General features: G+C 51.3%; 1 long non-coding RNA gene across 1 annotated transcript; it reads left to right on the plus strand.

The window, feature by feature from the left end:
- Window positions 1–19,620: 19,620 nt before the first annotated feature.
- Window positions 19,621–36,152, plus strand: LOC139838770 (uncharacterized). The gene is made up of 2 exons (XR_011756615.1): window positions 19,621–20,037; window positions 35,872–36,152. It is a non-coding gene; the product is annotated as an uncharacterized lncRNA (long non-coding RNA).
- The last annotated feature ends 35,937 nt before the right edge of the window (window positions 36,153–72,089 follow it).

The raw sequence follows: 72,089 nt of genomic DNA on the forward strand, positions 1-72,089 counted from the left end.
AAGAGCAAACCATGATGGCTACACAAATTCCTATAGCTTCAAGGTCGGCGACAAGACATTCATCCTACGCCCAATGACTCCTAGCCAAGTAATTGCGGACAATGCAAAGGCTTTAGCGAGGGCTAAGGAAGCTACCATCACTAGTGAGATGAGTGATGAGAGAGTGAACCACCAAAAAGAAAGTGAGCGCCACAAGCCATATATGAGTGAGATGAAGAGTGTCCTCATAGCTACAAAGAGTGAGATGAGAGAAGTGCACCACAACTCATCCACCAAATTGCACTATGTGCTCATTTGCAAGGGGCCATCTTCGGAGACTAACAACTTAACAACACTTCCTTCGTCTTTGTTGTCTCTTTTGAAGGAGTTCCAAGATGTCTTCCCCGACGAGCTTCCTCATGGACTCCCACCGCTTAGAGGAATTGAGCACCGCATCGACCTCATACCGGGCGCCCCTCTACCAAACCGCGCCGCCTACCGCACCAACCCCGAAGACACAAAGGAGATCCAACGGCAAATACAAGACCTCCTAGAAAAAGGGTATGTTCGTGAAAGCTTAAGCCCTTGTGCGGTTCCCGTGATTCTTGTTCCTAAACCGGATGAGACGCAACGAATGTGTATGGATTGTCGCCCCATCAATGCCATTACCGTTCGATACCGCCATCCCATTCCGCGTTTAGATGACATGCTTGATGAATTGAGTTGATGTAGCCCCGCTCACCGACGTCGCTACACCAAGACCAACAAGTCCCCCAAGTGGACCGATGATGATGAGGTCTAAGACCCCGTGTGTGGCCCGATCTCGCGGATTGACTTCGAAACCAAGGGGGAAGATGGAAGAACGCGAGGAACACGAAGAACACGACGAACACGAGGAACTCCGAGACTCACGCACGCACACCTACCCGATACACCCGATGCTTACCTCCGTGGCTCGATGGACCACGCCAATAGAATCTCCGAGGAAGAGGCACGTGGCAGAATTCCCGAAGAGAGATTGGGGTTGGAGAGGAAGAGCTTGGTGAGGGAGAGAGAGTAACTTGTACTAGAATCTCACTCAACAAGATCAAAGTCAACAACCAAGGTGCCTTGATTACAGAGGGATGATACCCAAGGGAGACTAAGCTCAAAGGTAGGTTTGAGTTCAAAACAAGTCTAAAGAGGTCAAGGGGCGTCCTGGGGGCTTATATAGTCTTACAAGGCGTCATGGGCCGAAAAGGTACAAGTGAAACAGATTCGGGCCGATTTGGGTGACTTAAGTCGTGCGGGCCAGTCAGGAGGCCGGTCAGACCGGGCCTGGGACCGGGCAGGCTGGTCAGGAGGCCGGTCAGACCGGGCCTGGGACCGAGCAGGCCGGTCCAGACCGGGCCCTGGACCGGGCGGCAACCGGACGGGGTTCCGGGGCCCCGGGATAGCGCCCGGATGGCACAAGCGGGAAATCCGGTTTGGACCGGGTGACCCGGTCAGGAGGCCGGTCAGACCGGGTTCTGGACCGGCCGGCCAACTTCTCTTCGTTGTGCTCTTCGGGCGACTTCCGGTCCAGCTCCATGTCCATCTTCATGTCCAGCTGCTCCTCTCCTCCCTTTGACCATGGTGTGTCCTCCTCTCCGTGATCTTGATGCTCCTTGTACCTAATGACACATAGCACGTCGGCATGAGGTAGTAATCCATCCAAAGGGGTACCGAGATCAAGGGTGGTAAGGAGCGAGTTCACCTCATCATGAAGAGCTTTAACTCGGGCTCGTGTCATCGGTCCACTTGGGGGACTTGTTGGTCTTGGTGTAGCGACGTCGGTGACCGGGGCTACATCATCTCCCCCCCCCCCTTGGGAAAGAGTCGTCCTCGACTCTTGGACCTCCTCATCTCCATGATAGGGTGACAAGTCCGAGACGTTGAACGTGTTGCTCACCAAGTACTTGGATGTCGGTATGTCGATGACGTAAGCATTGTTGTTGATGCGTTTGAGGACCTTGAAGGGGCCATCTCCTCTTGGCTTGAGCTTGGAGTTGCGCTCACGAGGGAACCGTTCCTTCCGGAGGTGGATCCAAACGAGGTCTCCTTCTTCGAATATTCTTGCCTTCTTCTTGGCGTTGATGCGGTTGGCTTGACGAAGAACATGTTCTTGTATGGTTGCCCTTGTCTCTTCATGTAGTTTCTTGACGGCGGCGGTGCGCTTGTCGAAGTCCATGTTGATGCGCTCGTGGAGGGGAAGCGGAAGTATGTCGAGTGCCGTGTAAGGTTCGAAGCCATAGACGACCATGAAGGGGCTCCTTGACGTAGTCTTGTGCTTGGCGCGGTTGTAGGCGAACTCGGCATGAGGAAGGCACTCCTCCCATGACTTCAAGTTCTTCTTCACGAGGATGCGTAGGAGGGTGGAGAGGCTTCGATTGACCACTTCCGTTTGGCCATCCGTTTGCGGGTGCGATGATGATGAGAACAAGAGCTTGACTCCAAACTTCGCCATGAGCGACATCCAAAGATAACTCATGAACTTGACGTCTCGATCCGACACAATGTTTTGTGGTACTCCATGTAGGCGGACAATTTCCCTGAAAAACAATGAAGCAATGTGTGAAGCATCGTCGCTCTTATGGCAAGGTATGAAATGAGCCATCTTAGAGAATCTATCTACTACAACAAAGATGGAATCATGACCATGCTTAGTGTGAGGCAAGCCTAGAACGAAATCCATGCTATTATCGGTCCATGGTGCATAAGGAATAGGCAATGGGATGTAAAGACCATAAGGGTTGGAGGTAGACTTAGCTTGTAAGCAAGTGGTGCACCGGCGGCAAAGGCGTTCCACATCTCGCTTCATCTTTGGCCAATAGTAATGAGTGGAGAGCATCGCAAGTGTCTTATCACGGCTAAAGTGACCCATAAGACCTCCTCCATGAGACTCTTGCAAAAGCAATTTTCGAAGCGAAGACTCGGGAATGCAAATCTTGTTAGCTTTAAACAAATAGCCATCATGCAAATAGAAATCATCCACTCCTCGCTCAACGGAGCACTTCTCAAAAATTGGAGCAAAGAAAGAATCGGAAGGATATAGTTCTTTGATCTCTTCAAGTCCCAAAACATGAAAATCCAAACGAGTTAGCAAAAGGGTGTTTTTGCGGGAAAGAGCATCCGCCACAACATTGTCCTTGCCCTTCTTGTATTTGATCACATATGGGAAGGACTCAATGAACTCGACCCATTTTGCATGTCGTTTGTTCAAGTTGTGTTGGCTTTTCAAATATTTCAAGGACTCATGGTCGGAATGAATGATAAACTCTTTTGGCCAAAGATAGTGTTGCCAAACTTCAAGAACACGAACCAAAGCGTAGAGCTCCTTGTCATATATAGGATAGTTGAGGCGTGCGCCATCTAACTTCTCACTATAGTATGCCACGGGTTTGCCCTCTTGCATAAGAACACCACCAATACCAAGCCCACTTGCATCACACTCAATCTCAAAAGTTTTTGCAAAATTTGGAAGAACAAGAAGGGGAGCTTCGGTAAGGCGTTTCTTCAACTCATCAAAAGCATTTTGTTGGGCCTTGCCCCAAACAAACGGAACATTCTTTTTGGTAAGCTCATTCAAAGGGCAAGCAATGGTGCTAAAATCTTTCACAAAGCGGAGGTAAAACCCGGCAAGTCCATGGAAGCTTCGGACTTGACCAACATTTGTAGAGGTAGGCCAATTGTGGATGGCCTCCACCTTGGAAGAATCAACTTCAATCCCATTAGCGGAAACCACGAAACCAAGAAACACCAATTTGTTTTGGGCAAAAGTGCATTTGGGAAGATTTGCATAAAGCTTCTCATGACGCAAGATGCATAAGACTTCTCTCACATGTTGCACATGGTCCTCGAGATTTTGGCTATAAATAAGAATATCATCGAAATAGACAACCACGCTCTTGCCAATGAGAGGACGCAAGATGTGATTCATGAGGCGCATGAAAGTTGATGGAGCATTGGAAAGACCGAAAGGCATAACGAGCCATTCATAGAGACCGAGTTTGGTCTTGAATGCCGTTTTCCATTCATCACCAATAGCCATGCGGATTTGATGGTAACCACTACGCAAATCGATTTTAGAGAAAATCGTGGCACCACTAAGTTCATCAAGCATGTCATCTAAACGCGGAATGGGATGGCGGTAACGGACGGTAATGCATTGATGGGGCGACAATCCATACACATCCGTTGCGTCTCATCCGGTTTAGGCACAAGAATCACGGGAACCGCACAAGGGCTAAGGCTTTCGCGGACGTACCCTTTGGCGAGGAGATCTTGAATTTGGCATTGGATCTCCTTGGTCTCTTCGGGGTTGGTGCGGTAGGCGGCACGGTTTGGGAGCGGAGCGCCGGGTATGAGGTCGATGCGGTGTTCTATGCCTCGGAGTGGTGGTAGTCCATGAGGGAGCTCGTCGGGGAAGACGTCTTGAAATTCCTGTAAAAGAGACAACAAAGACGGAGGAATGTTGGTTAAGTCGTTAGCCGCCGACGAGGGTCCCTTGCATATGAGCACATAGTGCAATATGGTGGATGGGTTCTCTTGGAGCTCTCTCCACTCACTCTTGGTGGCTAGAAGGACACTCTTGGACTCACTCATATATGGCTTGTGGCGCTCACTATCTTTGTGGTGGGTCGCTCCCTCTCCTCTCATCTCACTATGGTGGGTGCGGAGTTGTGCCCTCGCTAAAGCCTTCGCATTATCCGCGATGATTTGGCTAGGAGTCATCGGGCGCAACTCGAACTTCTTGTCGTTGACCTTGAAGGTGTATGTGTTGGAGAGTCCATCATGTATAGCCTTCTTGTCATATTGCCAAGGGCGGCCAAGCAACATGTGGCACACCGTCATGGGTACCACGTCACACTCGATAGTGTCCTCATAAGGTCCAATCTTGAAAGTGACGGTGACGGTATGTTGTATCTTGACGTTGCCCTTGTCACTCAACCATTGGATATGGTAAGGGTGAGGATGCTTGCGGAGAGTGAGGTTGAGCTTCTCACACAACTCGGTGCTTGCAAGGTTATGGCAACTTCCACCATCTATGATGACCTTGATTGACTTGCCACCAATTCCGGCACGGGTTTGGAAGATGTTACACCGTTGTTCTTCCATAGCATGAGGTTGTGTTGTTAGCACCCTAGTGACCACAAGTGAGGGACTTGGGTCATGCTCACATAAGAGAGGATCTTCTCCACTTTCTTGCTCATAAGCTTCTTCACTTTCCACGGCGGCTTGCACAAGGGCCTCGTATTCTTCTTCATCTAGTGTCTCGATGTCACCATTCTCCATAGTGATCATAACCTTGGTGTTCTTGCACTCAAACGATTTGTGACCTTGGGTGCCACACTTGAAGCAAGTGACACTAGAGGGTCCCGTGGATGCCTTAGAGGAGGCGGTGGAGGAGACCGTTTGCTTCATGCGACTTTGGATAGTCGGTTTCTTGGATGGTGTAGAGGATGCGTCGGCCTTGGCACTTGTAGCATGAGGAGTTGATGTAGTAGGAGGAGTCGATGTAGCGAGCTTGGAGGAGAAATAGGTCTTGGCCTTGGAGTACTTGATGTCCTCAATCACTTGGCGCTCGGCCTTCGATGCTTGGTGGACCAACTCAACCATGTTGGAGTAGGGTTGGAACTCGACGATCCTCTTGATGGGGTAAGTAAGGCCATTGAAGAAGCGAGCAATGGTTTGTTCCTCGGACTCTTGGATGTTGGCTCGCATCATAGTGAGCTCCATCTCTTTGTAGAACTCCTCAACGGTCTTGGTGCCTTGCTTCAACTTTTGGAGCTTGTTGAAGAGGTCGGTCATGTAGTGCGTTGGGACAAAGCGAGCGTGCATCTCCTTCTTCATCTCTTCCCACGTGTCAATTGGAGGTTCACCCTTCTCTTCTCGAAGAGTGAGGACTTGCTCCCACCAAGTGTTGGCGTAGTCCTCGAACTCAAGAGACGCCATAGCCACTTTCTTGGCACCGGAGTAGTTGTGGATGCGGAATATCTTGTCAACCTTGAGTGCCCATGAGAGGTAGGCCTCGGCATCTTCTTCTCCCTTGAACTTTGGCATGGTGAACTTGAGTCTTCCAAACATGTTCTCTTCATCCTCCAAGGTTCTTCTACGAGGAGGGGCGACTTCATCTCTTGCGGCGTGAGGAGGAAGAGGAGGTCTTCTACGGCCAACCATAGCATTGGGTTGGCGTTGAAGATGAACGCTTGCTTCACTTGGTTCACGGTGAGGATGTTGTTGAAGATCTTGTCGCGGTTGAGGGCGATGCTCAATGTTGGGTCTCTCATCTTGATCATAGTGCGGCTCTCCTCGTCCACGTTGGTCATGGCGAGGGTGGCGACGGAGATCTCGCCGAGGTTGATCTTGAGGACCTTGGTCTTGGGGATGGCCATCACGCCCATGGTGGGCATGGCGATCCGCTTGGTGATGATCTTGTTGTAGGACTTGGTCTCGTTGAGGTCGCTCATGTGGACGAGCATGGCGATGAATTTCTCCACGCCTAGAGTTGGAGCGGGAGTCTTCATGACGAGCTTGTGGGCGATGAGGTCGATGATGGTCTTCATGCCTTGAAGAGGAGCTTGAGGACGAAAGGCCACCATGAGAATAGTAATCTTGTGGCGAGCTTGAGGACGATGAAGTAGAGCGGTGTCGACGATGACGACCCAAGTTGGTGATGGCGCGCTCGAGGCTATCCATGCGCCGCTCCATGTTGGCATCATTGGCCGCCATTTGGCCATTCAAGTTGTCCGTAGCTTCACGAAGAAGAGCCAAGTCTTGGTTCACGGTGGAGAAGTTGTGAGCCACCTCATCGTATTGCTCATCGATGCGCGTCTCGAGGAGGGTGAGTTGCTCCTTGAACTCTTGTCGTTGCGTCCATAGGTTGTGTTGAGTAGCCAACCTCTCGGTGTTGCGGAGGATCTCTTCATCCCTATTGGTATCTCCGTTCCTATCCATGATGGAAAGACAAGAACTATGTTGTGTATGTTAGTGGAAGGAGACTACCTCGCACTCTTACCAAGGTAAGATAGTATTGAGGCAATCCACCAAGCCGAAAGCAAGATCAAGTGTATCGGGAACACACGCAAAACCACACGCAAAAGCTAGCAAATATGGTGTTAGGCGAGTGTTGTGGAAAGCCAAAAGACAAATCCAAGATCGAGTATGTTGTTAAAAGTGGGTGAGGTCCAAAAATCCAAATGTCAATGTGAAGATCACTATAAACACGGAAAAAGTTGTGGAACACACACACGAGATAAGCGGGGTTAGTGCAACCAAAAGTGAGCGGAAAAGTGTATGTATAAGTGCTCGGTGTCACACTAACACAAGGAGAGCCAAAGCTTCGGTTGCAAAGGAAGAGACAACAAGATTCACACGCGGCCTCTCTTCTCCTATCTCTCTTTGCTTAAAAGCTTTTTCTCTTTTGTATATGGTGGCACTTGCACTCGTTTGTATCTTTGGTGGCACGTGGACACTTTTGTATGTATGGGCGTATGGATGTATGGATGTATGGTGCTACTCGCACTCTTTTTGTGTTTTTGGGGCTTTTTCACGCACTATGTTAGCGTTAGCCTCGCTTTTGCTATCTTGCCACACGAGTATTTGCTTGGGTGCCTTACTCAACGCGACACACACACCTCACAATGCGGGGCCACGTGCAATGTCTCGCAACACTAGACAAGCAATGCTCGATGGGATAGATCGCAAAAGGAAGAGGGGTTACAAGGTGAAAGCTGCAAGTTATACCTGCGATGGTGGTGGTGGTGGTGGTGGTGGTGGAGATCGCCGGAAGTCGAGGTCGAAGGAGGGCGCGAAGAGGCGCCCGGTCTGGGGCCCGGTTGGACCAGACCTGGGGCCGGCCTGGCCGGTCACACGGCCGGTCGACCGGGTTCTGGGCTGGCCCGGCCGGTCTGTAGCCCGGTTGACCGGATGCTCAACCGGACGGCGCGATTTCTCTCTCCTGTTCTTCCCCAAACCAATTCCAAATCGACCAAAACGAAGGGAAACGATGGAATCGGAGGCTCAAAGTTGGGGAAATAGTAGATCAAGCACAACAACACCAGATCCACGGACCAAAACCACTCAAAACGCAACCAAATCACAGATCGGTCAAGAGGCAATTTGGGGCTATTTTTGGGGATTTTTTTGGAAAATTTTCTAGGAACGAAATCGGGTGGGTGGGAGGTCAAATCCGCGGTAACCAAGAGCTGCTGATACCATATGATGAGGTCTAAGACCCCGTGTGTGGCCCGATCTCGCGGATTGACTTCGAAACCAAGGGGGAAGATGGAAGAACGCGGGGAACACGAAGAACACGACGAACACGAGGAACTCCGAGACTCACGCACGCACACCTACCCGATACACCCGATGCTTACCTCCGTGGCTCGATGGACCACGCCAATAGAATCTCCGAGGAAGAGGCACGTGGCAGAATTCCCGGAGAGAGATTGGGGTTGGAGAGGAAGAGCTTGGTGAGGGAGAGAGAGTAACTTGTACTAGAATCTCACTCAACAAGATCAAAGTCAACAACCAAGGTGCCTTGATTACAGAGGGATGATACCCAAGGGAGACTAAGCTCAAAGGTAGGTTTGAGTTCAAAACAAGTCTAAAGAGGTCAAGGGGCGTCCTGGGGGCTTATATAGTCTTACAAGGCGTCATGGGCCGAAAAGGTACAAGTGAAACAGATTCGGGCCGATTTAGGTGACTTAAGTCGTGCGGGCCGGTCAGGAGGCCGGTCAGACCGGGCCTGGGACCGGGCAGGCCGGTCCAGACCGGGCCCTGGACCGGGCGGCAACCGGACGGGGTTCCGGGGCCCCGGGATAGCGCCCGGATGGCACAAGCGGGAAATCCGGTTTGGACCGGGTGACCCGGTCAGGAGGCCGGTCAGACCGGGTTCTGGACCGGCCGGCCAACTTCTCTTCGGGCGACTTCCGGGTCACTCGGGTTCTGGACGAGCCCGAGTGAAAGCTCTACATGATGAGGTGAACTCGCTCCTCACCACCCTTGATCTCGGTACCCCTTTGGACGGAATGCTACCTCATGCCGATGTGTTATGTGTCATTAGGTACAAGGCGCATCAAGACCCCGGAGAGGAGGACACGCCATGGTCAAGGGAAGGAGAGGAGCAGCTGGACATGGAGATGATCACGAAGCCGAACCCGACGTCGCTCGAAGCGCTCCAAGGAAGAGAAGAGAGCTGGCCGGTCCAGGACCCGGTCAGACCGGCCCCACAACCGGACGACCAGGTCCTGTGCCCGGTTAACCGGGCGCCCAACCGGGCGCAGCTCCCTCGTACCGGAAGAAGACCGGAACCCTCGCAGATTCTCGGTTGGCGCCCGGTCGACCGGACCCAGGACCGGACCACCCGGTCATAGGCCCAGTCAGACCGGATCCAAACCGTGTCTGACGGGAATGACCCACCAAACTGCCTAAGTTATCCATTCGCGTACCTGTTCGCCCTTGCTGGCCATGTGTGCCTATATAAGTAGCCTGGACCCCTCCTTTACCCCTTAGACTTGTTTTAAACTCAAACCTACCTTTGAGCTTAGTCTCCCTAGGGTTATCATCCCTCTGTAATCAAGGCACCTTGGTTGTTGATTTGGATCTTGTTGAGTGAGATTCTAGTACAAGCTACTCTCTCTCCCTCATCAAGCTCTTCTTCTCCAACCCCAATCTCTCTCCGGGAATTCTGCCGCGTGCCTCTTCCAGGAGATTCTATTGGCGTGGTCCATCGAGCCACGGGGGTAAGTATCGGGTGTATCGGGTTGGTGTGCGTGCGTGAGTCTCGGCGTTCTTCGTGTTCTTCGTGTTCCTCGCGTTCTCCCACCTCTTCCCTTGGTTTTCGGGGTCAAACCGCGAGATCGGGCCACTCCCGGGATCTTAGATCTCATCATATGGTATCAGCAGCTCTTGGTTACCGCGGATTTGACCCTCCACCCACCCGATTTCGTTTCTAGAAAATTTTCCCAAAAAAATCCCCAAAAATAACCCCAAATTGCCTCTTGACCGATCTGTGATTTGGTTACGTTTTGAGTGATTTTGGTCCGTGGATCTGGTGTTGTTGTGCTTGATCTACTATTTCCCCAACTTTGAGCCTCCAATTCCATCGTTTCCCCGTCGATTTGCTCTTTGGATTTGGTTTGGGGAAGAACAGGAGAGAGAAATCGACGAACCCGGTTGAGACCCGGTCAACCGGACCCCAGACCGGACGAGCCGGCCCAGAACCCGGTCGACCGGGCGGCAACCGGATCCATCCGGTCCTCAGTCCGGTCCAACCGGCCCCAGACCGGGCGCAGCTCCGCGCCCTCCTTCGAGCTCGATTTCCGGCGATCACCACCACCACCACTGTAACATCCCAAGAGTAACACCTTAGATCTTTTTTACCTTTCTTGCATTGTTGTCATACCATCATGTTGCATTCATGCATATCACCACCTTTGGCTTTTATAAATTGCATTTGTTCTTGGTTTGCTTTGTTGCTTGTTGTTCCCTCCTTCTTCTTCTTGGTTCATCCCCTCCTCTTGTGATGTTCCAAGAAAGGCACACCATCTTCCCATCTCTTTAACCCTGACACAAAGGTCATGCCAAATTTTATAAAATTTGGTGGCATCTTTCTTTTTCTCTTCAACCTTGCTTAGCCAAACATACTTGTGTTGGAGATACTCCATCCCAAGTGTTTGGTTTGGTTTATAACACCACCCAATTATTTTGGTACATGAAATCATGGAGCTTATTCTAGCTCTATGCATATTTCTCCTTCTTCTTTTTCTTTTCTTTTCTCATCATCACATGTAAGGTGATGTGCTCTCATATTCTTTTCTCTTCTCATTCAAACCATCCTTCCTACATTTAACAAAACAGTTTTTATTTTAGAAAAGAAAATAAAAACAGTTTTGAAAAGAGAAGAGAGAAACAAAATAAAGAAAAACCTAAAATCTGTCTAACCCTATCTAAACTAAGCCCAGCCAGGGCCTTTCATCCTCTCTCTGTACTCTTCCACCGTGGCCCAACGCTGGCCCAAGTCCAGCACTCCCGAAGAGGTACGCGGAAGCCTCGTCAACCTCCTTTACACGTTGGAGCTCAGCACCATATCTGGTAATGGCTACTCCCCTAGACGCCACGTCCCCTGACTGCCTACAACTGGCGCGTGGTTGACGAGGGAGGAAATCCCTGTATTGTAGCTTTTTGTTCCCCGGCAACGGCGCCAGAAAATAGCTTGATGTCTACGCCCCCTCCTTTTCTCAGAGATGTTGTTGGGCCTCCAAGAGCAGAGGTTTGTAGAACAGCAGCAAGTTTCCCTTAAGTGGATCACCCAAGGTTTATCAAACTCAGGGAGGAAGAGGTCAAAGATATCCCTCTCATGCAACCCTGCAACCACAAAGCAAGAAGTCTCTTGTGTCCCCAACACACCTAATAGGTGCACTAGTTCGGCGAAGAGATAGTGAAATACAGGTGGTATAAATAAGTAGTAGCAACGGCACCAGAAAAGTGCTTTGCCCAGGATAGTAAACAAGCAGTAGTAACGCAGCAGTAGTAACGCAAAGAAACAAAGAAACAGTAAACAAGTAGCGATAGCAGTATTTAGGAACAAGGCCTAGGGATTAGACTTTCACTAGTGGACACTCTCAACTTTGATCACATAACAGAATAGATAAATGCATACTCTACACTCTCTTGTTGGATGATGAACACCACTAACTGTGTAGGATTACACGAACCCTCAATGCCGGAGTTAACAAGCTCCACAATTCAATGTTCATATTTAGATAACCTTAGAGTGCATGAAAGATCAACACGACTAAACCACGTACTAACATAGCATGCACACTGTCACCTTCACACTATGTAGGAGGAATAGATCACATCAATACCATCATAGCAATAGTTAACTTCATAATCTACAAGAGATCATAATCATAGCCTACGCCAAGTACTAACACGGATGCACACACTGTCACCATTACACCGTGCAGGAGGAATAAACTACTTTAATAACATCACTAGAGTAGCATGCAGATATATTGTGATACAAAACACATTGCAATCATAAAGAGATATAAATAAGCACTTCACTATGCCACTCATAACAGTGAATAAGTATTCTGTGAAATATAGCCTAAGAGACCCACACGGTGCACACACTGTCACCTTTACACACGTGGGACAAGGAGTCTCCGGAGATCACATAAGTAAAATTCACTTGACTAGCATAACGACATCTAGATTACAAGCATCATCATATGAATCTCAATCATGTAAGGCAGCTCATGAGATTATTGTATTGAAGTACATAGGAGAGAGATGAACCACATAGCTACCGGTACAGCCCCGAGCCTCGATGGAGAACTACTCCCTCCTCATGGGAGACAGCAGCGGTGATGAAGATGGCGGTGGTGTCGATGGAGGAGCCTTCCGGGGGCACTTCCCCATCCCGGCGGCGTGCCAGAACAGAGACTCCTGTCCCCCAGATCTTGGCTTCGCGATGGCGGCGGCTCTGGAAGGTTTCTCGTACCGTGGCTTTTTCGTGTCGAGGTTTTAGGTCGAGGACCCTTAAATAGGCGAAGAGGCGGCGTCAGAAGGTCAACGGGGCGACGACACTATAGGGGGGCGCGGGCCCCCCTAGGCCGCGCCAGCCTATGGTTTGGTGGGCCTGTGGCCCCCCTCTGACCTCTCTCGTGTGTTCTGGATGCTTCCGGGGATTCTAAGATCTTCGGCGTTGATTTCGTCCGATTCCGAGAATATTTCTTTACTAGGATTTCTGAAACCAAAAACAGCAGAAAACAGCAACTGGCACTTCGGCATCTTGTTAATAGGTTAGTTCCAGAAAATGCACGAATATGACATAAAGTGTGCATAAAACATGTAGATATCATCAATAATGTGGCTTGGAACATAAGAAATTATCGATACGTCGGAGACGTATCAGCATCCCCAAGCTTAGTTTCTGCTCGTCCCGAGCAGGTAAACGATAACAAAGATAATTTCTGGAGTGACATGCCATCATAACCTTGATCATACTATTTGTAAAGCATATGTAGTGAATGCAGCGATCAAAACAATGTATATGACATGAGTAAACAAGTGAATCATATAGCAAAGACTTTTCATGAATAGTACTTCAAGACAAGCATCAATAAGTCTTGCATAAGAGTTAACTCATAAAGCAATAATTCATAGTAGAGGCATTGAAGCAACACATAGGAAGATTAAGTTTCAGCGGTTGCTTTCAACTTGTAACATGTATATCTCATGGATATTGTCAACATAGAGTAATATAATAAGTGCAATATGCAAGTATGTAGGAATCAATGCACAATTCACACAAGTGTTTGCTTCTTGAGATGGAGAGAAATAGGTGAACTGACTCAACAATAAAAGTAAAAGAATGGTCCTCCAAAGAGGAAAGCATCGATTGCTATATTTGTGCTAGAGCTTTGATTTTGAAAACAAGAAACAATTTTGTCAACGGTAGTAATAAAGCATATGTATCATGTAAATTATATCTTACAAGTTGCAAGCCTCATGCATAGTATACTAATAGTGCCCGCACCTTGTCCTAATTAGCTTGGACTACCGGGATTATCGCAATGCACATGTTTTAACCAAGTGTCACAAAGGGGTACCTCTATGCCGCCTGTACAAAGGTCTAAGGAGAAAGCTCGCATCGGATTTCTCGCTATTGATTATTCTCAACTTAGACATCCATACCGGGACAACATAGACAACAGATAATGGACTCCTCTTTTATGCATAAGCATGTAGGAAAAATTAATTTTCTCATTTGAGATTGAGGATATATGTCCAAAACTGAAACTTCCACCATGGATCATGGCTTTAGTTAGCGGCCCAATGTTCTTCTCTAACAATATGCACGCTCTAACCATAAGGTGGTAGATCGCCCTTACTTCAGACAAGACGAACATGCATAGCAACTCACATGATATTCAACAAAGAATAGTTGATGGCGTCCCCAGGAACATGGTTATCGCACAACAAGCAACTTAATAATAGATAAAGTGCATAAGTACATATTCAATACCACAATAGTTTTTAAGCTATTTGTCCCATGAGCTATATATTGTAAAGGTAGAGGATAGAAATTTTAAAGGTAGCACTCAAGCAATTTACTTTGGAATGGCGGAGAAATACCATGTAGTAGGTAGGTATGGTGGACACAAATGGCATAGTGGTTGGCTCAAGTATTTGGATGCATGAGAAGTATTCCCTCTCGATACAAGGTTTAGGCTAGCAAGGTTATTTGAAACAAACACAAGGATGAACCGGTGCAGCAAAACTCACATAAAAGACATATTGTAAACATTATAAGACTCTACACCGTCTTCCTTGTTGTTCAAACTCAATACTAGAAATTATCTAGACCTTAGAGAGACCAAATATGCAAACCAAATTTTAGCATGCTCTATGTATTTCTTCATTAATAGGTGCAAAGTATATGATGCAAGAGCTTAATCATAAGCACAACAATTGCCAAGTATCCCATTATCCAAGACATTTTAGCAATTACTACATGTAGCATTTCCCGTTTCCAACCATATAACAATTTAACGAAGAAGATTCAACCTTCGCCATGAAAAACTAAAAGCTAAGAACACATGTGTTCATATGAACCAGCGGAGCGTGTCTCTCTCCCACACAAGCATGCATTTATTCAAACAAAAACAAAAACAAAAGCACACAGACGCTCCAAGTAAAATACATAAGATGTGGCCGAATAAAAATATAGTTTCAAGAGAAGGAACCTGATAATTTGTCGATGAAGAAGGGGATGCCTTGGGCATCCCCAAGCTTAGATGCTTGAGTCTTCTTGAAATATGCAGAGATGAACCACCGGGGCATCCCCAAGCTTAGACTTTTCACTCTTCTTGATCGTAGTATATCATCCTCCTCTCTTGACCCTTGAAAACTTCCTCCACACCAAACTCGAAACAAACTCATTAGAGGGTTAGTGCATAATCAAAAATTCACATGTTCAGAGGTGACACAATCATTCTTAACACTTCTGGACATTGCTCAAAGCTACTGGAAGTTAATGGAACAAAGAAATCCATCCCACATAGCAAAAGAGGCAATGCGAAATAAAAGGCAGAATCTGTCAAAACAGAACAGTCCGTAAAGACGAATTTTATTGAGGCACCAGACTTGCTCAAACGAAAATGCTCAAATTGAATGAAAGTTGAATACATATCTGAGGATCACTCACGTAAATTGGCATAATTTTCTGAGTTACCTACAGAGAATTTTGCCCAGATTCGTGACAGCAAAGAAATCTGTTTCTGCGCAGTAATCCACATCTAGTATGAACCTTACTATCAACGACTTTACTTGGCACAACAAAACACAAAACTAAGATAAGGAGAGGTTGCTACAGTAGTAAACAACTTCCAAGACACAAATATAAAACAAAGTACTGTAGCAAAATAACACATGGGTTATCTCCCAAGAAGTTCTTTCTTTATAGCCATTAAGATGGGCTCAGCAGTTTTAATGGTGCACTTGCAAGAGATAGTATTTGAAGCAAAAGAGAGCTTCAAGAGGCAAATTCAAAACACATTTAATTCTAACATGCTTCCTATGCATAGGAATCTTGTAAATAAACAAGTTCATGAAGCATAATGCAACAAGCATAAAAAGATAAAATAAGTGTAGCTTCAAAAATTTCAGCGCATAGAGAGGTGTTTTAGTAACATGAAAATTTCTACAACCATATTTTCCTCTCTCATAATAACTTTCAGTAGCAACATGAGCAAACTCAACAATATAACTATCACATAAAGCATTCTTATCATGAGTCTCATGCATAAAATTATTACTCTCCACATAAGCATAATCAATTTTATTAGTTGTAGTGGGAGCAAATTCAACAAAGTAGCTATCATAATTATTCTCATCATCAAATATAGGAGGCATATTGTAATCATAATCAAATTTATCCTCCATAACAGGCGGCACCAAAAGACTACTATCATTATAATCATCATAAATAGGAGGCAAAGTATCATCAAAGTAAATTTTCTCCTCAATGCTTGGGGGACTAAAAATATCATGCTCATCAAAACCCGCTTCCCCAAGCTTAGAATTTTCCATATCATTAGCAACAATAGTGTTCAAAGCGTTCATACTAATATGTTCCATGGGTTTTTTAATTTTCGGATCAAACCATCCATGTCTTAAATCAGGAAATAGAATAAGAAGCTCATTGTTGTCCATTATGCCTTACTAGTGTAAACAAGAAACAAAAAGATGCAATTGCAGGATCTAAAGGAAATAGCTTCGAGCACACACACAATGGCGCCAGAAAAGTACTGTTACCTGGAACCAGAGTATGAGTGCCTTTTACCTTTCCTCCCCGGCAACGGCGCCAGAAAATAGCTTGACTGCCTACAACTGGCGCGTGGTTGACGAGGGAGGAAATCCCTGTATTGTAGCTTTTTGTTCCCCGGCAACGGCGCCAGAAAATAGCTTGATGTCTACGCCCCCTCCTTTTCCTGTAGACAGTGTTGGGCCTCCAAGAGCAGAGGTTTGTAGAACAGCAGCAAGTTTCCCTTAAGTGGATCACCCAAGGTTTATCGAACTCAGGGAGGAAGAGGTCAAAGATATCCCTCTCATGCAACCCTGCAACCACAAAGCAAGAAGTCTCTTGTGTCCCCAACACACCTAATAGGTGCACTAGTCGAAGAGATAGTGAAATACAGGTGGTATAAATAAGTAGTAGCAACGGCACCAGAAAAGTGCTTTGCCCAGGATAGTAAACAAGCAGTAGTAACGCAGCAGTAGTAACGCAGTAAAACAGTAAACAAGCAACGATAACATTATTTAGGAACAAGGCCTAGGGATTAGACTTTCACTAGTGGACACTCTCAACTTTGATCACATAACAGAATAGATAAATGCATACTCTACACTCTCTTGTTGGATGATGAACACCACTAACTGTGTAGGATTACACGAACCCTCAATGCCGGAGTTAACAAGCTCCACAATTCAATGTTCATATTTAAATAACCTTAGAGTGCATGAAAGATCAACACGACTAAACCAAGTACTAACATAGCATGCACACTGTCACCTTCACACTATGTAGGAGGAATAGATCACATCAATACCATCATAGCAATAGTTAACTTCATAATCTACAAGAGATCATAATCATAGCCTACGCCAAGTACTAACACGGATGCACACACTGTCACCATTACACCGTGCAGGAGGAATAAACTACTTTAATAACATCACTAGAGTAGCATGCAGATATATTGTGATACAAAACACATTGCAATCATAAAGAGATATAAATAAGCACTTCACTATGCCACTCATAACAGTGAATAAGTATTCTGTGAAATATAGCCTAAGAGACCCACACGGTGCACACACTGTCACCTTTACACACGTGGGACAAGGAGTCTCCGGAGATCACATAAGTAAAATTCACTTGACTAGCATAACGACATCTAGATTACAAGCATCATCATATGAATCTCAATCATGTAAGGCAGCTCATGAGATTATTGTATTGAAGTACATAGGAGAGAGATGAACCACATAGCTACCGGTACAACCCCGAGCCTCGATGGAGAACTACTCCCTCCTCATGGGAGACAGCAGGGGTGATGAAGATGGCGGTGGTGTCGATGGAGGAGCCTTCCGGGGGCACTTCCCCGTCCCGGCGGCGTGCCGGAACAGAGACTCCTGTCCCCCAGATCTTGGCTTCGCGATGGCGGCGGCTCTGGAAGGTTTCTCGTACCGTGGCTTTTCCGTGTCGAGGTTTTAGGTCGAGGACCCTTAAATAGGCGAAGAGGCGGCGTCAGAAGGTCAACGGGGCGACGACACTATAGGGGGGCGCGGGCCCCCCCTAGGCCACGCCAGCCTATGGTTTGGTGGGCCTGTGGCCCCCCTCTGACCTCTCTCGTGTGTTCTGGATGCTTCCGGGGATTCTAAGATCTTCGGCGTTGATTTCGTCCGATTCCGAGAATATTTCTTTACTAGGATTTCTGAAACCAAAAATAGCAGAAAACAGCAACTGGCACTTCGGCATCTTGTTAATAGGTTAGTTCCAGAAAATGCACGAATATGACATAAAGTGTGCATAAAACATGTAGATATCATCAATAATGTGGCATGGAACATAAGAAATTATCGATACGTCGGAGACGTATCATCCCCCTCAACCTCCATCCTCCGGCCTCCCCTCTCCACTTATAAACAGCAGCAACTCTCCAAACCCTAGCCTTCTTCCTACACCTCCACCGCGCCGCCGCTACCTCTCTGTCTCCTCTCTACCAAAGCTACTGTGAGCAAAAAACCGAACCACCACCACCGTCTAGCCGGCGCCGCCGTCGCCATGGCCTGACTCGACGCCATCTGAGCAGGGGAACGGAACCGCGTCGACCTCATCTTCGTCCTCGACGCCTTCCCGGAGCCGAGCCGCCAAGTTCTGCACGCGCGCGTCCGCGAACACCGTCGTCTGCCTCGGCCCTTCTTCTTCTTCAACGTCGACGACCCTCTCCGCCACTCCTTCCACGATGAAGAGCACCCCAGGGTGATCTCCGTTCCGTCTCCTCTCCCCCGGCATACCACAACCCTTCTGCAGAGACGATCTGAGAAGAGATCGAGCGAAATCGTTTTTCGAAAAACCCTTTTGTTTCTGTTTCACGGCGGTCACTTCCGACGGATCTCCTCGCCGGCACGGGCCACGCTGGCACGAGTTCTTCACACCGCTGGATAGCTAGATGTGAGGGCTACGTTTCTTGTTTTGCAACCAACCTCTTTCGAGCAACAGATCCGTCGCCATCTTCAATCGAAGTTTGGACCAGAAAACAGAGTTTCAGTTTCGCTGTTCGTTATCTATTCGCGAGCTCATTTTCCGTTGACCATCGTTGTCGCCTCGATGCACCAAATTCAACCCAGATTGTACCATTCGATGAACGGCACTAAGGGCTACGTTTTTCGTTTTGGAAGTACGCAGTTTCGTTGCCCGTAGACGACACCATCTTCGATCAAACATCAGCTCATAAAACGTTGCCCAGTTTCAGATCTGTTCTCTGTAACGCGGGCGTCTTTTCCGACGATCACCGCCGACGTCTCCGTGCCTCACTTTGGTCCATTCCACCTCCAGCCTAATCACAGCACTTTACTCATGCTCAAATCGTCGAGAGTTTCACCGATGGCCACCCAGATCCCTCGTTTTGGCCGCTTTAATAATCGTGCAGGAAACACATCTGCAGCACAGCAGCTGACACTTCTTCAGTTCCAACTTTCGGAATTTCAGTTATCCCGCGCAACACCCTATATCTTCGCTGCATCCTGTAGTTGTTCAAAAACGAAGCAGCAGCGCAGTGGCACTGCTCCCCGTCTCACAATCGGCCCGAGTTCGATTTCCCTTGGGCGCGTTAAACCCAAACCCCCCTTCTTGTTTTTTTTTGTTTGTTTCTGAAAATTTTGAAATCTGGATACTTTTCAAAGTATTTAAAACTGCACTTTTACAAATCCGTTTTGGACAAACCATATGTCCATTTTGATCAGCTCTTCATGATCTATCCATATATGAACGCTGATTTGGTTTTTGGATAAATAAAATTTGGACATAATTAAAATCTGAACTTAATATGAGTATTATGGCATAATTCATATCTTCAATTCTACTTTTCGAAATTGTGCAAATTATATATCCATTTTCATCAGAAAAATGTGAGGATTTCAAATCTGAATTTGTCATGCATCATTGGCATCATCTCTGAATTGTCCAAATTAAATATGCAACATGAAGAAAAACTATATGTGAGGGTGTTTATCAATTCATGTGAAATATGAGCACCCCACTTAATTTTGCTTTGCACCAACCATCTTGCCATGTCATCATGCATCATATTGCGCATTGCACTTGTATTGAATTATGCTATATCTTCCTTGTATGTGCTTTTGGTTCTTCTCGAGTAGACGCCGACGCAGAGCAGTACGAGCAGGAGTACGAGCACCCCCAGGAGGATCGTGTCGGTGCTTCTACCTCTGATCTGACAGGCGAGCCCACCCCTTCACCTATTTTACTTTTACATGCTCTTTTGATCTATTGCTATCCTTATGTTGCGATTCTGTTGTGTCACGTGTCCTATCCACCTGTTACCTATATGTCCGAGATACACCTCCTCGCCCTACCTTTTGTTTGTTGTTTGCCAGCTTTGCGAGTTGTAGGCGAGTTTAGGGATTTTGTTTGATGTAGCACCGGTCACCGACGTCGCTACACCATGGCCAAAGAGTCCCCCAAGTGGACCTTCAACCCTAACCCACGCTACACGCGACAAGGTGAACTCCTTCCTCTCGATACTCGACCTCGTCAATACCTTGGATGGAATGCTACCTCATGTCGGTATGTTATATGTCATTAGGTACGATAGTCATCGAGGACCGGAGAGGAGGAACATCCATGGTGCAAGGAAGCAAGGGGAGGGAAGAGGAGCCATTCATCATGGTGCAAGGAAGAAGGAAGAAGAAGAAGAAGGAAGGAAGAAGGAAGGAAGAGGAAGAAGAGGCGAGAGGAGGAAGGCCGGCCGGTCCCAGGGCCGGTCAACCGGGCCACAGGCCGGCCCACCCGGCCCCAGGGCCGGTCTGACCGGGCCCCTGACCGGCCTGGCCGGTTTCGACCGGAATCTCCGCTTGTGCCATCCGGACGCAGTCCCGGGGCTTCGGAAGCCTCGCCCGGTCACCGGCCGGCCCAGAATCCGGTTTGGACCGGATGGCCCGGTCCCAGACCCGGTCGGACCGGCCCCTGGACCGGATTTCACGGGTTTGACCCACCAACTTGTACCCGTTCGACCCGAGCTGCCTTGTATGCCTATATAAGCACCCCGGTCGCCCCCTTACCTCTTTAGACAAGATTTAGGCTTAGACATGAAGTTGAGCTTTGTCTCCCTAGGGTTTCATCCCCTTTGTATCAAGGCTACCCATGTTGGATGTATGGATTTGTGAGTGTGAGATTCTAGTGCTACCCACTCTCTCTCCCACTCCTAGATTCATCTCCCTCACCAATCTCTCCGCTCGGAATTCTACCGCGTGTCTCTTCCGGGTTGATTCTATTGGCGTGGTCCATCGAGCCACGGGGTAAGTATCGATTGTATCGGTTGGTGTGCGTGCGTGAGTTCATCGTGTTCTTCGTGTTCATCGTGTTCTTCGCGCTCTCCCTCTCTCCCTCCTTTGGATTTCGGGTCAACCGCAAGATCGGGCCACACACGGGGTCTTAGACCTCATCATATGGTATCAGCAGCCTTTGGTTTCCGCGGAGTTGACCCTCCACCCACCGGATTTGCCCTCTAAATTTTTTCCAAAAAATCCCCCAAAAAAAAATAGCCCTAATTTGCCTTTGGACCGATCTGTGATTTGGTTGCGTTTTGAGTGGTTTTGGTCCATGGATTTGGTGTTGGAGTGCTTGATCTACTATCTCCCCAACTTTTAGCCCCCAATTCCATCGTTTCCCCTCCGATTTGGTCAATTTGGTCGATTTTCGTGAAGAACAGGAGAGAGAAACTGCGTCCCGGTTGAGAAATCCGGTCAACCGGGCTGCAGACCGGCCGGGCCAGCCCAGAACCCGGTCGACCGGCCGTGTGACCGGCCAGGCCGGCCCCAGGTCCGGCCCAACTAGCCCCTGGACCGGGCGTCACCCTTCCTGATGAGGACATCCCTACCTCACTACTACCTCCGTCATTGCAAAATGAAGATGAAGCTGTGAAGCTCAAGTCCAATGAAGTTAGGATTGGACCAATGACACGAGCTCGTGCGAAGCTACTTAAACAACAGGTGAACTTGTTCCTAAACGATACTTTGATTGACGAGAACTTTATACTACCTAAGTCGTATTACTTGTGTATGATCAGGTATGAGGAGGAACCAAGCATCGCACGAGGAGGAGAGGAGCAGCTGGACAAGAAGCTGGACGTGAAGCTGGACATGGAGCCGGACGAGAAGACATCCCATGGACGCGCGAGGGAGGAGCGGGAGGCATGCGCGAGAGGAGGAGTTCTTCAGGCCGGTCCCAGGCCCGGTCAGACCGGCCGTGGCGCCGGGCCACCCGGTCACAAACCGGATTTTGAACCGGTGCCATCCGGGCCACATCCAGGGAACACGGACCCTTCGTCCGGTTTCCGCCCGGTCACAGACCCGGTCTAGGACCGGACCACCCGGTCCCAGGCCCGGTCGACCGGCCCCCAGACCGGCCGAGTCCGAGTCTGTCTCGACCAGATCTATTCTGGGTCGGTTATTCCCGTACTTTTTCGACCTGAGGTCGTCCCGAACGCCTATATAAGTCCCTGGGACGCCCCCAAAGTTGCTTTAGACCACGTTTAAGATAAACCCTAGTTCTTAGTTGTTTGCTATGCAAAACTATTGAATCCCAACTCTCCAATTCGTTGCGATCTGGAGTTTTATTGCTACTGAAAGTTTGTGTGATCTGCTGTTCCATTGGGGATTAGAAGATTGCAATCTACCGCTTCGTGGTCGGCGGCTACGTGCGCAAGTGTGTGGAGTTGCGAATATCTTGCAGGGTTGAGAGCTGTTGCATTGGCGACAGGAATCAATCGAGAGACTTCGTCGGCGTCATACAAGTTATCCTCCTCATATCATCGATTCCATCCGCTGCTACCATCGCGTGTTCATCACCACCCGTCGCTTACTGAGAAGATCGGGCAACCCCCTATCATCTTGGTATCAGATTTCCAGTTTTCCTCGGTAAGCCATCCACAATCCACCCCATAGTTGAGTTGTGAGTGTTTTCCTATCCAGAAAAAGCCATAAAAAGTTAGGGTTAGGGTTTGCCATAGCCTTAGATTGCACTAATTTCGAGTTTTAGTTGCTTTTCGTAGTTGTTTTTGCGTATCTTTATCTTTCATCTAGTAGAATTGTTAGGGTTTGTGTTTTCTCTATCATCTAGTTATCATATCGTGTCAGTTTTGTTACTCCGAGTCCACATAGCGTACAGTGTGTTTGTTCCCAACCATAGACACAGCCTATCGATATAAAGTGACTAGGAACTTCCCCAGAAGAGACTAGTTTTACCGCTCGACAGGCTGCTCGTTAGGGTTTTGGTGTTTTGCTTGTTCTGTTGGCCGTGTTATCAAGGAGTTGTGTCAGAAAATCAAACAAAAAAAAAAAAACAAAAACAAAAAGAGAAAATTGAAAAGAAGCAAAAAGAGCTACATAGCTGCGTGTGTTCTACAAATAGAAAATCCAAAAAGAAAAGTGTTGTGCTAGTTGAATCAAGTGACGGCCTAAGTTTACTTTCCTGCACCCGTAGTTGAGCAATCTTGTGCCTGTCTCGTTGAGCTTTGCTAGCGTCTCTCTAGTGCATTGCAACTTTTCCCACATATAGTTGCATTGCCCCATTATATCGCCTTGTGTGAGTATCATTGGTTGTCTACGGTCAGCGCTAGAGCTTTTATTGGTGCAACTAGGTAGCCCACCTACAGCCCCACATATATCCTGCTTTGTCGTGTGATTTGTTCTTATACCCTTGATATTCGCTTCGCTACATCCGTGCACTAGTCCGTCAATCCAAGTTGGTAAGCACTACTAATTCACTTTGGAGCGGTAAGATTTACCTTTCTTATCAGTTTTGAGTGAGTTGTGAGAGTACCACCAAAGATCTTTGTTTAGTGCACTAACCTACTAATCATGTCTTCTACCGAGAATGTTGATGTGATGCAGAAAAAGGACGCCGCTACACCAGTTACTTGGCGTGAATTTGAGGCACTTCGTGATCACATGCAACGTGAAATACGAGTTGCTAGTGATGTGTTGGACAAGGATATTCAGAGTGTTCACTTGAAGGTCGATGAGACTACTACAGCGGTTAACACCGTTCAAACGTCGGTGACGACTCTTCAAGCATCTATACAAGCTTTGACAACCGCCGTTGGTGAGATACGTACAATGGTGCAACAACAACCACCACTTGATGACGATGGCAGTGTGCAAGGTGACAATGCTGAAGCTGCTAATGCTCAAGGGCGTGGTGTTGGTCGTGGTCTTGGACGTGGCGTTGGTGATGCGTTCCGTGGTCGTGGTTTTGTCCCCGTCGGAGCCCAACGTGTTCCTCAACAACAAGACGATGGTTTGGGTAAGCCCAAGTTCTCAATTCCCAGATTTGAAGGCGGTACTGATGTTGAAGAATATCTTACATGGGAGCTGAAGATTGAGAGATTATGGCGTTTACATCCTGACTATACTGAAGATAGGAAGATTAAACTTGCTTCCTCTGAATTTGATGGCTATGCATTGCGTTGGTGGGATGGACTTGTTCGTGCTCGTGAAGAAGATGGTGAGCTGCCTATTATCACTTGGCGTGCTATGAAGGCGGCAATGAGAGCTCGTTTTGTGCCTACCAATTACTTGCGTTCCGTCTTTGACAAGTTGACCCAATTGAAGCAAGGTGTGTTGACGGTTGATGCTTACTACATGGAGATGGAGATGCTTATGCAGCGTGCCCATGTCCGTGAGTCTCTTGAGATGACACTACAGCGTTTTCTGAATGGTCTGCGGTTTAATATCAAGGGAATTGTGCGTCATCACAGCTATGCTACTATGAATGAGCTACTACATCATGCAAGAGAAGCTGAGTCACAGTTGGCTGAAGAAGCGCAACAGTGGGGCCGTGCTACAGGCGCAGGGCGCTACACGCCTAGGCCGCCGCCTTCTACGGCGCCCTCTACGCGTCCTATGGATGTTCCTTCTTCGTCTAGCAAGCCGGTCTCCAATGTGTCTAACACAAAGAAGCCCGTCCCTGCAGCAAGTGGAACTGGTTCTAGTATGTCTACAGCGCGCAACCGTGATATGGTTTGTCATACATGTGGTGGCAAGGGTCACTTCAAGAAGGATTGTCCTAATCGCAAAGTTATGATAATTAATGAGGACAATGAGAATGAAACTGGAGATGATGTTGATCCAAATGCTCCAGATGAGGATGATTATGATAGTGATGGTTATGATGCTTTTCCTTCTGAAGCTCAAACTATTGTTGTTTCGCAGCGTGTTCTTAATGTGCAGTCAAGTGCATCTACACAGCGCTGTAATTTGTTCCAAACAAAGGCACTAGTTGGTCCTGACAAGGCTTGCAAAGTTATTATTGATGGCGGAAGTTGTCGCAATTTAGCAAGCAAAGAGTTATGGGCCAAGCTGAAACTGAAGTATCTACCGCACCCGCATCCATATTATATTCAGTGGTTGAGCAATAATGGTGAGATGAAGGTGAGCCACATGGTGCGTGTTGATTTTGAGATTGGACCGTATAAGGATTCCATTGACTTTGATGTGGTTCCTATGACGGTGTGTCACCTATTGTTGGGTCGGCCATGGCTCTATGACCGTTCTGTGCAACACAATGGCCGCGCCAATACATATCACTTGGAGTTCAAGGGCAAGAAAATTAACTTACAGCCTATGTCACCACAGCAAATTGTCAATGAGTCTCGTCAGAAGATTGAAGTAAACTTGGAGGATGCATCCATAGATAGACGAGAGAATTGTAATGCCGTGAGTGATATAACGAAAAGTGAGAGAGTGAATTCCTTAGTCTCATTAGCCACCAAACAAGACATGAGAGAATTTTGTGAGGATCCTACAGCCATGCCTATTGTGCTCATGTACAAGGGTACGGTTTTGGTTTCTAACGACATGACCCCTCTTCCTCTTGGTGTTTCTAATGTTTTGCAGGAATTCAGCGACGTGTTTCCGGAAGAGGTACCCGCAGGACTTCCACCATTGCGAGGTATTGAGCATCAAATTGACTTGATCCCCGGAGCATCGCTGCCCAATAGGGCGCCATATAGAACGAATCCCGAAGAAACGAAGGAGATACAGAAGCAAGTACAAGCGCTACTCGACAAAGGTTATATCCGTATAAGTCTTAGTCCTTGTGCTGTTTCTGTTATTCTTGTTCCTAAGAAAGATGGTACATGGCGTATGTGCGTAGATTGTAGAGCGATAAACAACATTACTATTCGATATCGTCATCCTATTCCCCGTTTAGAGGATATGCTAGATGAATTGAGTGGTGCTGCTGTTTTTACTAAAATTGATTTGCGTAGTGGTTATCATCAAATTAGGATGAAAGAAGGCGATGAGTGGAAAACCGCCTTTAAAACAAAATTTGGTTTATATGAGTGGTTAGTAATGCCTTTTGGTTTAACTAATGCACCTAGCACTTTCATGAGACTGATGAACCATGTTTTGCGTGATTTTATTGGCAAGTTTGTGGTTGTGTATTTTGATGACATATTAATCTACAGCCGCAATGAATCTGATCATATTATACATATTCGACATGTTTTGCAAGTGTTGCGTGATAGTAAACTCTATGGTAATCTTGAGAAGTGCACATTTTGCAAAGATAAGGTCATATTTCTGGGTTATGTTGTCTCTAAGCATGGAGTAGAAGTAGATGTGTCTAAAATTGAAGCTATTCAAAATTGGCCTACTCCCATGAATGTGAGTCAAGTTAGGAGTTTTCATGGTCTAGCTGGGTTTTATCGCCGTTTTGTGCCCAATTTTTCTACTATTGCTGCACCTTTGAATGAATTGACTAAAAAGGGTGTTGTCTTTGAGTGGGGCGTTGCCCAAGATCATGCTTTTGATGAACTGAAATGATTGTTAACTTCTGCACCGTTGCTTGCACTTCCTGATTTCAATAAGCAATTTGAGATTGAATGTGATGCTAGTGGTATTGGAATTGGTGGTGTGTTGATGCAAGAGGGTCGCCCAATTGCATATTTTTCTGAGAAACTTTCTGGTGCTAAGTTGAACTATCCAATATATGATAAAGAATTGTATGCTTTAATTAGAGTTCTTGAGGTTTGGCAACATTATTTGTGGCCAAAAGAATTTATCATACATTCTGATCATGAAGCTTTGAAATATCTGAAAGCCCAATCTACTTTACATAGGCGTCTTGCTAAGTGGGTTGAGTTTATTGAGTCTTTTCCGTACATTATTAAGCATAAGAAGGGAAAAGATAATATTGTTGCTGATGCTCTATCTAGGAAAACTATGCTATTAACCCATCTTGATGTTAAAATTCCTGGATTAGAGGTGTTATGTGATTTATATGCAACTGATCATGATTTTGCTGAACCATACCGCTTATGTGTTATTGGTAAAGCATGGGAAAAATATCACATACACGATGGGTTCTTGTTTAGAGCTAACAAACTATGTGTTCCAGAATCGTCTGTGCGTTTGCTCTTATTACAGGAATCTCATGCTGGAGGTTTGATGGGTCACTTTGGGTGTGAGAAGACGCTACTCATGCTCGCTGATCACTTTTATTGGCCAAAGATGAGGCGGGACGTGGACAGGTATGTCAAGAGGTGCATTACTTGCAACAAGTCCAAGTCCAAGCTGAAGCCTCACGGTTTGTATACTCCTTTACCGGCACCTACTACACCTTGGGAAGATATTATTATGGATTTTGTGTTGGGTTTGCCGCGTACTAAGAGAGGCCATGATTCTATATTTGTGGTAGTGGACAGATTTTCTAAAATGTCACATTTTATTGCCTGCCACAAAAGCGACGATGCGTCGCATATTGCTAACCTATTTTTCAGGGAGATTGTTCGACTACATGGAGTTCCGAAGACTATTGTTTCTGATCGTGATGTCAAGTTTATGAGCTACTTCTGGAAGACACTTTGGGGGAAGCTGGGGACAAAGCTACTGTTCAGTACTACTTGTCATCCCCAAACTGATGGTCAAACTGAGGTGGTGAATCGAACCTTGTCACAACTGTTGAGATCTATGATCAAGAAGAACCTGAAGGAGTGGGAAGAGTGTTTGCCGCATGTGGAGTTTGCTTACAACAGGGCGGTACACTCTACCACAGAGCTGTGTCCTTTTGAGGTGGTGTATGGTTTCAAACCCATTACTCCACTTGACTTGTTGCCTTTGCCCATACATGAGAGAGTTAATATGGAGGCATCCAAGAGGGCAGATTTTGTGAAGAAAATACATGTGAAGACTAAAGAGTTGATAGAAAAGAAAGGCAAGAGCAATGCTGCAAGGATGAACAAGAAGCGCAAAGAGATGTTGTTCAAGCCAGGTGATATGGTTTGGATACATTTTCGCAAGGATAGGTTCCCGAAGCTGCGGAAGTCTAAGTTGAAGCCTCGTGGTGCTGGTCCTTACAAAGTGCTTGCCAAGATCAATGATAATGCATACTCGATAGATCTTCCAGTTGATGAGTTTGGTGTCAGTAATTCTTTCAATGTTGCTGATTTGACACCATATGACGGAGAAGACCTTGGAGCGTCGAGGTCGACGCCTTTTGAAGGGGGGGGAGATGATGAGGACATCCCTACCTCACTACTACCTCCGTCATTGCAAAATGAAGATGAAGCTGTGAAGCTCAAGTCCAATGAAGTTAGGATTGGACCAATGACACGAGCTCGTGCGAAGCTACTTAAACAACAGGTGAACTTGTTCCTAAACGATACTTTGATTGACGAGAACTTTATACTACCTAAGTCGTATTACTTGTGTATGATCAGGTATGAGGAGGAACCAAGCATCGCACGAGGAGGAGAGGAGCAGCTGGACAAGAAGCTGGACGTGAAGCTGGACATGGAGCCGGACGAGAAGACATCCCATGGACGCGCGAGGGAGGAGCGGGAGGCATGCGCAAGAGGAGGAGTTCTTCAGGCCGGTCCCAGGCCCGGTCAGACCGGCCGTGGCGCCGGGCCACCCGGTCACAAACCGGATTTTGAACCGGTGCCATCCGGGCCACATCCAGGGAACACGGACCCTTCGTCCGGTTTCCGCCCGGTCACAGACCCGGTCTAGGACCGGACCACCCGGTCCCAGGCCCGGTCGACCGGCCCCCAGACCGGCCGAGTCCGAGTCTGTCTCGACCAGATCTATTCTGGGTCGGTTATTCCCGTACTTTTTCGACCTGAGGTCGTCCCGAACGCCTATATAAGTCCCTGGGACGCCCCCAAAGTTGCTTTAGACCACGTTTAAGATAAACCCTAGTTCTTAGTTGTTTGCTATGCAAAACTATTGAATCCCAACTCTCCAATTCGTTGCGATCTGGAGTTTTATTGCTACTGAAAGTTTGTGTGATCTGCTGTTCCATTGGGGATTAGAAGATTGCAATCTACCGCTTCGTGGTCGGCGGCTACGTGCGCAAGTGTGTGGAGTTGCGAATATCTTGCAGGGTTGAGAGCTGTTGCATTGGCGACAGGAATCAATCGAGAGACTTCGTCGGCGTCATACAAGTTATCCTCCTCATATCATTGATTCCATCCGCTGCTACCATCGCGTGTTCATCACCACCCGTCGCTTACTGAGAAGATCGGGCAACCCCCTATCACCTCCACCGCCACCGCCGACCACCGCCACTCCTCTCCTCCGCCGGCAAGCACCGCCATCATCCCCAACCACCGGCAAACACCACCACGGCCCCAACAAACACCGCCGCATCCGCAAGAGCATCGACACCACCACCACCGGCTTTCCACCGCCACCACCGCCAAGCTACTTTGACCGTTTACTTCCGCTAACTTGTGTTTGCTTGTTCCGGTTTGAGTGCCTTGTTTGTGAAACTAACCCGCAGCTCCGAAGCAAGCGACGACATCCGAGGCACCCCGAACTTGCAACCGTACTCTTGACATCACCGCCTTCATCGCAAGTTGTGTGTTCCGACACTTTTGCGATCTATCCTATCGAGCATTGCTTATCTAGTGTTGCGAGACATTGCACGTGGCCCCGATTGTGAGGTGTGTGTGTGTAGTGTGGAGTCAAGCTTCTAAGCAAAACTCGTGTGGCAAGATAGCAAGAGCGAGCTAACGCTAACATAGAGCGTGAAAAAGATAGAAAAGCACAAAAAGAGTGCAAGTGCCATCGTACATACAAAAGTGTACAAAGTGCCACCATAGATACAAAAAAGTGCAAGTGCCACCAAATACAAAAGAGAAAAAGCTTTTAAGCAAAAGAGAGAGAAGAGAAGAGAGGCCGCGTGTGAATCTTGTTGTCTCTTCGTTTGCAACCAAAGCTTTGATCTCTTCTTGTGTTAGTGTGACACCGAGCACCCTTGCTTAAGGGCTTCTTACACTTTTCCGCTCATTCCTTGGTCGCACTAACCCCGTTCATCTCGTGTGTGCGTTCCACATCTTTTCCGTGTTTATAGTGATCATCACTTTGACATTTGAATTTTTGGATTTCACCCACTCTGGACAACATACTTGATTTCAGATTTCGTCTTTTGGCTTTCCACCACACTCACCTAACACCATATTTGCTAGCTTTTGCGTGTGTTTTTGTGTGAGTGCCCGATACAATTGACTTTGACCTCGGCTTGTTGGATCGCCCCGATCTTATCATACCACGGTAAGATTGCGAGGTAGTGTTCTTCCACTAACATACACCATATACATACCATCGTGCTAACATGGATAGCGAAGATGAGGATACGGAGGAGTACACGGAGCACTTCGAGGAGGATACCTCTTCAAGCACCGCGGATGTGGAGTAACATGTGGAGCTCGACACCGACTATGGCTCCGCGAGCATCACCGACATGACCGACATCGAGGAGCTCTACATCGACAATGGCTCCTCAAGCATGGACGACATGGTGGAGCACCACCTTGAGGACGACATCGACGAGCTCTACATCGACAATGGCTCGTCAAGCATCGACGACATGGTGGAGCACCACCTTGAGGACGACATCGACGAGCTCTACATCGACAATGGCTCGTCAAACATCGACGACATGGTGGAGCAATGCCACGCCTACGACATCGACACCATGGCGGAACCTCACCTCGACTCCACCTTGAGCAACGCCTATTTGGCCAATGGAGCTACATATGAGGATAGAGGACCTCCACGATGGCACCATCATATGGATCATCAAGAGCGTCCTCATCATGATCGTCATCGACACTCGTCTACGAGCTCCACAAGGCGCCACCATGAGAGTGCTTATGCACAAGATCGTCGACTTCAAGTACACCATATGGAGCATCAAGAGCGTCCCCATCATGAGCGTCATCGACACTCTTCTCCAAGCTCCACAAGGCGCCACAAACAACATGCCAAGTCGCATGAGCCATCATCTAGGCATGGCAAGGACCGTTATCGACTCACACCATCTCATGATAGTCGTCGACCACTACCACCTCATGGTCTACATCGACATACGTCACCACATGAGCTTCGCCGCCACAAGCCACTTCATGATCGCCATCGACCAACATCCCCCAAGGATCTTCGACGACCCTCATCAAAACATGGTGATGAAACACGACGACGAGAGCCTCGACATGAAGGCGACAAACACCATGATAGGATGCCTACCACTCCAAGGATGGCAAGTGCACATCGAGCATACCTTCCTCATAAGGCGACTTCCACCTCTTGTGCCACCACCACAATGGCCTCTACCTCGTCACGTGCCTATGGACTCCGATGCTACAAGTGCAAGCAACAAGGCCACCCTCCACGGGAATGTCCCAATCTCCTATGTGAGGTGTGCAAGGCCAAGGGTCACGTGGCATGGCAATGCACAACGCCAAGCGCCAAGACGCTCTACTTCGACAAGCTACAAGCACAAGTCCCCAAGATGCCTACTGCGCCAACACTTCAAGATGAAGATCGCCAAGGTGAACTCAAGGGCGAAGTTGAGCCGAGCCTAGCTCTCATCAACACCATGGCGCCACCGCTTGAGGATGACTTGGGAGGCCATGGAGTTGAGATGGTTGAGCATGGGAATCTCCCTTCAACCAAGGAGGCGCATGGAGATGAGAAAGTCGAGCCTACTCCTATATGCTTGATTGATGAGTTGGTACCAATCCCATGTGAGCATGAGAGCCACTTAGCCCACTTGAGTGAGAGTGATAGTGAGTTGAGTGACTTCCACCCCATATGTGAGTTTGAGTGCTTCCGTTTGGAGGACATGAGTGATACACAAAGTGAGTTGAGAGAGGTAGATGATAGGTCCATGGAGGACATCGCATTTGCTAACACATTAACCTCTCCCTCGTTTGTGTCTTCTTATGTTGCACTAGGTTCCACGGAGGACGAGTTCCCGCTCATGGAGACGATGTACATGGTGCATGACGATGATGATATCTCACCATGCTTGCTCCAAGATGGATATGTCGACCACATGGATCCTCCTACTTCCACAACACCTACTTCAAATGAGTCGGCCTACAAAGGTAACAACATAGGTGTTGATGATGCCATGATCCCACTAGTGGACATGATGAATTATGAGTGCATGCATGATCTCGATGATCCATTGGCTACTTCGCATGCTACTTTCATTTTCCCATGCGATACCTTGCTTGTTAACATTGTTGATCATGTGGAAGTGAATGCTTGTGATACCATGAACATGCCATGCTATGAGAGTTTCACGTTTTCCCTGCTTGCTTGCAATGATAATGATAATACTTGTGTTGTGCCACCCTTGATGAACACTTGCTCTTTACATAGGGTCGTCGACAACAATGATAACATGTTCCACATGCTTTGCCCCAAATGTTTACACCATTCCATGATCCTTGCATCCAAGATTGTGAACAATTGCTCTTTCTTATGCTTGGTATGCAAGAATGCTTATTTCATTGTCCATGAGATGGCCCCCATAGCCTTCTCCATTTTTGATGATCATGAGTTCCCACATGCCACGCATGCACCTTCATGCCATTTGCACTATCGCCATGCATTTCATACTATCTTGCTTGACACTAATGGTGATGTGCACAAGTCTTGGAACATCATGATGGATGATGTATTCCTCTACCATGCACATACGCTCTTTGTTTTGCTCATTCCATGTGTAGGTACCCGACCATCAACTTCCACCGCTACGGAGCATGAGCTCACAAAACGCGCAATTGAGAGCTACCCCAACAAGGACGAGATACATGACCCGACCCATGGGATTCACGCCAAAGGCTATGTTCCCAAACGCTTTCGCCCTCGTGTGTTTCCGGCTTGCCTTGTCGAGTTTCCGGTTTGGTCCAACTCCTCGTCACCTCTTTTGCCTCTTATGCAACGTATCTTAACACATCTTGTTGGCACAATGATTATTGTATGTCTTGATGTTTTCATCATACACTTCGAGAATCTCAAGGACCATGTAATACATGTGAGAGACACCTTATGCATCTTGTGCCACATGTCACTCATAAAGTTGCTCTTCTTTGGATTTCTTATTTCACCTTTGGCAATTGAAATGGATTCTTCGACACTTGAGGACACCCATACTTGGCTCACGCCAACCATACTTTCCCAAGCTAGAAGTTTCCATCTCTTTGCCATTGCACATAACAATTTTGCCCAAAATTTTGCCACCGATACTTGCCTTTTGATTGTTCCATTTGTGTGGGACAATGCTACACATCACATTTTTGACACTTTACAAACCAAACTTTTACATGCACAAACTTTTGCCCCACCAAATTTTGGATACATTGACACTCTTTTGGTTCCCATTTTTGCCAAATGCCTCTTGGAGAAACGACTTGATGCTTCGTATTTGATTGAGAGCCTCTTGTTCGCCGATCACAAAATTGGCATCCACAAGCTTTCCATTTGCAAGTTGTTTTTCCCCAAGCTCTTCTTCGACCGCGACTTTATCCATCTCCCACAACATGGGACAACCGTCATGGACTACACCGTCGGTGAGGAGGAACAAGAGTCGAGGGCGACTCTTTCCCAAGGGGGGGGAGATGATGTAGCCCCGGTCACCGACGTCGCTACACCATGGCCAAAGAGTCCCCCAAGTGGACCTTCAACCCTAACCCACGCTACACGCGACAAGGTGAACTCCTTCCTCTCGATACTCGACCTCGTCAATACCTTGGATGGAATGCTACCTCATGTCGGTATGTTATATGTCATTAGGTACGATAGTCATCGAGGACCGGAGAGGAGGAACATCCATGGTGCAAGGAAGCAATGGGAGGGAAGAGGAGCCATTCATCATGGTGCAAGGAAGAAGGAAGAAGAAGAAGAAGGAAGGAAGAAGGAAGGAAGAGGAAGAAGAGGCGAGAGGAGGAAGGCCGGCCGGTCCCAGGGCCGGTCAACCGGGCCACAGGCCGGCCCACCTGGCCCCAGGGCCGGTCTGACCGGGCCCCTGACCGGCCTGGCCAGTTTCAACCGGAATCTCCGCTTGTGCCATCCGGACGCAGTCCCGGGGCTTCGGAAGCCTCGCCCGGTCACCGGCCGGCCCAGAATCCGGTTTGGACCGGATGGCCCGGTCCCAGACCCGGTCGGACCGGCCCCTGGACCGGATTTCACGGGTTTGACCCACCAACTTGTACCCGTTCGACCCGAGCTGCCTTGTATGCCTATATAAGCACCCCGGTCGCCCCCTTACCTCTTTAGACAAGATTTAGGCTTAGACATGAAGTTGAGCTTTGTCTCCCTAGGGTTTCATCCCCTTTGTATCAAGGCTACCCATGTTGGATGTATGGATTTGTGAGTGTGAGATTCTAGTGCTACCCACTCTCTCTCCCACTCCTAGATTCATCTCCCTCACCAATCTCTCCGCTCGGAATTCTACCGCGTGTCTCTTCTGGGTTGATTCTATTGGCGTGGTCCATCAAGCCACGGGGTAAGTATCGATTGTATCGGGTTGGTGTGCGTGCGTGAGTTCATCGTGTTCTTCGTGTTCATCGTGTTCTTCGCGCTCTCCCTCTCTCCCTCCTTTGGATTTCGGGTCAACCGCAAGATCGGGCCACACACGGGGTCTTAGACCTCATCATTGTTGATATCTCGAAATGTTTGAGATATCTTGTTGGGATGTTGACACATGTACTACCTTTTCGAAAATGAAGTGGATAACTTTTGCTACAACTTAAAATTGCTAAGGGATATAATATGCAGAGGCATCTGTGAGCCCCTTTGCGAAAGCATCGGAACTTTGACTTGCTAATGTCCCCTAGGACCCAAGTTCTTGTTATCTGTTTCTAAGACTGAGCGCGCTAACCACTCGTGGGAGGTTTTATCGGGACCCCCCATCACCCATTACCATTTCTCAAGTCTGTTGAAAAGGGGGCCACAACCTTGGTTTTATTTGCCTATGCCATGTATGCCATGCTTTACTTACTGTTGCCTTCGGGTGTTTATTACTGTTGCCTTCGGGTGTTTATTATTGTTGCCTTCGGGTGTTTACTTCTGTACTGTACCCCGCGGAACGTTTAGCGAAGCGTGTGGTTCGCATGCCTAGCCGTTAACGCAAACCCTGAGTCCGCATCGGAGTACGGCCGAACTTCGTTTCGGGTAGCTTAGTCGGGTGGCCCCCCTAGGCATTCTTGTTGATTTGGGAACGGTCTTGTTGTGAGACTCCGCACTTGCTATGCGGGTTCGAGCATGCGTGTATGGTAACATTGGTGCACCCCTGCAGGGTTAAATCTTTTCGGAAAGCCGTGTCCGCGGTTATGGACGACTTGGAGCTGTTTAACTCGATCATAGAACAACTTACACCTAATGATGTTGCTAATAACTTGCTAATTACTTGCGTAGTAAGTTAGCCCTATTATAATGGAATGGATATAAAATTGTCAACTGTGTGAGTGCCTTGTTAGTACCTCTTGGCTAAGGGGGATCGCACTGGCTGGGTTGTTGTTTGCAGAGTATAGAACTGCTAGATTATGCGCTCTCTCACCTTCTCTATTAGACGGATGTTGTAGCGTGTCTCTATTGGATAGTGCTTTGCTGCCGCTAAACTCCACATATAGCCGGGCGAAGTTTACACCGCCCACCAGCAAGCATAGCTGGTCTTGTCTCGCAAGTACGTGCCATTGGTACTTACCCTCGTTTTTCTCCCTCTTTTTCCAGAACCCGCTTTTCGACAAACAGGTACGACAGATGATGAGCAGTACGCAGGTGGCCACTTTGTCGAGTTCACGGACGACGACTTCGTTGCGTAGCAGGATCGTTCCTAAGGAAGCAGCCTGTGGCTTGTTGGTTATGGAAACACCGCTTGATTATCTTCAGGACTCTTAGTCCCATTTGGTTCTTGTCTGTACCCAGACTATTTGGCTATCTTATGTATGATGTAATGTTGGGACATGTGTCCTCTGAGTGTCATTTGGATCTTGCTCATTAGAGCGTTGCTATATATATGAACCTTATTTCCATCTTTTGTGTCGTACATAGTCATGTTGTGATATTCAAGCTGTATTCTACCCTCGTATCCTGTGCACAGTGTGTGTACGTGTGAAGTGCACAGGAAGGTGAAGCACTCAGGCTTGGAAAGCCTATCGTGAGCCTTTGAGGTGGGTGTTGTGTGCATGGGCGTGTCAAGCTGTTGCTTGGCCTACCCATATGCTTGGGAATGCGAGGCGACCTCACGGTCCTTTGTAGTGACCTCATGCACATAAACCCCTCTTACATGCGCGCTCTGGGTTTTCCTACTCCTGGGGCTTACAACCACCACCACCATCATCGCAGGTATAACTTGCAGTTTTCCCTTGTAACCCTCTTCCTTTTGCGATCTATCCCATCGAGCATTGCTTGTTTAGTGTTGCGAGACATTGCACGTGGCCCCGCATTGTGAGGTGTGTGTGTCGTGTTGAGTAAAGCATCCAAGCAAACACTCGTGTGGCAAGATAGCAAAAGCGAGGCTAACGCTAACATAGTGTGTGAAAAAGCCACAAAAACACAAAAAGAGTGCAAGTCGCACCATACATCCATACATACAAAAGTGTGAAAGTGCCACCATAGATACAAACGAGTGCAAGTGCCACCATATACAAAAGAGAAAAAGCTTTTAAGCAAAGAGAGATAAGAGAAGAGAGGCCACGTGTGAATCTTGTTGTCTCTTCCTTTGCAACCGAAGCTTTGGCTCTCCTTGTGTTAGTGTGACACCGAGCACTTATACATACATTTTTTCCGCTCACTTTTGGTTGCACTAACCCCGCTTATCCCGTGTGTGTGTTCCACAACTTTTCCCGTGTTTATAGTGATCTTCACATTGACATTTGGATTTTTGGACCTTACCCACTTTTAACAACATACTCGATCTTGGATTTGTCTTTTGGCTTTCCACAACACTCGCCTAACACCATATTTGCTAGCTTTTGCGTGTGGTTTTGCGTGTGTCCCGATACACTTGATCTTGCTTTTGGCTTGGTTGATTGCCTCAATACTATCTTACCTCGGTAAGAGTGCGAGGTAGTCTCCTTCCACTAACACACACAACATAGTTCTTGTCTTTCCATCATGGATAGGAACGGAGATACCACAAGGGATGAAGAAATCCTCCGCAACACCGAGAGGTTGGCTACTCAACACAACCTATGGACGCAATGACAAGAGTTCAAGGAGCAACTCACCCTCTTCGAGACGCGCATCGATGAGCAATACGATGAGGTGGCTCACAACTTCTCCGCCGTGAACCAAGACTTGCTCCTTCGTGAAGCTACGGACAACTTGAATGGCCAAATGGCGGCCAATGATGCGAACATGGAGCGGCGCATGGATAGCCTCGACCGCGCCATCACCAACTTGGGTCGCCATCGCCGACACCGCTCTACTTCATCATCATCAAGCTCGCCACAAGATTACTACTCTCATGGTGGCCTTTCGTCCTCAAGCTCGTCCTCAAGGCATGAAGACCATCATCGACCTCATCGCCCACAAGCTCGTCATGAAGACTCTCGCTCCAACTCTAGGCGCGGAGAAATCCATCGCCATGCTCGTCCACATGAGCGTCCTCCACAAGACCAAGTCTGATGAGATCTAAGACCCCGTGTGTGGCCCGATCTTGCGGTTGACCCGAAATCCAAAGGAGGGAGAGAGGGAGAGCGCGAAGAACACGATGAACACGAAGAACACGATGAACTCACGCACGCACACCAACCCGATACAATCGATACTTACCCCGTGGCTCGATGGACCACGCCAATAGAATCAACCCGGAAGAGACTCGCGGTAGAATTCCGAGCGGAGAGATTGGTGAGGGAGATGAATCTAGGAGTGGGAGAGAGAGTGGGTAACACTAGAATCTCACACACCAAATCCAATCATCCAACAAGGGTAGCCTTGATACAAAGGGATGAAACCCTAGGGAGACAAAGCTCAACTTCATGTCTAAGCCTAAATCTTGTCTAAAAAGGTAAGGGGGCGACCGGGGTGCTTATATAGGCATACAAGGCAGCTCTGGTCGAACGGGTACAAGTTGGTGGGTCAAACCCGTGAAATCCGGTCCAGGGGCCGGTCCGACCGGGTCTGGGACCGGGCCATCCGGTCCAAACCGGATTCTGGGCCGGCCGGTGACCGGGCGAGGCTCCCGAAGCCCCAGGACTGCGTCTGGATGGCACAAGCGGAGATTCCGGTCGAAACCGGCCAGGCCGGTCAGGGGCCCGGTCAGACCGGCCCTGGGGCCGGGTGGGCCGGCCTGTGGCCCGGTTGACCGGCCCTGGGACCGGCCGGCCTTCCTCCTCTCGCCTCTTCTTCCTCTTCCTTCCTTCTTCCTTCCTTCCTTCTTCTTCTTCCTTCTTCCTTGCACCATGGGAGTTCCTCCTCTCCGGTTCCTCGATGATTCTTGTACCTAATGATATGTAGCACACCGATATGAGGTAGCACTCCATCCAAGGTATGGACGAGGTCGGGTGTCGAGAGGAAGGAGTTCACCTTGACACAAATGGTGGGGGATTTGTGTTGTTGGTCCACTTGGGGGACTCCTTGGCCATGGTGTAGCGTCGACGATAGGCGGGGCTGCCCTTGACGGTCTTGAGGCGTAGGTGTCCGAAGGCCACCCCGCATCATCTCTCCCCCCCCCCTTGGGGAAGAGTCGTCCTCGACTCTTGTTCCTTCTCACCGATGGTGTAGTCCAAGACGGTTCTCCCATGACATGGTCCTTGAGATTCTCGAAGTGTATGATGAAAGCATCAAAACATACAACAATCATTGTGCCAACAAGATGTGTCAAGATATGTTGCAAAAGAGGCAAAAGAGGTGACGAGGCATTGGACCAAACCGGAAACTCGACAAGGCAAGTCGGAAACACATGAGGGCGAAGGCGTTTGGGAACATACCCTTTTGCGTGAATCCCATGGTTTGGATCATGTATCTCGTCCGTGTTGGGGTAGCTCTCAATTGCGCGTTTCGTGAGCTCATGCTCCGTAGCGGTGGAAGTTGTCATTCGGGTACCTATACACACAAAAGAGAAAACAAAAAGCGTGTGTGCATGGTAGAGGAACACATCATCCATCATGATGTTCCATGTCTTGTGCACATCACCATTAGTGTCAATCAATATAGTATGAAATGCATGGCGATGGTGCATATGGCAAGAAGGTGCATTCATGGCATGTGGTAACTCATGATCATCAAAAAGTGAGAAGGCTATGGGGGCCATCTCGTGGACAATGAAATAAGCATTCTTGCATACCAAGCATAAGAAAGAGCAATTGTTCACAATCTTGGATGCAAGGATCATGGAATGGTGTAAGCATTTTGGGCAAAGCATGTTCAACATGTTATCATTGTTGTCGACAACCCTATGTAAAGAGCAAGTGTTCATCACGGGTGTCACAACACAAGCATGATCATTATGGCAAGCAAGCGGGGAAAAAGTGAAACTCTCGTAGCATGGCATGGTCATGGTATCACATGCAATCAATTCCACATGATCAACAATGTTATCAAGCAAAGCATCGCATGGGAATATGAAAAAAGCATGTGACGTAGCAAATGTATCATCAAGATCATGCATGCACTCATAAGTCATCATGTCCACTAGTGGGATCATGGCATCATCAACACCTATGTTGTTACCTTTGTAGTCCGACTCATTTGAAGTAGGTGTTGTGGAAGTAGGAGGATCCATGTGGTCGACATATCCATCTTGGAGCAAGCATGGTGAGATATCATCATCTTCATGCACCATGTACATCGTCTCCATGAGCGGGAACTCGTCCTCCGTGGAACCTAGTGCAACATAAGAAGACACAAACGAGGGAGAGGTTAATGTGTTAGCAAATGCGATGTCCTCCATGGACCTATCATCTACCTCTCTCAACTCACTTTGTGTATCACTCATGTCCTCCAAACGGAAGCACTCAAACTCACATATGGGGTGGAAGTCACTCAACTCACTATCACTCTCACTCAAGTGGGCTAAGTGGCTCTCATTCTCACATGGGATTGGTACCAACTCATCAATGAAGCATAGGGGAGTAGGCTCGACTTTCTCATCTCCATGCGCCTCCTTGGTTGAAGGGAAATTCCCATGCTCAACCATCTCAACTCCATGCGCCTCCATAGGTGAAGGGAGAATCCCATGGTCACCATGCTCAACTCCATCGCCTCCCCAGTCATCCTCAAGCGGTGGCGCCGTAGTGACGAGGAGAGCTAGGCTCGGATCCACATCATCCTTGCGATAGCCTTGGAGTTCTTCATCTTGAAGTGTGGGCGCAATAGGCATCTTGGGGACTTGTGCTTGTAGCTTGTCGAAGTAGAGCGTCTTGGCACTTGGCGTTGTGCATTGCCATGCCACGTGACCCTTGGCCTTGCACACCTCACATAGGAGATTGGGACATTCCCGTGGAGGGTGGCCTTGTTGCTTGCACTTGTAGCATCGGAGTCCATAGGCACGTGACGAGGTAGAGGCCATTGTGGTGGTGGCACAAGAGGTGGAAGTCGCCTTATGAGGAAGGTATGCTCGATGTGCACTTGCCATCCTTGGAGTGGTAGGCACCTTATCATGGTGTTTGTCGCCTTCATGTCGAGGCTCTCGTCTTCGTGCATCATCACCATGGCTTGAGTGGTGTCGTCGAAGACTCGTGGAAGATGTTGGTCGATGGCGATCATGAAGTGGCTTGTGGCGGCGAAGCTCATGTGGTGATGTATGTCGATGACGGTCCTTGCCATGCCTAGATGATGGCTCATGCGACTTGGCATGTTGCTTGCGGCGCCTTGTGGAGCTTGGAGAAGAGTGTCGATGACGCTCATGATGGGGACGCTCTTGATGCTCCATATGGTGTACTTGAAGTCGACGATCTTGTGCATAAGCACTCTCATGGTGGCGCCTTGTGGAGCTCGTAGACGAGTGTCAATGATGATCATGATGAGGACGCTCTTGATGATCCATATGATGGTGCCATCGTGGAGGTCCTCTATCCTCATATGTAGCTCCATTGGCCAAATAGGCGTTGCTCAAGGTGGAGTCGAGGTGAGGTTCCGCCATGGTGTCGATGTCGTAGGCGTGGCGTTGCTCCACCATGTCGTCGATGCTTGACGAGCCATTGTCGATGTAGAGCTCGTCGATGTCCTCCTCAAGGTGGTGCTCCACCATGTCGTCCATGCTTGAGGAGCCATTGTTCATGTAGAGCTCCTCGACGTCGGTCATGTCGGTGATGCTCGCGGAGCCATAGTCGGTGTCGAGCTCCACATGTTCCTCCACATCCGCGGTGCTTGAAGAGGTATCCTCCTCGAAGTGCTCCGTGTACTCCTCCGTATCCTCATCTTCGCTATCCATGTTAGCACGATGGTATGTATATGGTGTATGTTAGTGGAAGAACACTACCTCGCAATCTTACCGTGGTATGATAAGATCGGGGTGATCCAACAAGCCGAGGTCAAAGTCAATTGTATCGGGCACTCACACAAAAACACACGCAAAAGCTAGCAAATATGGTGTTAGGTGAGTGTGGTGGAAAGCCAAAAGACGAAATCTGAAATCAAGTATGTTGTCAAGAGTGGGTGAAATCCAAAAATTCAAATGTCAAAGCGATGATCACTATAAACACGGAAAAGATGTGGAACGCACACACGAGATGAACGGGGTTAGTGCGACCAAGGAATGAGCGGAAAAGTGTAAGAAGCCCTTAAGCAAGGGTGCTCGGTGTCACACTAACACAAGAAGAGATCAAAGCTTTGGTTGCAAACGAAGAGACAACAAGATTCACACGCGGCCTCTCTTCTCCTATCTCTCTTTGCTTAAAAGCTTTTTCTCTTTTGTATTTGGTGGCACTTGACACTCTTTTGTATATGTGGTGGTACTTTGTACACTTTTGTATGTATGATGGCACTTGCACTCTTTTTGTGCTTTTCTTTCTTTTTCACGCTCTATGTTAGCATTAGTTCGCTCTTGCTATCTTGCCACACGAGTTTTGCTTAGAAGCTTGACTCCACACTACACACACACACCTCACAATCGGGGCCACGTGCAATGTCTCGCAACACTTGATAAGCAATTCTCGATAGGATAGATCGCAAAAGAAGAGGGTTACAAGGGGAATGCAAGTTATACCTAGATGTTAGGCGGTGATGAACACACAACTTGCGATGATGGTGGTGGTGTCAAGAGTACGTTTGCAAGTCCGGGGTGCCGAGGATGTCGTCGCTTGCTTCGGAGCTGCGGGTTAGTGTCACAAACAAGGCACTCAAACCGGCACAAGCAAACACAAGTTAGCGGAAGAAGTCGGGTCAATATAGCTTGGCGGTGGTGGCGGTGGTATGCCGGTGGTGGTGGTGTCGATGCTCTTGCGGATGCGGCGGTGTTTGTTGGGGCCGCGGTGGTGTTTGCCGGTGGTTGGGGATGATGGCGGTGCTTGCCGGCGGAGGAGAGGAGTGGCGGTGGTCGGCGGTGGCGGTGGAGGGGTGGCGCCCGGTCCAGGGGCCGGTTGGGCCGGACCTGGGGCCGGCCTGGCCGGTCACACGGCCGGTCGACCGGGTTCTGAGCTGGCCCGGCCGGTCTGCAGCCCGGTTGACCGGATTTCTCAACCGGGACGCAGTTTCTCTCTCCTGTTCTTCACGAAAATCGACCAAATTGACCAAAACGGAGGGGAAACGATGGAATTGGGGGCTAAAAGTTGGGGAGATAGTAGATCAAGCACTCCAACACCAAATCCATGGACCAAAACCACTCAAAACGCAACGAAATCGCAGATCCGACAAGAGGCAATTTAGGGCTATTTTTGGGGATTTTTTTGGGAAATTTTTTAGAGGGCAAATCCGGTGGGTGGAGGGTCAAATCCGCGGAAACCAAAGGCTGCTGATACCATATGATGAGGTCTAAGACCCCGTGTGTGGCCCGATCTTGCGGCTGACCCGAAATCCAAAGGAGGGAGAGAGGGAGAGCGCGAAGAACACGAAGAACACGATGAACTCACGCACGCACACCAACCCGATACAATCGATACTTACCCCGTGGCTCGATGGACCACGCCAATAGAATCAACCCGGAAGAGACTCGCGGTAGAATTCCGAGCGGAGAGATTGGTGAGGGAGATGAATCTAGGAGTGGGAGAGAGAGTGGGTAACACTAGAATCTCACACACCAAATCCAATCATCCAACAAGGGTAGCCTTGATACAAAGGGATGAAACCCTAGGGAGACAAAGCTCAACTTCATGTCTAAGCCTAAATCTTGTCTAAAAAGGTAAGGGGGCGACCGGGGTGCTTATATAGGCATACAAGGCAGCTCGGGTCGAACGGGTACAAGTTGGTGGGTCAAACCCGTGAAATCCGGTCCAGGGCCGGTCCGACCGGGTCTGGGACCGGGCCATCCGGTCCAAACCGGATTCTGGGCCGGCCGGTGACCGGGCGAGGCTCCCGAAGCCCCGGGACTGCGTCCGGATGGCACAAGCGGAGATTCCGGTCGAAACCGGCCAGGCCGGTCAGGGGCCCGGTCAGACCGGCCCTGGGGCCGGGTGGGCCGGCCTGTGGCCCGGTTGACCGGCCCTGGGACCGACCGGCCTTCCTCCTCTCGCCTCTTCTTCCTCTTCCTTCCTTCTTCCTTCCTTCTTCTTCTTCTTCTTCCTTCTTCCTTGCACCATGGGAGTTCCTCCTCTCCGGTTCCTCGATGATTCTTGTACCTAATGATATGTAGCACACCGATATGAGGTAGCACTCCATCCAAGGTATGGACGAGGTCGGGTGTCGAGAGGAAGGAGTTCACCTTGACACAAATGGTGGGGGATTTGTGTTGTTGGTCCACTTGGGGGACTCCTTGGCCATGGTGTAGCGTCGACGATAGGCGGGGCTGCCCTTGACGGTCTTGAGGCGTAGGTGTCCGAAGGCCACCCCGCATCAAAGTCCTACAACAAGATCGTCACCAAGCGGATCGCCATGCACCATGGGCGTGACGGCCAACCCCAAGACCAAGGTCCTCAAGATCCACCTCGACGAGACCTCCGGCGCCATCCTCGCCATGATCAACGTGGAAGAGGAGATCCACCACATGATCAAGATGAGAGGGCCAACAATGAGCCTCGCCAACAACCTCGACAAGATCTTCAACAACATCATCACCGTGAACCAAGTGAAGCGAGTGTCCACCTTCAACGCCAACCCAATGCTATGGTTGGTCGTCCAAGGCTCCCTATCCCACCTCAAGACGCAAGAGATGAAGGCATCCGTCCTCGCCGAAGAAACTTAGAGGATGAAGAGAACATGTTTGGAAGGCTCAAGTTCACCATGCCAAAGTTCAAGGGTGAAGAAGATGCCGAGGCCTACCTCTCATGGGCACTCAAGGTTGACAAGATATTCCGCATCCACAACTACTCCGGTGCCAAGAAAGTGGCTATGGCGTCTCTTGAGTTTGAGGATTATGCAAACACTTGGTGGGAGCAAGTACTTACTCTTCGAGAAGAAAAGGGTGAACCTCCAATTGACACTTGGGAAGAGATGAAGAAAGAGATGCATGCTCGCTTTGTCCCAACTCACTACATGACCGACCTCTTCAACAAGCTCCAAAAGTTGAAGCAAGGCACCAAGACCGTTGAGGAGTTCTACAAGGAGATGGAGCTCACTATGATGTGAGCCAACATCCAAGAGTCCGAGGAACAAACCATTGCTCGTTTCTTCAATGGCCTCAACTACCCCATCAAGAGAATTGTGGAGTTCCAACCATACTCCAACATGGTTGAGTTGGTCCACCAAGCATCGAAGGCCGAGCGCCAAGTGATTGTGGACATCAAGTACTCCAAGGTCAAGACCTACTTCTCCTCCAAGCTCGTTTCATCAACTCCTCCGACTACATCAACTCCTCCTACTACAAGTGCCAAGCCCGACGTGTCATCTACGACATCCAAGAAACCGACTATCCAAAGTCGCATGAAGCAAACGGTCTCCTCCACCGCCTCCTCTAAGGCATCCACGGGACCCTCTAGTGTCACTTGCTTCAAGTGTGGCACCCAAGGTCACAAATCGTTTGAGTGCAAGAACATCCAAGGTTATGATCACTATGGAGAATGGTGACATTGAGACACTAGATGAAGATGAATACGAGGCCCTTGTGCAAGCCGCCGTGGAAAGTGAAGAAGCTTATGAGCAAGAAAGTGGAGAAGATCCTCTCTTATGCGAGCATGACCCAAGTCCCTCACTTGTGGTCACTAGGGTGCTAACAACGCAACCTCACGCTATGGAAGAACAACGGTGCAACATCTTCCAAACCCGTGCCGGAATTGGAAGCAAATCGATCAAGGTCATCATAGATGGTGGAAGTTGCCATAACCTTGCAAGCACCGAGTTGTGTGAGAAGCTCAACCTCACTCTCCGCAAGCATCCTCACCCGTACCATATCCAATGGTTGAGTGACAAGGGCAACGTCAAGATACAACATACCGTCACCGTCACTTTCAAGATTGGACCCTATGAGGACACTATCGCGTGTGACGTGGTACCCATGACGGTGTGCCACATGTTGCTTGGCCGCCCTTGGCAATTTGACAAGAAGGCTATACATGATGGACTCTCCAACACATACACCTTCAAGGTCAACGACAAGAAGTTCGAGTTGCGCCCGATGACTCCTAGCCAAATCATCGCGGATAATGCGAAGGCTTTAGCGAGGGCTCAACTCCGCACCCACCATAGTGAGATGAGAGGAGAGGGAGCGACCCACCACAAAGATAGTGAGCGCCACAAGCCATATATGAGTGAGACCAAGAGTGTTCTCCTAGCCACCAAGAGTGAGTGGAGAGAGGTCCAAGAAAACCCATCCACCATATTGCACTACGTGCTCATTTGCAAGGGACCATCGTCGGCGACTAACGACTTATCCAACATTCCTTCGTCTTTGTTGTCTCTTTTGCAGGAGTTTCAAGACGTCTTCCCCGACGAGCTTCCTCATGGACTACCACCACTTCGAGGCATAGAACACCGCATCGACCTCATTCCCGGTGCTCCGCTTCCAAACCGTGCCGCCTACCGCACCAACCCCGAAGACACAAAGGAGATACAACGCCAAATACAAGATCTCCTCGCCAAAGGGTATGTCCGCGAAAGTCTTAGCCCTTGTGCGGTTCCCGTGATTCTTGTGCCTAAACCGGATGAGACGCAACGGATGTGTATGGATTGTCGCCCCATCAATGCCATTACCGTCCGTTACCGCCATCCCATTCCGCGTTTAGATGACATGCTTGATGAGTTAAGTGGTGCCACGATTTTCTCTAAAGTCGATTTGCGTAGTGGCTACCACCAAATCCGCATGGCCATTGGTGATGAATGGAAAACGGCATTCAAGACCAAACTCGGTCTCTATGAGTGGCTCGTTATGCCTTTCGGTCTTTCCAATGCTCCATCTACTTTCATGCGCCTCATGAATCACATCTTGCGTCCTCTCATTGGCAAGAGTGTGGTTGTCTATTTCGATGATATTCTCATTTATAGCAAAAACCTCGAGGACCATGTGCAACATGTGAGAGAGGTCTTGTGCATCTTGCGTCATGAAAAGCTTTATGCTAACCTTCCCAAGTGCACCTTTGCTCAAAACAAGTTGGTTTTCCTTGGCTTTGTGGTTTCTGCTAATGGGATTGAAGTTGATTCTTCCAAGGTGGAGGCCATCCACAATTGGCCTACTCCTACAAATGTTGGTCAAGTCCGAAGTTTTCATGGACTTGCCGGTTTCTACCGCCGCTTTGTGAAAATTTTAGCACCATTGCTTGCCCTTTGAATGAGCTTACCAAAAAGAATGTTCCGTTTGTTTGGGGCAAGGCCCAACAAAATGCTTTTGATGAGTTGAAGAAACGCCTTACCGAAGCTCCCCTTCTTGTTCTTCCAAATTTTGCAAAAACTTTTGAGATTGAGTGTGATGCAAGTGGGCTTGGTATTGGTGGTGTTCTTATGCAAGAGGGCAAACCCGTGGCATACTATAGTGAGAAGTTAGATGGCGCACGCCTCAACTATCCTATATATGACAAGGAGCTCTACGCTTTGGTTCGTGTTCTTGAAGTTTGGCAACACTATCTTTGGCCTAAAGAGTTTATCATTCATTCCGACCATGAGTCCTTGAAATAATTGAAAAGCCAACACAACTTGAACAAACGACATGCAAAATGGGTCGAGTTCATTGAGTCCTTCCCATATGTGATCAAATACAAGAAGGGCAAGGACAATGTTGTGGCGGATGCTCTTTCCCGCAAAAACACCCTTTTGCTTACTCGTTTGGATTTCCATGTTTTGGGACTTGAAGAGATCAAAGAACTCTATCCTTCCGATTCTTTCTTTGCTCCAATTTTTGAGAAGTGCTCCGTTGAACGAGGAGTGGATGATTTCTATTTGCATGACGGCTACTTGTTTAAAGCTAACAAGATTTGCATTCCCGAGTCTTCGCTTCGAAAATTGCTTTTGCAAGAGTCACATGGAGGAGGTCTTATGGGTCACTTTGGACGTGACAAGACACTCGCGATGCTATCCACTCACTACTACTATTGGCCAAAGATGAAGCGAGATGTGGAGCGCCTATGCAACCGTTGCACTACATGCCTTCAAGCTAAGTCCACTTCCAACCCTTATGGTCTTTACACCCCATTGCCTATTCCTTATGCACCATGGACTGATATTAGCATGGATTTCGTTCTAGGATTGCCTCGCACTAAGCATGGTCATGATTCCATATTTGTGGTAGTGGATAGATTCTCTAAGATGGCTCATTTCATACCATGCCATAAGAGCGACGATGCTTCACACATTGCTTCATTGTTTTTCAGGGAAATTGTTCGCCTACACGGAATACCGGCAAGCATCGTGTCGGATCGAGATGTCAAGTTCATGAGCTATCTATGGAAGTCGCTCATGGCAAAGTTTGGAGTGAAGCTCTTGTTCTCATCATCCTCGCACCCACAAACGGACGGCCAAACGGAAGTGGTCAATCGAAGCCTCTCCACTCTCCTACGCATCCTCGTGAGGAAGAACTTGAAGTCATGGGAGGAGTGCCTTCCTCACGCGGAGTTCGCCTACAACCGCTCCAAGCACAAGACAACATCAAGGAGCCCCTTCATGGTTGTCTACGGCTTCGAACCTTACACGGCACTCGACATACTTCCGCTCCCCCTTCACGAGCGGACCAACATGGACTTCGACAAGCGCACCGCCGCCGTAAAGAAGCTACATGAAGAAACAAGAGCGACCATACAAGAACATGTGCTTCGTCAAGCAAACCGCATCAACGCCAAGAAGAAGGAAAGAATATTCCAAGAAGGAGATCTCGTTTGGATCCACCTCCGGAAGGAAAGGTTTCCTCATGAGCGCAACTCCAAGCTCAAGCCAAGAGGAGATGGCCCCTTCAAGGTCCTCAAACGCATCACCAACAACGCTTACGTCATCGACATCCCGACATCCAAGTACTTGGTGAGCAACACGTTCAACGTCTCGGACTTGTCACCCTATCATGGAGATGAGGAGGCGCAAGAGTCGAGGTCGACTCTTTCCCAAGGGGGGAGATGATGTAGCCCCGCTCACCGACGTCGCTACACCAAGACCAAAAAGTCCCCCAAGTGGACCGATGACACGAGCCCGAGTGAAAGCTCTACATGATGAGGTGAACTCGCTCCTCACCACCCTTGATCTCGGTACCCCTTTGGACGGAATGCTACCTCATGCCGATGTGTTATGTGTCATTAGGTACAAGGCGCATCAAGACCACGGAGAGGAGGACACGCCATGGTCAAGGGAAGGAGAGGAGCAGCTGGACATGGAGATGATCACGAAGCCGAACCCGACGTCGCTCGAAGCGCTCCAAGGAAGAGAAGAGAGCTGGCCGGTCTAGGACCCGGTCAGACCGGCCCCACAACCGGACGACCCGGTCCCAGGCCCGGTCAACCGGGCGCCCAACCGGGCACAGCTCCCTCGTACCGGAAGAAGACCGGAACCCTCGCAGATTCCCGGTTGGCGCCCAGTCGACCGGACCCAGGACCGGACCACCCGGTCATAGGCCCGGTCAGACCGGATCCAAACCGGGTCTGACGGGAATGACCCACCAAACTGCCTAAGTTATCCATTCGCGTACCTGTTCGCCCTTGCTGGCCATGTGTGCCTATATAAGTAGCCTGGACCCCTCCTTTACCCCTTAGACTTGTTTTAAACTCAAACCTACCTTTGAGCTTAGTCTCCCTAGGGTTATCATCCCTCTGTAATCAAGGCACCTTGGTTGTTGATTTGGATCTTGTTGAGTGAGATTCTAGTACAAGCTACTCTCTCTCCCTCATCAAGCTCTTCTTCTCCAACCCCAATCTCTCTTCGGGAATTCTGCCGCGTGCCTCTTCCAGGAGATTCTATTGGCGTGGTCCATCGAGCCATGGGGGTACCTCAGGTGTATCGGGTTGGTGTGCGTGCGTGAGTCTCGGCGTTCTTCGTGTTCTTCGTGTTCCTTGCGTTTTCCCACCTCTTCCCTTGGTTTTCGGGGTCAAACCGCGAGATCGGGCCACTCCCGGGATCTTAGATCTCATCATGAGTGGTGCCACGATTTTCTCTAAGATTGATTTGCGTAGTGGCTACCACCAAATTCGCATGGCAATAGGTGATGAATGGAAGACGACATTCAAGACCAAACTTGGTCTCTATGAATGGCTTGTCATGCCATTTGGTCTTTCAAATGCTCCATCTACTTTCATGCGTCTCATGAATCACATCTTGCGACCTCTCATTGGCAAGAGTGTGGTTGTCTATTTCGATGATATTCTCATTTATAGCAAAAATCTCGAGGACCATGTGCAACATGTGAGAGAAGTTTTATGCATCTTGCGTCAAGAGAAGCTTTATGCAAACCTTCCCAAGTGCACCTTTGCTCAAAACAAGTTGGTTTTTCTTGGATTTGTGGTTTCCGCTAATGGTATTGAAGTTGATTCTTCCAAGGTTGAGGCCATCCACAATTGGCCCACTCCTACCAATGTTGGTCAAGTTCGAAGTTTTCATGGACTTGCCGTTTTCTACCGCCGCTTTGTGAAAGATTTTAGCACCATTGCTTGCCCTTTGAATGAATGTCGTGGTATCGTCACGGCATATGCCATAGGGTGGCTAATCGAAGGTGGTTCCTGAGAGATCTCACGGCGGTATCCGGATGCGGGTATGGGGACGAGCGACACGGCGACGTACCCAGGTTCGAGGCCCTCCGATGGAGGTAAAACCTCTACTCCTGCTAGAGTGTATATGATGATCACACAATACAATGGTGCTCCTAGAGCTGTGTCCGGCTGCTCCTGGGAGGCTAAGGGAGACGATGGTCTCTCTCACAGGGCAGCGCTAATGGTGGAATGAAGTGAGAATGATCCATCCCCTGCACGAGAGGGGGCAGTGCGGCTTATATAGGCACCGGCACTTTACATATAAGACCCTATAGTTTACTGGCCGGCTTGGCCGGCTCCGGCTTCCGCTCCTTCTCGAGGCAGTGACGTCAGGAGCCGTTGAGGCCTCATGGCCTGTCCCATCCGGCTGCCAAGGTCAGCGGTATGGAGAGGAGGTGTCCATGTCGCCATCAGCCACTGTAGCCAGTACGGATCGTCGTAGGCCATGACGGCCTGTCCGGCGCGTGGCACTATTGCTCCACAGTGCCCCGCGCTTTACGGAAGATGAAGTCAGCGTGGACTTTGGGAACCCGGATCACCAACCTGGTTCCTTCTAGTGCAAGACTCGCCAGCCTCGAGTCGGCACGAGGTACAAACCCCCGATCGGATATGGCTTGTAGAAGCCGGCCCAGCTACAGCATTGGCAGCCGTAGCCAGGCCGACTAGGACCTAGAGCCAGCCGGCTTCCGGACCAGCCGGCCACGGCGCCAGCCGGCTGCTCCTCAGCCGGCCTTTGCCGCGAGCCGGCCAGTGGCCAGCCGGCTGCTCCGCGTCCATTGCCCTACCCGGGGTCTTCCCCCCGACATTAGCCCCCGAAGCTGGCAAGGTCCTGCGTTTAGAAGGACCTAGGCAGGTTTTCCTGGCTTCTCGAGTATACTTGACGGCACTTGGAGGGGCCGACTGAGAATTTCCATTCAGCCGGCTGCGCCCTCATCCGGCTTGTTTCGGCCGGCTGCTTCTAGCCGGCCACTATTTACACTTATGCAGCTTTTGCTTTCTCGCAAGTTTTGGTGGTGTCTCCGCCTTGCTAGATGACTTTTGGTCCGAGTTGAACTTATTGTCCGGCTCCGGCTTGCGGCGCGCCGGAGTCTCCGCCGCCTCGGGCCCTGCACCCGACTTGACCGGTCTGACGCTTGGGCTCTGCCGCCGGTTCGTATAGTCACTTTGATGTCTCCTCCGGATCCGGTGCGGTCGTGGGTGACGTGGTGTGGCGGTTTCTGGTAACGGCAGCGGTCGTGGGGGAGTTAACGCGCAGAAGATCCGGGCGACGTGGCCACGATCGCCACTTGGAGGCTAACCGTCCGCCGCGGTCGGCTATAAATGCCGCGGGGGAGGGTATCGAGGCGGCCACTGCCTCACTTCATCTTCCTCGCGCTCCCGCTCCTCTTCGCTCTCTTCTTCGCGCTCGAGCCCGTTGCTGCTCCGGCGAACGTCTTCCACTGGCGAACTCCGGCAAGCACATCTCTGCCGATCCGCCGCCGCTACTCCGACGAGCCGGCGCCACGGGGCCCCGCGTTTCAACGGAGCGTCCTCCGCCGCCGTCGTCACCGCCACCGTCGCAAGGTTCCTCCTCGCCTTTCCGCCTTTCGTGGTCTTCCTCTTCTTCTTCCTCGACGATGGCCTCCGCCAGCGGATCATGGAGGGGCTCGTACATGAAGGAGGACGACATCGAGCGGCTGGTGCGCCTCCGCCGGATCCCGTCGTCGGTGGTCACGCGGGCGCCCGGCGAGGAGACGGAGCCCGAGCCGGAGCCCGGCGAGCGCGTCGTCTTCGGCGCGCATCTCGATCGCGGAGCTGGGCACCGCCGGCCTCCACCTTCTTCCGCCAGTTCCTCGACAACTTTGGCCTGCAGCCGCACCACCTGCCGGCCAACGCCTGCATCCTCCTCAGCTGCTACGTGGCCTTCATGGAGGCCTACGCCGGCTTGTGGCCGGATATCGACTTCTGGCGCCGGCTGTTCTACCTCAAGGCGCAAACCACTGAGGGCCGCCTGCGGGCCTGCGGCGCCGCCTCGATCTACACCCGGCCGGGTATGCCCTTCCCCAAAATTCCAACCGTTGACTCGGTGAAGAATTGGCAGATGTCGTTCTTCTACGTGCGCAACGAGGGCCAGCTCGTCGACCGGATCAACCTGCCGGAGTTCAACCCGGCTCCTCCAGTCGGCCGGATCAACTGGAGCTACAACGCCCGCACGACGGATCCGGACGCTGAGGTGAATCAGCTCTGGGACTTCCTGGGGGCGGCTGTCGCGAACGGGCTGACCGCCGAGGACCTCCTCTGCACCATCGCCGAGCGCCGGGTGCTGCCGCTCCAAATGCGCACCCACAAAATCGGGCACATGTCCGGCCGGTTCGACCCGAACCGGACGTCCAAGGCGCTGCTCTCCAAGGCCCAGGTGGCCCACCGGGTGAATAACATCACCAAGGCGAACATGCCGGACGAATGGAACTACGGGCTGGCGCCCCACGACAGGGACCACCAACCCGAGCTGGTAAGCTTTATGTTTTCGCCGACTTCCGGCTTGCGGCTGCGAGGCCGACTTCCTTTTCCTTCTGCCGACTTCCGGCTTGTTGTTTGCTCATGTTCTGTTTTTTCTAGCTCTTTGACCGCCAAAACGTCGAGGATGGCGACCCGGCGACGAGAAGATGGACGCCGGATCACGCCGATCCGGCTGACCAAGCCGGCGACCATGCTGGCGACGATGACCTGCTGCAGGCGCCTGACCTAGGCGGCCAGGGGGAGCACAATTCGCCCCCTTCACCGGAGCAGCAGGAGGACGAGGAGCTGGCGACATCCGCCACGGGGCCAATCCCCGCCGTGCCCCTGCGCGCGAGGCTGCCAAGCACCACGGCAACTTCGGCGCCCAAGGGGAAGAAGCGGGTTGGCGACCCCCGCTCTACTGCCGCCTTGGAGGCGAAGGCGAAGAAGCTCCGCCGGCAGCAGCCGAAGAAGGTTCCGGAGCAGGCCGGGTGAGTTCTCTTCTTCTCTTGCGTTTGATTCCTCTTCTTTCCTTACTCTCTATGCTTATCTTCTCCTTGTTTGTCCGGCTAGGGCCCCCATCAAGTTTGCCCAGGGCGGCGGCTCCCGGCAGACTCCGCGCGTCGTGTCGCCGCCTCCGCGCCAAAGGAGGGAGCCGACGCCGCAGCCTCCATCGCGCGCACTTACGCCGCCGCCGCCTGCGGGTACTCCGCCTCCCGCAGGGGCGCCTTCCTTCGCCGTGCCGCTGGCCTCAGCGCCTGATCGCGGCACGCGGGCGAGCCGATGCGCCGGCCGACGGCGGACGACATGTTCCCGCGCCGGACTCGTCTTACGGACCCAGCCGGCCGGGGCCGGTCGGGAGCATGCCGCCTTCGGCCGGGCCGGAGCCGGCAGGGCTGCACCGCCTGCGACCGGAGCCGGAGCCGGGCCAAGCGTGGTGGTGCTGGATGAGAGCCCGGAGGGGCACCTCAGGCGCCGGAGACGGCTGCGCCGACCGGGCCATCTCGCCGCCGGAGCGCCGCCACCGCCGGAGCCGACGACAGGGGAGCCGGCCAGGCAGGAGCCGGCAAGGGATGAGCCGGCGCGCACGGAGGGCGCCGACTCGCGCGCGTTGGTGAGGACGGGAGCCCCATCGGTGCCGCAGCAAGGCCTGCACGTGGCCAAGGGCGCTCTGCTTCTGCATGTGCCGTCCGCCTCCGACTCCAGCCTTGGCTCGGCTGGCACTATGGAGCAGGCGTGGCTCCGCGCCGACTCCTATGAGGTGACCAGCCGGGAGGGGAACCCTGGCCAAGCATCGGTGGAGATGTTCTTCTCCAGCTTGCAGGCCAACCTCAAGGCCAGGGCTGCCGAGGCCACGGCCAACGTCGCCAAGGTGGAGGAAGCCAGCAAGGTAAGCTTCATCTGTTTTTCGATTTGGTTATCATCCTGGTAGCCCTCCGAGGCATGGGCCGGCTGCTTGGAGCCGGTCCGGGTTTCGCCTAGGTGACTGATTTTTCTATTTTCCTTAGGCTGTGGCGGATCGGCGCACCAATCTGTACAACCGCGCCGTGACCCACTACCACAAGGCCAAGCTGGACCGGGCCGACTTGGCTCGCGAGCTGGAGGCCGTCAAGGGTAAGATCTTGCTTCTTCCGACTCGATGTCTTCTTTCTTTTTAGTCTTGGTTGGCTGATGTTTCTTTCCGGCTGCCTTGCAGTTGAAGCTGCCAAGGTCCCGCGGCTGGAGGCGGATCTCCGAGCTGCTCGCGCCCAGTGCGCCGAGAGCGAGGAGGCGGGCCGATCTGCAGCCGCCAAGCTCAAGGTGGCTGAGCAGGAGCTGACGCGGCTGCGCCTGCTTGAGCAGAACCACCTCACCGAGCTTGCCTCCCTTAGGACGGCGGAGAAGGAGAAGGTGGAGGATCTGAGCCGGCGGCTGACCGAGGTGGAGAAGCAGCGGCTTGCGCTTCAGGAGGAGGTCACCACCAAGACCAAGGAGCTGTCGGCCACCGCCAAACGCTGGGTGGACGAGATTGGCGCGCTCGACCGTGGCTTGTCGGGTGATTGCACTTCATTGTTCCTTCCCTTTGCCGGCTTTCGGCTGTCGGCTGCCGGCCTTCGTTGGCGGCCGGCGGCCGAAACTCTGATTTCTTCGCTAACTCCATCTTTGGGCTGGGGGCAGTCGGTTCTTGCCGGCTCCAGCCAGGCTTTTCCTTTTGTCTTAGGACTTCGAAAATTTGCATTTTTCAGCTTATTTCGGCTTCGATGATTTCTGACTTGCTTCTTCTTGCAGCGGCCTTCCCGGAAACGCAGGATGCGGCGCTAGCAGCCGTTGGCGTTGCACGCGAGACCAGGAGGCGGGCGACTGGTGAGGGCAGCTCGGAGTACTTCACCATGGAGGACTATACGGCGTCCATGGCTGCCCGCGTCGAGCCCATCACCAAGCTTGGCTGGGAGCTCCGGAAGGCGGCTGAGGAGCTGGTCCCGATGCTGTGGCCCGGGGAGGCGGTGCCGCAAGATATCTCCAACCTCACCTCCTTGATGGAGCGGGCGCCGGATCGCTTCCTCGACTGGAAGGAGTCTGCCACGCGCGCTGGTGCCGACATGGCGCTGTCCTTTGTCCTCTCCTGGTACAACGAGGTGGACCTGGGGCAGCTCGCGTACCGGCGAGCCGGCGTGGAGGACAAGCTCCCAGCCGAACACAAGACCGCCCGGCTTGCCCGAGCCAGCGCCATCGCCGACTTCGTCGACAAGGGCCTCTTCGTCGCGGACCCGAACCCTCAATCTGATGAGGAGTACGAGATGGAAGATGAGGAGGCGGAAGACACGCCCGAAGACGACCCGACAGCCGGCTCCGCTGACGCTCCTCCGGCTGGTCCTTCTCCAGCCGCTTCTTAGTTTACCTGCTTCAGTTGTTGCTTTTGCCAAGACAGTTTATTAAATCCCCGGGATGCCGGGTGCATATGTATGAATATTATCGTCCTTTCGTTATGTCACACTTTAATGTGTTTGTTAATTATTTGTGTGCCGAGTTGCTTTCTTTCGACTTGTTCGCTTTTTCCCATCCGCCCCACTCTTTGGCTGTGCTCTTGCCGGTCGTACGTCCGACTTGCGATCCGTCGCCGGATCAAGAGCGGGCCGCTGAGTGAGGCCGACAGTATTTCAGTCGAACGAGCTGAATTCGGCAATCCGGCACTTTTATGAAAGGTTGCAAGTCAGCTCGCTTTTACTCTTTCCCTTAGTCGTTTTTCGCGTGCCGGCTCCCTAGGCCTTGCTCCCGCCAGCCGGACAGCCGGGTTGCGGTCTGTAGCTGGATCGGAAGCCGGCTGTCGGAAACCGGATCACGTTACTGAGCCGACCGCGTGAGAGGGTTCAAGCCAATTGGCGAAACAGAGTAGAGTACGCGAAAAACTTGTCGGAAACGGCGCTCTCGGCGCATGCTTTTTCATAGCTTACAAAAGGGATACAAGGGATACATACATTCCTGCTCTCATGTGTAAAATGGGCGGAGTAAGTTGACATTCCAGGGACGTTTAGTCTCCTCGTCAGCCTTGTCCGGCTTGTTTTTCTTAGCCTCTTGGGCATCTATGAGATAGTAGGAATCATTGCCTACTGCCTTGCTCACGATGAAGGGACCCTCCCATGGGGATGACAGTTTATGCTGTCCGGCTGTCCGTTGGATCAGCCGGAGCACTAGGTCTCCTTCTCGGAATGCTAAGGGCTGGACCTTCCGGCTGTGATAGCGTCGGAGGCTTTGCTGGTAGATAGTAGATCTGGACGCAGCCAGCAGCCGGGCCTCTTCGACCAGGTCAACTCCATCTTCGCGAGCTTCTTTGGCTTCGGCTTCTGTGTAGAGCTTGATCCTTGGCGCGTCGTGCTCGATATCAGTTGGCAAGACGGCTTCGGCCCCGTATACGAGGAAAAATGGTGTGAAGCCGACTGAGCGGTTTGTCGTTGTGCGCAGGCTCCACAGCACATTGGGCAGCTCTTCAATCCAGCAGCCGGCTGCTCGCTCGAGCGGCTCCACCAGCCGGGGCCGGATGCCGGCTAGGACCAAGCCATTAGCCTTCTCCACTTGTCTGTTGGACTCTGGGTGCGCCACAGAGGCTAGGGCCATCCGGATCCCCATTTCCCCGCAATAGCGAGAGAAGATGCCTTGGGAGAAGTTGCTGCCGTTGTCGGTGATGATGCTGTGGGGGTAGCCGAATCTCACGATGATTTCCTTGAGGAATGTGACGGTTGTGGAGCCGTCCAGCTTCTTGATTGGCTTGGCTTCAATCCACTTGGTGAATTTGTCAATCATCACCAAAAGGTGTGTCATGCCGCCTCGCGCTGTTTTGAACGGACCCACCATATCCAAGCCCCATACGGCAAACGGCCATGTGATGGGGATGGTTTTTAAGGCGGAAGCCGGCTGATGTCTTTTCTTTGCGAAGCGCTGACAGCCGTTGCACTTCTTCACCAACTCTTCTGCGTCTCTGAGCGCAGTCGGCCAGTAAAAACCGTGCCGGAAGGCTTTGGCCACTATGGCTCTGGATGAGGCGTGATGTCCGCACTCTCCTTGATGGATTTCCCGTAGGAGTTCAATCCCTTCAGCCGGCTCGACGCACCGCTGGAATACCCCACTTACGCTGCGTTTGTACAGCTGGTGGTTGATGATTGTATAGGCCTTGGCCCTTCTCTCAATCTGCCTGGCCTGGACTCTATCATCAGGCAGCACACCGTCGGTGAGGTAGGAGAGGAATTCTTGTGCCCATGAAGGTACGCATCTTATCTCGAATACGCTGACCAACAGGGCCTCCTGCGTGGGAGCTTCCGGATTCGACTGCATGGTCGCCGGGTTCGGCTTGCTAGCCGGCGGGTTCGGCTTGCTAGCCCCCGAGTTTGGCGATGAAGCCCCCGGGTTGGACTGAGAAGTCCCCGGGTTCGGCATGGTAGCCGGCGGGTTTGGCTTTGAAGCCCCCGACTTGGGCGATGAAGCCCCCGGGTTCGGCTGAGCAGCCCCCGGGTCAGCCGGCACGAATATTGAATCCGAGTCCGGTGACGGTATGATGGACGGCTTCTTGAGAACCGCCAAGGCGATGCCCGGCGGAATGGCTTGCCGGGTTGAGCCAATCTTGGACAAGGCGTCAGCCGCCTCGTTGTTTGCTCGCGGCACATGATGGAATTCGCACCCGTCGAAGAAGCCGGATAGCTGCTGGACATGGAAGCGGTATGAGGCCATGTTGGCGTCCTTCGCGTCCCAGTCGCCAGATGCTTGCTGTATAACCAAGTCGGAGTCGCCGAAGCAGAGTATGCGACGCACGCCAATCTCCTTGGCCAGCTTCAGCCCATGAATGAGCGCTTCATACTCCGCCACATTGTTGGATGCGGTGAAGTGAATCTGCAGGACGTAATCCAGCCGGTCTCCCTTGGGTGAGGTGATGACGATGCCGGCTCCCAAGCCGTTGCGCATCTTCGAGCCGTCAAAGTGCATCTTCCAATGTGTGGAATCCGGCACAGGCGGCAGGTACTGCATCTCGGCCCAGTCGACGAAGAAGTCCGCGAGGATCTGCGACTTGATGGCTGTGCGCGGCTCGTAGAGGATGGTGTGGGCGGCTAGCTCCAGAGCCCACTTGGCAACCCGGCCGTTGGCGTCCTTGCTGCCGATGATTTCCGCCAAGGGCGCTGTGGCAACCACCTTGATGGGGTGCTCTTGGAAGTAGTGCTTGAGCTTCTTGGCCGCCATGTAGACGCCGTAGGTGACCTTCTGGTAGTGGGGGTAGTTTTGCTTCGACTGGGAGAGCACTTCGCTGAGGTAGTAGACTGGGCGCTGGACCAGCTGCTCCCTGCCGTCTTCTTTGCGCTCCACCACCAGGACAACGCTAACCACTCGGTTGGTGGCTGCGATGTACAACAGCATCGGCTCCATTGAAGCCGGCGTTGCAAGGATTGGCACGGTTGAGAGCACGCGCTTCAAGTCACGGAAAGCTTCATCCGCCTGCGGTGACTAGACGAACTTGTCCGCCTTCTTCATCAATTGATACAGGGGCAGTGCCTTCTCCCCCAGCCGGCTGACGAAGCGGCTCAAGGAAGCCAGGCAGCCAGCGAATTTCTGGACGTCCTTGAGGCACTGCGGCAGTTCCATCTTCTCCAGGGCACTGATCTTCTCCGGGTTGGCTTCGATCCCTCGCTGAGAGACGAGGTAGCCAAGGAGCTGGCCAGACGGCACGCCGAATGTGCACTTGGCCGGGTTGAGCTTCTTCCGAAATCTTCTCAGATTGGTGAAGGTTTCTCTCAGATCATCAAGGAGGGTAGTCGTCTCCTTGGTCTTTACAACGACGTCATCCACATATGCGTGAACGTTTCTGCCGATTTGATCCTGCAAGCATTTTTGCATGCACCTTTGGTAGGTGGCGCCTGCATTTTTCAAGCCGAACGGCATAGTCGTGTAGCAATAAGCCCCGTACGGGGTAATGAACGAAGTCTTTATTTGATCAGCCGGATTCAAAGGAATCTGGTGGTAGCCTGAATAGGCATCTAGAAAAGACAACAGTTCACAGCCGGCGGTCGAGTCTATAACTTGATCTATGCGCGGCAGGGGGAAGGGGTCCTTCGGGCACGCCTTGTTCAGGCTGGTGTAGTCGATACACATGCGCCAGGAGCCGTTCTTCTTCAAAACCAGGACCGGGTTCGCCAACCAGTCCGGGTGCAGCACTTCCATGATGAAGCCGGCTGCCAGCAGCCGGGCGATTTCTTCACCGATGGCCTTCCTTCTTTCTTCGGCGAAGCGCCTGAGAGGCTGCTTCACCGGCTTGGCTTCAGGCCGGACGTGGAGGTGGTGCTCAGCCAACTCCCTCGGCACACCCGGCATGTCTCTTGGAGTCCATGCGAAGATGTCCCGATTCTCACGGAGGAAGCTGGTGAGCTCGCTTTCCTATTTCTTGCTCAAGCCGGCACCGATGGTGACGTACTTGTCCGGCTGCGCCGGGTCCAGCAGGATCTTCTTGGTGTTGTCGGCCGGCTGGAAGTGAGTCGTCCCAGCCGGGTTGCCTGCTGCTGGCATGTCTGTCTGCGCGGCCTTGGCGAGGGCGACGGCGTCGTGGATGAGCTGCTTCTCGGTGGCGATGACCAGCGTCTGGGCCATCTTGGAGCTCTGCGTGGCGCAGTCCATGGAGCGGCGATAGTCGCCGGCTATGGTGATGACCCCCTTGGGGCCAGGCAGCTTCATCTTCAGGTACCCATAATGGGGCACCGCCATGAACTTGGTCAGGGCCGGTCTGCCTAGGAGCGCGTGGTAGGGACTCACGAGGTCCACCACCTCGAACTCGATTCTCTCGGTGCGGAAGTGGTCCGGCTTCCCGAACATCACCTCCAGCGTGATCCGGCCGATCGGCTGGCAGCAGTGGCCCGGCACGATGCCATGGAAAACGGTGGGGGTGGGACGCAGCTCGGCTTCTTGGATGCCTAGCTTGCGGGCGGTGTCGCGGTAGAGGATGTTGATGCAGCTGCCGCCGTCGATGAGGACGCGCGAAAAACGCACGCTGCGCCGGGTTGTGCCGATGGTGGGGTCGAGGACCATGGCGTAGCTGCCCGGCTTCGGCAGGACAGTCGGTGTATTGCGGCGATCAAAGGTGATGGCCTGCTCTGATCAGTTTAGGTACTGGGGGACCGGCGGTATGATCGCGTTGACCTCGAGGGAACGGCTCTGCTGGCTCGTCTTGTCCTCGGGCTCGGAAGTGAAGATGATGTAGGTAGCGTCTTCGGCCAGATATCGGCCGCCATGGTGCACTTGGTTAGCCTCGTGGTGCTCGAGGTTGGCGTTCTCTGCGCCGGCTTGGCCACCCGGCCCGCCGGCTGGTGGAGGCGGGGGTGGAGGCGGGAGAGGTTCACCGCTTGTCAGCCGCTTCATGAAGTGGCAGTCGCGGGTGGTGTGGTTGGAGGGGTTCTTGCCGCTGTGGTACTTGCACGGCGAGTCGAGCATCTGCTCGAAGGTGTACTTCGGCTTCCACTGCCGGTATTGCTTCTGGCGGCGGCTGCCGCCTGCCGCGTTGTCTGCCACGGCGGCTACGTGGGCGGAGCCGTACCGGCGGTCCGGCTGGTCGCTGTGACGCTTGCCGCGGTAGTTGTCCCGCCGGCTGCCATGCGAGGCGCCCTCGGCCGGCTTGTTGTTGTCCCGCACTTTGGCGGGGGCCGGCGAAATTTCAGCGGAGGCTTGCCGGCTTCCTCGGCCAGCGCGTGCTTGTCGGCGATGGCCATCAAGGCGACCATCGGCGGGGGTCGCTGCGGCGTAGCTTGTGCCACGACATGGTGTTGGGCCGACAGCCTCCCATGAAGAAGCCGATGGCCTGGATCTCGTGCACGCCCTCGCGCAGAGTTGCGCATCTCGCACCGGCCGCGTTAGGAGTACGCGCGATCCGTCTCGTCGGGGCCCTGCTTACACATCTCCAGCTGTTGGGGCCGACCCGGCCGGCGGTAGCAGCCGGTGAAGTTGCTGATGAAGGCCGCTTCGAAGTCCAGCCAGCCGTTGATGCTGCCGGCTGGCAAGTTGTTGAGCCATGTGCGGGCGGAGCCGAGCAGCATGAGGGGGGAGTAGCGCACAGCCCAGCGCTTGTTGCCTTTGGCGATGCCGACTGCGGTGGAGTAGTCCAGCAGCCAGTCCTCCGGCTTGGCAGTGCCGTCGTACTTGGGGGTGTCGCGCGGTAGCTGGAAGCCGTCGATCATGGGCTCGTTGATGATGCGTGGCCCGAAGCACTTTGGGCCGGTTGGCGCTTCTTCTTCCGCTATGCGGGATTCGACCAGCCGGTCGAGGCGTTCTCGGGCGTCGGCGGGCTCGATGCGCGGGCCCAGCCGGGAGCGTGCCGGCTGGCGTGCGCCGCTTGCTTCTGGAGCCGGCCGGTGCCGGGCGGCGGGGCTCGGAGTCTTGCTCCTGGTTCCGGCTTGGAGGAGGCCGGCTGCGGCTGCTGCCGCCCGGCTGGTGGCTCGGCCGGCTCGAGCTTGCGTGTGTGGCCCGGGAGTCACGGTGCCGGCTTGGTGCTGGGGAGGCGGACTCGGCCGAGTCCCTGGCGCCTTCCCTGTCGTTGCCTGCAGCTCCACGAGCGTGAGAAGCTCTGGGGGCATTGACATACCTAGGGTCGGCCGCCTGCTCGGTGGCTGCGTTGAGCAGCTCGATCACCCGCTGGTCCGCGGCGTAACTCTTCGCCTTGAAGGCGGTTCAGCTCTTCTGCGGCGGCTTGTGCCGCGCGCATGTTCTTGTCGGGGGTGTTGTAGACGGGTAGCTCCGCGGACGGAGTCGGCGAAGGAGCGCCGTCACGGGCGATCTCGGCGCCAAGGTCGCGGCCCCTGCGGCGGATCTGGCCGGCTCGGCTGGGATCGTCGCCGCCTGGAGTGAGGCCGTGGGCGCGGTTGTACTCGCGCTGGGTGATCTCCATCTGGCGCTTAGCAGCAGCCAGTTCTTCTGTTTGCTTGAGGAGGAGCTGGCGGTGCGCCTCCAAATCCGCCTCGATGGCGGTGGGGTCGGCACCAGGCGTGAGCGGGTGCTCGGTTTCGCCGGACTTCGTCCAGCCGGGACGGTGGCGGTGGCGCCTTTTCGCCCGAGCCGGAGGCGTTGGGGTCGATGTTGCGCTCCAGGTTGGGGCCGCGGGTGCGCGGGTTCTTGGTGGGGAGCTCCTCGCCAGCCATCATGACTTGCACGACGGCGGGGCTGACGGGAGCGCTGCTGCCGGCTCGTGGAGGAGGGCTTGCGCAGCGCAGCACCTGCCGCGGGTAGCACGGCGGTGCGACGGTGGCGACGTAGACGTCGTGGCCACCGAAGGAGATGACGCTGCCGCCGGCTGGGAAGGGCCGGTCGGCGAAGCAGCCAGCGTTGTCGCTGACGCAGTCGAGGGAGCCGAATCTCCAGATCAAGCCTGAAGCGACTCGCTCGCCGGTGGTGATGGTGAGGCCCGTCCGGATGAAGACACCGGCTGAGGATGCTGAAGGCCCCACGGTGGGCGCCAAATGTCGTGGTATCGTCACGGCATATGCCATAGGGTGGCTAATCGAAGGTGGTTCCTGAGAGATCTCACGGCGGTATCCGGATGCGGGTATGGGGACGAGCGACACGGCGACGTACCCAGGTTCGAGGCCCTCCGATGGAGGTAAAACCTCTACTCCTGCTAGAGTGTATATGATGATCACACAATACAATGGTGCTCCTAGAGCTGTGTCCGGCTGCTCCTGGGAGGCTAAGGGAGACGATGGTCTCTCTCACAGGGCAGCGCTAATGGTGGAATGAAGTGAGAATGATCCATCCCCTGCACGAGAGGGGGCAGTGCGGCTTATATAGGCACCGACACTTTACATATAAGACCCTATAGTTTACTGGCCGGCTTGGCCGGCTCCGGCTTCCGCTCCTTCCCGAGGCAGTGACGTCAGGAGCCGTTGAGGCCTCATGGCCTGTCCCATCCGGCTGCCAAGGTCAGCGGTATGGAGAGGAGGTGTCCATGTCGCCATCAGCCACTGTAGCCAGTACGGATCGTCATAGGCCATGACGGCCTGTCCGGCGCGTGGCACTATTGCTCCACAGTGCCCCGCGCTTTACGGAAGATGAAGTCAGCGTGGACTTTGGGAACCCGGATCACCAACCCGGTTCCTTCTAGTGCAAGACTCGCCAGCCTCGAGTCGGCCTGAGGTACAAACCCCCAGTCGGATATGGCTTGTAGAAGCCGGCCCAGCTACAGCATTGGCAGCCGTAGCCAGGCCGACTAGGACCTAGAGCCAGCCGGCTTCCGGACCAGCTGGCCACGGCGCCAGCCGGCTGCTCCTCAGCCGGCCTTTGCCGCGAGCCGGCCAGTGGCCAGCCGGCTGCTCTGCGTCCATTGCCCTACCCGGGGTCTTCCCCCCGACAATGAACTTACCAAAAAGAATGTTCCATTTGTGTGGGGCAAGGCACAACAAAAAGCTTTTGATGAGTTGAAAAAGAGACTTACCGAGGCACCACTTCTTGTTCTTCCAAACTTTTCCAAAACTTTTGAGATTGAGTGTGATGCAAGTGGACTAGGTATTGGTGGAGTTCTTATGCAAGATGGAAAACCCGTGGCATACTATAGCGAGAAGTTGGATGGCGCACGCCTCAACTATCCTATATATGACAAGGAACTTTACGCTTTGGTTCGTGTTCTTGAAGTTTGGCAACACTATCTTTGGCCAAAAGAGTTTGTTATCCACTCCGACCATGAGTCTTTGAAATATTTGAAAAGTCAACACAATTTGAACAAACGTCATGCAAAATGGGTTGAGTTCATTGAGTCCTTTCCATATGTAATCAAATACAAGAAGGGCAAGGACAATGTTGTTGCGGATGCTCTTTCCCGCAAACTCACCCTCTTACTCACTCGTTTGGATATCAATGTTTTGGGTCTTGATGAAATCAAAGATTTATATGCCTCCGATACTTTCTTTGGCCCAATCTTTGCAAAGTGTTCTAGTGAGAAGGGCATCGATGATTTTTATTTGCACCAAGGATTCTTGTTCAAGGGCAACAAACTTTGCATTCCCATGTCGTCGCTTCGCCTTTTGCTCTTACAAGAATCGCATGGTGGTGGTGATGTAGCCCCGGTCACCGACGTCGCTACACCAAGACCAACAAGTCCCCCAAGTGGACCGATGACACGAGCCCGAGTCAAAGCACTACATGATGAGGTGAACTCGCTCCTCACCACCCTTGATCTTGGTACACCTTTGGATGGATTGCTACCTCATGCCGACGTGTTATGTGTCATTAGGTACAAGGCGCATCAAGACCCCGGAGAGGAGGACACGCCATGGTCAAAGGGAGGAGAGGAGCAAACGGACGGCCAAACGGAAGTGGTCAATCGAAGCCTCTCCACCCTCCTACGGGTCCTCGTGAAGAAAAACTTGAGGTCATGGGAGGAGTGCCTTCCCCACGCCGAGTTCGCCTACAACCGCGCCAAGCACAAGACTACATCAAGGAGCCCCTTCATGGTCGTCTATGGCTTCGAACCTTACACGGCACTCGACATACTTCCGCTTCCTCTCCACGAGCGCATCAACATGGACTTCGACAAGCGCGCCGCCGCCGTCAAGAAACTACATGAAGAGACAAGGGCAACCATACAAGAACATGTTCTTCGTCAAGCCAACCGCCTCAACGCCAAGAAGAAGGCAAGGATATTCGAAGAAGGAGACCTCGTTTGGATCCACCTCCGAAAGGAAAGGTTCCCTCATGAGCGCAACTCCAAGCTCAAGCCAAGAGGAGATGGCCCCTTCAAGGTCCTCAAGCGCATCAATGACAACGCTTACGTCATCGACATACCAACATCCAAGTACTTGGTGAGCAACACGTTCAACGTCTCGGACTTGTCACCCTATCATGGAGATGAGGAGGTGCAAGAGTCGAGGACGACTCTTTCCCAAGGGGGGGGAGATGATGTAGCCCCGGTCACCGACGTCGCTACACCAAGACCAACAAGTCCCCCAAGTGGACCGATGACACGAGCCCGAGTCAAAGCACTACATGATGAGGTGAACTCGCTCCTCACCACCCTTGATCTTGGTACACCTTTGGATGGATTGCTACCTCATGCCGACGTGTTATGTGTCATTAGGTACAAGGAGCATCAAGGTCACCAAGAGGAGGATACGCCATGGTCAAAGGGAGGAGAGGAGCAGCTGGACAAGAAGATGGACATGAAGATGGACATGGAGCTGGACAGAAGTCGCCCGAAGAGCGCAAGGAAGAGAAGACGGACGGCCGGCCCGGAACCCGGTCGACCGGCTCCTCGACCGGACCACCCGGTCCACGGCCCGGTCGACCGGCCTCTGACCGACCGCCGGTCAAGAACCGGGATTTGCGCTCGTGACATCCGGGCGCCATCCAGGGGACTTGGAGCCTCGTCCGGTCGCCGCCGGTCCCAGAGCCCGGTCTCAAACCGGACCGCCCGGTCCACGAGCCCGGTCGACCGGCCCGACCGGCCCGCCCGGTCCACGAGGCCCGATCTGACCGGCCTCTGACCGGCCTGCACGACTTAAGTTATATTTTCGGCCCGAACTTACCTTTTCGGCCCATGACGCCTTGTAAGACTATAAATACCCCCAGGACGCCCCTTTAGCTCTTCAGACTTGTTTTGAACTCAAACCTATATTTGAGCTTAGTCTCCCTTGGGTATCATCCCTCTGTAATCAAGGCACCTTGGTTGTTGATTTGGAACTTGTTGAGTGAGATTCTAGTACAAGATACTCTCTCTCCCTCACCAAGCTCTTCTTCTCCAATCCCAATCTCTCACCGGGAATTCTACCGCGTGTCTCTTCCTCGGAGATTCTATTGGCGTGGTCCATCGAGCCACGGAGGTAAGCATCGGGTGTATCGGGGTGTGTGTGTGCGTGAGTCTCGGAGTTCCTCGTGTTCATCGCCGTGTTCTTCGTGTTCCTCGCGTTTTCCCATCTTCCCCCTTGGTTTCGAAGTCAATCCGCGAGATCGGGCCACACACGGGGTCTTAGACCTCATCATATGGTATCAGCAGCTCTTGGTTACCGCGGATTTGACCTCCCACCCACCCGATTTCGTTCCTAGAAAATTTTCCAAAAAATCCCCAAAAATAGCCCTAAATTGCCTCTTGACCGATCTGTGATTTGGTTGCGTTTTGAGTGGTTTTGGTCCGTGGATCTGGTGTTGTTGTGCTTGATCTACTATTTCCCCAACTTTTAGCCTCCAATTCCATCGTTTCCCCTCGATTTGGTCGATTTGGCTTGGTTTTCGTGAAGAACAGGAGAGAGAAAGTTCATCCCGCGAAATCCGGTTGAGCAGCCGGTCCAACCGGGCCCACGACCGGCCGAGCCGGCCCAGCACCCGGTCAACCGGGCGGCAAACCGGGCAAGCCGGTCCAGAACCCGGTCCAACCGGGCCTCCGACCGGGCGACGCAACGCCCCCTTCGACCTCGACATCCGGCGATCTCCACCACCACCACCACCACCATCGCAGGTATAACTTGCAGGTCACCTTGTAACCCCTCTTCCTTTTGCGATCTATCCCATCGAGCATTGCTTGTTTAGTGTTGCGAGACATTGCACGTGGCCCCGCATTGTGAGGTGTGTGTGTCGCGTTGAGTAAGGCACCCAAGCAAACACTCGTGTGGCAAGATAGCAAAAGCGAGGCTAACGCTAACATAGTGCGTCAAAAAGCCCCAAAAACACAAAAAGAGTGCGAGTAGCACCATACATCCATACATCCATACATCCATACGCCCATATACACAAAAGTGTCCACGTGCCACCAAAGATACAAACGAGTGCAAGTGCCGCCATATACAAAAGAGAAAAAGCTTTTAAGCAAAGAGAGATAGGAGAAGAGAGGCCACGTGTGAATCTTGTTGTCTCTTCCTTTGCAACCAAAGCTTTGGCTCTCCTTGTGTTAGTGTGACACCGAGCACTTATACATACACTTTTCCGCTCACTTTTGGTTGCACTAACCCCATTTATCTCGTGTGTGTGTTCCACATCTTTTTCCGTGTTTATAGTGATCTTCACATTGACATTTGGATTTTTGGACCTCACCCACTTTTAACAACATACTTGATCTTGGATTTGTCTTTTGGCTTTCCACAACACTCGCCTAACACCATATTTGCTAGCTTTTGCGTGTGGTTTTGCGTGTGTTCCCGATACACTTGATCTTGCTTTCGGTTTGGTGGATTGCCTCAATACTATCTTACCGTGGTAAGAGTGCGAGGTAGTCTCCTTCCACTAACATACACAACATAGTTCTTGTCTTTCCATCATGGATAGGAACGGAGATACCAATAGGGATGAAGAGATCCTCCGCAACACCGAGAGGTTGGCTACTCAACACAACCTATGGACGCAACGACAAGAGTTCAAGGAGCAACTCTCTCTCTTCGAGACGCGCATCGATGAGCAATACAATGAGGTGGCTCACAACTTCTCCACCGTCAACCAAGACTTGGCCCTTCTTCGTGAAGCTACGGATAACTTGAATGGCCAAATGGCGGCCAATGATGCCAACATGGAGCGGCGCATGGATAGCCTCGAGCGCGCCATCACCAACTTGGGTCGCCATCGTCGACACCGTTCTACTTCCTCTTCATCAAGCTCTTCCTCAAGGCATGAAGACCATTACTCTCATGGTGGCATTTCATCCCCAAGCTCTTCCTCAAGGCGTGAAGACCATCATCGACCTCATCGCCAACATGCTCGTCATGAAGACTCTCACTCCAACTCTAGGCGTGGAGAAATACATCGCCATGCTCGTCCACATGAGCGTCCTCCACAAGCTCAAGGCCTTCACCAAGATCGTCACCAAGCGGATCGCCATGCCCACCATGGGCGTGATGGCCATCCCCAAGACCAAGATCCTCAAGATCCACCTCGGCGAGATCTTCGTCGCCACCCTCACCATGATCAACGTGGACGAGGAGAACTACACCATGATCAAGATGAGAGACCCAACATTGAGCATCGTCCTCAACCGCGACAAGATCTTCAACCACATCCTCACCGTGAACCAAGTGAAGCAAGTGTTCAACTCCAACGCCAACCCAATGCTATGGTTGGCCATAGAAGACCTCCTATTCCACCTCTAGCCGCACGAGTTGACGGCGCCCCTCCTCGTAGAAGAAACTTGGAGGATGAAGAGAACATGTATGGCAAGCTCAAGTTCAACATGCCCAAGTTCAAAGGTGAAGACGACGCCGAAGCTTACCTCTCATGGGCACTCAAGGTGGACAAGATCTTCCGCATCCACAACTACTCCGGTGCCAAGAAAGTGGCTATGGCATCACTCGAGTTTGAAGACTACGCCAACACTTGGTGGGAGCAAGTCCTCACTCTTCGCGAAGAAAAGGGTGAACCTCCAATTGACACTTGGGAAGATATGAAGAAGGAGATGCATGCTCGCTTTGTCCCAAAGCACTACATGAAAGACCTCTTCGACAAGCTCCAAAAGTTGAAGCAAGGCACCCAAACCGTTGAGGAGTTCTACAAGGAGATGGAGCTCACTATGATGCGAGCCAACATCCAAGAATCCGAGGAGCAAACCATTGCTCGCTTCTTCAATGGCCTTACTTATCCCATCAAGAGGATTGTCGAGTTCCAACCTTACTCCAACATGGTTGAGCTAGTCCACCAAGCATCGAAGGCCGAGCGCCAAGTGATTGAGGACATCAAGTACTCCAAGGCCAAGTCCTATTTCTCCTCCAAGCTCGCTACATCGACTCCTCCTACTACATCAACTCCTTATGCTACAAGTGCCAAGGCCGACGCATCCTCTACACCTTCCAAGAAACCGACTATCCAAAGTCGCATGAAGCAAACGGTCTCCTCCACCGCCTCCTCTAAGGCATCCACGGGACCCTCTAGTGTCACTTGCTTCAAGTGTGGCACCCAAGGTCACAAATCGTTTGAGTGCAAGAACACCAAGGTCATGATCACTATGGAGAATGGTGACATCGAGACTCTTGATGAGGATGAATATGAAGCCCTTGTGCAAGCCGCCGTGGCAAGTGAAGAAGCTTATGAACAAGATAGTGGAGAAGATCCTCTCTTATGTGAGCATGACCCAAGTCCCTCACTTGTGGTCACAAGGGTGCTAACCACACAACCTCATGCTATGGAAGACCAACGGTGCAACATCTTCCAAACCCGTGCCGGAATTGGTGGCAAGTCGATCAAGGTCATCATAGATGGTGGAAGTTGCCATAACCTTGCAAGCACCGAGTTGTGTGAGAAGCTCCACCTTACTCTCCGCAAGCATCCTCACCCCTACCATATCCAATGGTTGAGTGACAAGGGCAACGTCAAGATACAACATACCGTCACCGTCAACTTCAAGATCGGCCCTTATGAGGACACCATCGAGTGTGACGTGGCACCCATGACGGTGTGCCACATGTTGCTTGGCCGCCCTTGGCAATATGACAAGAAGGCTATACATGATGGACTCTCCAACACATACACCTTCAAGGTCAACGACAAGAAGTTCGAGTTGCGCCGATGACTCCTAGCCAAATCATCGCGGACAATGCGAAGGCTTTAGCGAGGCACAACTCCACACCCACCATAGTGAGATGAGAGGAGAGGGAGCGACCCACCACAAAGAGAGTGAGCGCCACAAGCCATATATGAGTGAGTCCAAGAGTGTCCTTCTAGCCACCAAGAGTGAGTGGAGAGAGCTCCAAGAAAACCCATCCACCATATTGCACTATGTGCTCATATGCAAGGGACCCGCGTCGGAGACTAACGACTTAATCAACATTCCTCCGTCTTTGTTGTCTCTTTTGCAGGAATTTCAAGACGTCTTCCCCGACGAGCTCCCTCATGGACTACCACCACTCCGCGGCATAGAACACCGCATCGACCTCATACCCGGCGCTCCGCTCCCAAACCGTGCCGCCTACCGCACCAACCCCGAAGAGACCAAGGAGATCAACCGTCAAATTCAAGATCTCCTCGCCAAAGGGTATGTCCGTGAAAGCCTTAGCCCTTGTGCGGTTCCCGTGATCCTTGTGCCTAAACCGGATGAGACGCAACGGATGTGTATGGATTGTCGCCCCATCAATGCCATTACCGTCCGTTACCGCCATCCCATTCCGCGTTTAGATGACATGCTAGATGAACTTAGTGGTGCCACGATTTTCTCTAAAGTCGATTTGCGTAGTGGTTACCATCAAATCCGCATGGCTATTGGTGATGAATGGAAAACGGCATTCAAGACCAAACTTGGTCTCTATGAATGGCTCGTTATGCCTTTCGGTCTTTCCAATGCACCATCTACTTTCATGCGCCTCATGAATCACATCTTGCGTCCTCTCATTGGCAAGAGCGTGGTTGTTTACTTCGATGATATTCTTATTTATAGCAAAAACCTCGAGGACCATGTGCAACATGTGAGAGAAGTCTTGTGCATCTTGCGCCATGAAAAGCTTTATGCTAACCTCCCCAAGTGCACATTTGCTCAAAACAAATTGGTTTTTCTTGGTTTTGTGGTTTCCGCTAATGGGATTGAAGTTGATTCTTCCAAGGTGGAGGCCATCCATAATTGGCCTACCCCTACAAATGTTGGCCAAGTCCGAAGCTTCCATGGACTTGCCGGGTTTTACCGCCGCTTTGTCACAGACTTTAGCACCATTGCTTGCCCTTTGAATGAGCTTACCAAGAAGAATGTTCCGTTTGTTTGGGACAAGGCCCAACAAAATGCTTTTGATGAGTTGAAGAAACGCCTTACCGAAGCTCCACTTCTTGTTCTTCCAAATTTTGCAAAAACTTTTGAGATTGAGTGTGACGCAAGTGGGCTTGGTATTGGTGGTGTTCTTATGCAAGAGGGCAAACCCGTGGCATACTATAGTGAGAAGTTAGATGGCGCACGCCTCAACTATCCTATATATGACAAGGAGCTCTACGCTTTGGTTCGTGTTCTTGAAGTTTGGCAACACTATCTTTGGCCAAAAGAGTTTATCATTCATTCCGACCACGAGTCCTTGAAATATTTGAAAAGCCAACACAACTTGAACAAACGACATGCAAAATGGGTCGAGTTCATTGAGTCCTTCCCATATGTGATCAAATACAAGAAGGGCAAGGACAATGTTGTGGCGGATGCTCTTTCCCGCAAAAACACCCTTTTGCTAACTGATGCGGCCTAAGGCGACGTGGGTTGCCCGATCTCACGAATTGACCGAGGGAAAGGCGGGGGAGAGGAAGAACACGAAGAACACGGCGATGAACACGATGAACACACGCAAACACACACCAACCCGATACAATTCCGGTTTACTCCCGATAGCCCGAACCACTATCCCGATAGAATCTCTCAAGGGAGAGACACGCGGTAGAATCCCCGAGAGGAAGATCGGTATACGATCGGTAGAATCACACGAGTGAGAGACCGGTGGTTGAATCACGAGTGTGAGAGACTAATCATATAAGGAGTGCCTTGTACAATAGATTTGGGTAAATCTAAGGAGGGGGTTTCCCTAATCCCAAAGGGATGGTGGAGGCATGAGCCTATATCTCTCAAGTTCATTCCTTTTCTAATGAAGGGGGAGGTGGGAGCCTATATATAGGGAGCCACTAAAGAGGGGTAGTTTAGGCATACAAGGGGGGTACATGGGACTTGGCCCGAATTGACTTGGACACATAGGGGGGCGGATTGTCCGGCCTTAGTGGGGCGGATAATCCGAGCAGTCGTGCTTCATGCGCCGTCTCTTCTTGGCGACCTCGGGCGCTCTTCTTCCTTCTTCTCTTCCATGCCTCCGTGACCTCGGCCTTGAGTGTGGTTCTTGTCGTTGAAGCACATGATGAAGCGAAGACCGTAGGTCGGGCTACATCATCTCCCCC

The sequence above is a fragment of the Lolium perenne genome, chromosome 1 (genome assembly GCF_019359855.2).
Source record: "Lolium perenne isolate Kyuss_39 chromosome 1, Kyuss_2.0, whole genome shotgun sequence".
NCBI lineage: Eukaryota > Viridiplantae > Streptophyta > Magnoliopsida > Poales > Poaceae > Lolium > Lolium perenne.